At 46.0% G+C, this 67,753-nt stretch overlaps 3 protein-coding genes across 3 annotated transcripts in view; 2 read left to right on the top strand and 1 right to left on the bottom strand.

Moving 5' to 3' along the window:
* Positions 1-5,702, top strand: part of DUXA (double homeobox A) — a 7,958-nt gene extending 2,256 nt beyond the window's left edge. Inside the window, exons 2-6 of the mRNA XM_033229289.1 lie at positions 413-567; positions 1,412-1,523; positions 2,255-2,400; positions 4,350-4,455; positions 5,238-5,702. Of these exons, the coding sequence (XP_033085180.1) occupies positions 413-567; positions 1,412-1,523; positions 2,255-2,400; positions 4,350-4,455; positions 5,238-5,308 (590 nt within the window). The 3' untranslated portion in view covers positions 5,309-5,702. The remainder of the gene's footprint in view (positions 1-412; positions 568-1,411; positions 1,524-2,254; positions 2,401-4,349; positions 4,456-5,237) is intronic.
* Positions 5,703-17,700: 11,998 nt separating this feature from the next.
* ZIM3 (zinc finger imprinted 3) lies at positions 17,701-23,878 on the top strand. Its single transcript, XM_033229288.1, has 4 exons — positions 17,701-17,715; positions 20,340-20,466; positions 21,759-21,857; positions 22,644-23,878. The coding sequence occupies exons 1-4, from the start codon at positions 17,701-17,703 to the stop codon at positions 23,876-23,878; spliced, it is 1,476 nt and encodes a 491-aa protein (XP_033085179.1).
* A 1,967-nt stretch (positions 23,879-25,845) lies between these two features.
* On the bottom strand, positions 25,846-38,107 carry USP29 (ubiquitin specific peptidase 29). Its single transcript, XM_033224596.1, has 3 exons — positions 37,959-38,107; positions 36,262-36,362; positions 25,846-29,385 (listed from the first exon to the last, which is right to left on the bottom strand). Exon 3 carries the CDS (start codon positions 29,367-29,369, stop codon positions 26,631-26,633), a length of 2,739 nt encoding a protein of 912 aa, XP_033080487.1. The 5' UTR covers positions 29,370-29,385; positions 36,262-36,362; positions 37,959-38,107; the 3' UTR covers positions 25,846-26,630.
* Between the last annotated feature and the right edge of the window lie 29,646 nt (positions 38,108-67,753).

Here is a 67,753-nt window from a genome sequence, read left to right as displayed (position 1 = left end):
GGATTACAGGCACATGCCATCACGACTGACTAATTATTTGTATTTTTAGTGTAGATGGGGTTTCACCATGTTGGCCAGGCCGGTCTCGAACTCCTGACCTCATGATCCACCCACCTTGACCTCCCAAAGTGCTGGGATTTACAGGTGCGAACCACCGCGCCCAGCTCACAGTGGTTTTTAATGGTTTTACAAAACAGAGGATCCCTGAATTCTTAGGACGGCATTCAGATGAGCTCAAGAAGTTGAAAAATCGCCATTGTGTGTTCAAGAGCTCCACCATTGTACCAGGGCAGTTCTCCCCGAGGGGGTTCCCGTGGATTCGGGAAGAGGAAGTGAGAGACTAGCTTGAACCTGAAGTTTGAATATGTAAGTTAACCTATTACATGCTGCTGCTTTTGTAATCTTCCTACAGAGACGGTAACAACAAATCACAGGCGCAGTCGCACCAAATTCACAGAAGATCAATTGAAAATCCTCATCAATACCTTCAATCAAAAGCCTTACCCAGGTTACGCTACCAAACAAAAACTTGCTTTAGAAATCAATACAGAAGAGTCCAGAATCCAGGTAAGTTTAAGTTCGGTATCTCCAGGACTAGAAGTAGAAAGGCAGGAGGGAGAACCATTAACAGAGCCCGTACGATGTACCCATGTGCTGAGGGTTTGGTGGGGAGTATCTCAACGGACCCTCAATAAACCTACAAGGGTGTTGGTTGACCAGCTAATTTTTTTTGTATTTTTAGTAGAAACGGAGTTTCACTGTGTTGGCTGGGCTGGTGTTGAACTCCTGACCTCATGATCTGCTTGCCTCAGCCTCCCAAAGTGCTGGGATTACAGGCATGAGCCACCGCGCCCAGCAGGTTAATTTTTTTTTTTTTTTTTTTTTTTTACTTTTTTGTTTTTAATGGAGATGATGTTGTCACACTATGTTGCCCTGGATGTGAATGCCAAGTCTTGACTTAAAACTAGGTAGATGGGCCAGGCGTGGTAGGTCATGCTTATAATCCCAGCATTTCGGGAAGCCAAGACAGGTGGATCACCTGAGGTCAGGAGTTCGAGACCAGCCTGACCAACATGGAGAAATCCCATCTCTACTAAAAATACAAAAATTAGCCAGGCATGATGGCACACGCCTATAATCCCAGATCCTTGGGAGGCTGAGGCAGGAGAATACTTGAACTCTGGAGGTGGAGGTTGCAGTGAGCCAAGATCATGCCACTGCACTCCAGCCTGGGCCACAGAGTGAGACTCCATCTCAAAAAAAAAAAAAAAGAAGACTTGGCAGAATGTGACAGAAGTGAGTAATAATCCTGGGCTTAGGCCCAAAAAGAACTGCTCACTTTGGGAACAGGCAGTGATGTAGCTTAAATGACATTAACATGTAATTCTCTCCTTTTCTTTTCCTCACTTAGATTTGGTTTCAGAATCGAAGAGCTAGGCAGAGATTCCAGAAAAGACCAGAAGCTGACACTTTAGAGTCAAGCCAGAGCCATGGGCAAGATCAACCTGGTGTGGAGTTTCAAAGTAAATAAGCATCTCAGTTCTGTTCCCCAGCAGAGCTTCTCTACGGTGAAGCCAACTGCTACTTTGAAAAAAGAATGTCTCTTCCCTGATGACCTCCTATTCAGGGTCTTATGGTGGCAAAGGGTTCATCGTACCCTAGAAGTTCTCCCCTGCCCTCTTCCCAGGCCTTCTGAGTGTTTCTCTTGCCTATTTTCTTTCTATTTATTTATTATTTATTTTATTATTCTTATTTTTTGAGACGGAGTCTCACTCTGTCACCCAGGCTGGAGTGCAGTGACTTGATCTTGGCTCCCTGCAACCTCTGCCTCCCAGGTTCAAGCAATTCTCCCACCTCTGCCTCCCAAGTAGCTGGGATTTACAGGCAGGCGCCACCACACCCAGCTAATTTTTATATTTTTAGTAGAGATGAGGTTTTGCCATATTGGTCAGGCTGGTCTTGAACTCCTAACCTCCTGATCTGCCCCCCTCAGCCTCTCAAAGTGCTGGGATTACAGGCGTGAGCCACTGCACCCGGCCTCTTGCCTACTTTCTACTAAGTCCAGATATATCATCCCGTGTCTCCTCTAGAACCTTCCACCTAGAAGGAACCTGGGACAAGATCCTCTCAGGAGGAGTCAGTGGGGTAGAAATTGGATGGAGAGTGACAAGTTTGGGTTGTGTGTTTGAATATGTGAACGGACTCTTGAAATATTCCTTGACCGCCTCCCTCAATCTTTCCATGCCTTTCATAGGTAGAGAAGCCAGACGGTGTCGTACCACCTACAGCACGTCTCAATTACACACTCTCATCAAGGCATTTGTGAAAAACCCATACCCTGGGATTGATTCCAGAGAAGAACTTGCTAAAGAAATCGGTGTTCCAGAGTCCAGAGTCCAAGTGAGTGATAAGTGTGGCTGTCCCATCTCCTAGGGATATACAGGAAGGGAAGCCACATGGGCCTCAGGCAGTTCCTCATCATGCTGGGCACAGTTCAGGGTCTTTCACAGCTGTTCCCTGTCTGCTGGCTTCTACCCCCAGGTGCCCACAGGACTCAATCTCACATCCCCTTCTGGTATTTTCTGTCTGTCCTGAGCAATGTTGCATTCCTTGGCTCCCGAACAGTGCGTGGCACGTGACACCCAGTGAGAATTTGTTGAGTTAGTGAATATTAGTTAACATGGCATATAAGCCAGGCATTTGGCTAAAGCCTTTTTTTTTTTTCCACGAGATGGGTACTCACCCTGTTACCCAGGCTGGAGTGCAGTGGCGACATCTTGCCTCACTGCTGCCTAGACCTCCTAGGTTCAAGCCTGGCTAATATTTTTTGTATTTTTAGTAGAGACAGGGTTTCGCCAAGTTGCCCAGGCTGATCTTGAACTCCTGGCCTCAGGCGATCCACCCTCCTTGGCTTCCCAAACTGCTGGGATTACAGGGTTGAGCCGCCGTGCCCAGCCTATTTGACTAAAGTCTTTATGTCTACCGTATCCTTCAGATCTTCTAATTATGCCCTAAGGTTAAAATTATGAGGTCCAGGCTGGGTGCGGTGGCTCACGTCTGTAATCCCAGCACTTTGGGAGGCTGAGATGGGCAGATCACCTGAGGTCAGGAGTTCAAGACCAGCCTGGCCAACATGGTGAAACCCTGTCTCTACAAAAATACAAAAATTAGCCGGGCGTGGTGATGCATGCCTGTAATCCTAGCTACTTGGCAGGCTGAGGGAGGAGAATCGCTTGAACCCGGGAGGTGGAGGTTGCAGTGAGTAGAGATTGCACCACTGCACTCCAACCTGGGCAACAGAGCAAGACTCCATCTTGGAAAAAAAAAAATTTTAAATGTCCACTTTAGACATTTAACATTTAGCTCAGAGAAATGTACCAGTCTGTCCGAGGATTCATTCCTGACACATCTTAAAACGGAATAAAATTGTCAGACTGCTGTGTAGGGTGTGTGTGCGTTTAAACCAGTGCTGCCTCCTGTAAGCAGGACATGAATGCACATTAGTGGTTCTGATGGTTCTTTCCTTTTACCTCCCTCATTTTATTTTCATTTTTCGTTCTCTCATTTCATTTTGCATTATTTGGAGCATCTACTATGTGCTAGGTACTGTGCTAGGTAGTGATTGCTATGGTTTGAATGTTTGTCGCCTCCAAAACCAATGTTGAAACTTAACTGCCATTGTAACACTATTAAGAGTTGTGGCTGGGCGCAGTGGCTCACATCTGTAATCCCAGCACTTTGGGAGGCTGAGGCGGGTGGATCACCTGAGGTCAGGAGTTCGAGACCAGCCTGACCAACATGGAGAAACCCGGTCTCTACTAAAAATACAAAAATTTAGCTGGGCGTGGTGCCGCATGCCTGTAATCCCAGCTACTTGGGAGGCTGAGGCAGGAGAATTGCTTGAACTTGGGAGGTGGAGATTGTGGTGAGCCGAGATCACGCCACTGCACTCCAGCCTGGGTGACCAAGAGAGACTCAAAAAAAGAAAAAAAAAAAGTGTGGGTGTATATATATATGTACACACATATATAATATATACGTACATATATATATATATATCTTGGGTTGGGCACAGTCAAGTGTGCCTCTAGTCCCAGCTACTTGGGAGGATTGCTTGAGCCTAGAAGTTCAAGATCAGCCTGGACCACGTGGTGAAACCTCGTCTCTACAGAAAGTTTAAAAATTAGCCTAGTGTGATGACACACACTTGTAGCACTAGCTACTCTGAGAGAGACCGCTGTCTCTAAAAAAAAAAAATAAAGAAAGAAAAGAAAAAAGAGAAGAAAGCAATCATGAGTTTTACACAACATCCTTTGTTTAAATTAAGTTTCTTTGTCTTACCCACTTAGATTTGGTTCCAAAATCGAAGATCTAGATTACTTCTCCAGAGAAAAAGGGAACCTGTGGTTTCCTTAGAACAAGAAGAGCAGGACAAGATTTCTGAGGGACCGCAAGGTAACTAGCCTGTTGTTCCAATGTGGTTCACAGACAGAGCCCTTGGATGTCCAGTGCTTTGTCCTGGTGGAGCCGACAGCTCCTCTGGGAGGTGGAGGATATTCCCACCCAAGTGCTCCATGGTACTGTGGGATTGCTCACAGTCCCCAAAGACTCTTCCCAGGCCTGTGGACCTTCTAAAGAATCCACTGCCCACTTTCCTGGAGTCCAGCAACCCCACGGATACAAATTCTGTTCACTGATGTATCCACAGTGCCTGGTGCAAAGTAGGTGCTCAATACACTTCTGTTGAAGGTGTGATTGAGTAAGCGGAGGAATGAATCCTCCGGTGTGGTCTGCCAGGGACAGCGGGGGCATGGCTTTCTCAGGAGGTAGTAGGTTTCATATTGGATTGAAAAGGTGGGGGCTGGGCACGGTGGCTCACACCTCTAATCCCAGCACTTTGGGAGGCCGAGATGGGCGGATCATGAAGTCAGGAGATCGAGACCATCCTGGCTAACACGGTGAAACCCCATCTCTACTAAAAATACAAAAAATTAGCTGGGCGTGGTGGCGGGCACCTGTGGTGCCAGCTACTCGGGAGGCTGAGGCAGGAGAATGGCGTGCACCTGGGAGGTGGAGCTTGCAGTGAGCTGAGATCACACCACTGCACTCCAGCCTGGGGGACAGAGTAAGACTCCGTCTCAAAAAAAAAGAAAAAAAGGTGGGAAAAGGTTGACTTCCATGTTTGTGAATATAAGCTGACCTCTTATATTCTTTCCCCTATCTTTTATCCGCCTTAGGTACAGAAGATACACAAAATGGCACCAGCTTCAGTAACGACTCTCATTTCTCTGGAGCCAGAACGTGGTGAACATAGTCAAGTTCAGTGTACTTGATATTCTCCATTGGGCCCCAAATCTCTCTCACACTCTTCCTGGGAGTCTATCCTTCTGTTGAAACTGCAAGCTAAGCCTTCTGAAGATGGTAAAGGACTTGGCCCGATGTGGTGGCTCACACTTGGAATCCCAGTACTTTGGGAGGCCAAGGCAGGAAGATTGCTTGAGCCCAGGAGTTTGAAACCAGCCTGGACAGCGTATAGGAAGACTCTGTCTCTATTATTAAAAAAGAAACAAAATAAATGAAAAGGACTGTAGGAGGCAGAGACAGGTACAGGAGGTACCACACTACCCTGTCGACACAGCCTAGATCCAGAGTTTAGCAGACCTTGAGACAATAACAATAAACTTGGTAATCATCTTTTTTCAGTCATCACAGTAATTATTGATTTGGACAAAAATCACTTGATGTCGGAACCTTAAAGTGACACTGCTCTGTCTGTGGCGTAGCCGTTCTTTTATTCCTTTATTTTCTTTTTTTTTGTTTTTTTGTTTTTTTTTTTTTTTGAGACGGAGTCTTGCTCTGTCACCCAGGCTGGAGTGCAGTGGCCGGATCTCAGTTCACTGCAAGCTCCGCCTCCCGGGTTTACGCCATTCTCCTGCCTCAGCCTCCCGAGTAGCTGGGACTACAGGCGCCCGCCACCTCGCCCGGCTAGTTTTTTGTATTTTTAGTAGAGACGGGGTTTCACCGTGTTAGCCAGGATGGTCTCGATCTCCTGACCTCGTGATCCGCCCGTCTCGGCCTCCCAAAGTGCTGGGATTACAGGCTTGAGCCACCGCGCCCGGCCCTATTCCTTTATTTTCTAACAAATTTACTTTCACTTAAAAAAAAAAAAAAAAAAGGCCGGGCACGTTGGCTCAAGCCTGTAATCCCAGCACTTTGGGAGGCCGAGACGGGCAGATCACGAGGTCAGGAGATCGAGACCATCCTGACTAACACGGTGAAATCCCGTCTCTACTTAAAATAATACAAAAAAGTAGCCGGGCGACGTGGCGGGCGCCTGTAGTCCCAGCTACTGGGGAGGCTGAGGCGGGAGAATGGCGAAAACCCGGGAGGCGAAGCTTGCAGTGAGCTGAGATCCGGCCACTGCACTCCAGCCTGGGCGGCAGAGCGAGACTCCGGTTCAAAAAAAAAAAAAAAAAAACCCTTAAAGTTCAAGGAAGAACGAGCTATATACCTCATCTCAAAGAATCTACTCACACACTTATTCATTGCAAAAGGAAAATCAGTAATATGGCAGCGGAGAAATACGGCCAACTCCACCTTAACCGCGGGGCTGAAAGTCACAGTAATGGCACAAACCAACGTGAGAGGCTTCCTGATATGATACAGGAAGAAGGCCACAGTCTCTTCTGCATGGTACTGACAAACAGTGGGTGAGCTGAAACTCAGAATTAGGCAACGTCAAGCAAACACAAACTCGGGATGACAGACTGCAAAGTAACATCCATGTGCTCTTCAACAACGGATGGATCAGGGCTACTCCGGAGGCTGAGGCAGGCGGACTGCTCGAGGCCAGGAGTTCCACATCAGCCCGGGCAACATGATGAGACCCCATCTCTACAAACAAGTTTTTAAAAAATGAGCCAGATGTGGTAGTGTGCGTCTGTAGTCTCAGCTACTCAGGAGCCTGAGGCAGGAGAATGGTTTGAACACAGGAGATTGAGGCTGCAGGGAGCTATGATCATGCTACTGCACTCCGGCCTGGTGGACACAGCAAGTTCCTGTTTCCCAACAACGACAACCACAACAACAACAGCAAAATAAAACAAACAACACATGGATAGAATAATGACAGTAAACATGGAGAAAAAGTAGGCTGACTCAGGAAACACTTAGAAAGTACAGCCATACCTCGCCAGGCACAGAGGCTCACGCCTGTAATCCCAGTACTTTGAGAGGCGGGTGGATCACGAGGTCAGGAGATTGAGACCATCCTGGCTAACGTGGTGAAACCCCGTCTCTACTAACAATATTTAAAAAATTAGCCAGGCGTGGTGATGGGTGCCTGTAGTCCCAGCTACTCTGGAGGCTGAGGCAGGAGAACAGTGGGAATCCGGGAGGCGGAGCTTGCAGTGAGCTGAGATGGTGCCACTGCCCTCTAGCCTGGGCCACAGAGTGAGACTCCATCTCAAAAAAAAGAAAAAGTACAGCCATACCTCAAAGACATTGTGGATTGGGTTCCAGATCACCACAATAAAGCAAATATTGCTATAAAGCGAGTCACACAAATTGTTTTGTTTCCTTGTGAATATAAAGTTACATTGGCTGGGTGTGGGGGCTCATGCCTATAATCCCAGTACTTTAGGCCATGGAAGTGGGAGGATCACTTGAGTTGTGAGGTCAACCTGGGCAATATAGGGAGATCCTGTCTCTACTTAAAAAACTAAGTTACATTTACACTACACTGTAGTCTAATAAAGTGTGAAATGGCTTATGGCTAGGAAACAAGGCACATATCTTAAGTTTAAAATACCCCATGCCAGCTGGGTGCCGTGGCTCATGCCTGTACTCCCAGCACTTTGGGAGGCTGAGGCAGGTGGATTGCTTGAGCTCAGCCTGGACAACATGGCAAAACCCCGTCTCTAAAACAAAACAGAAACAAAAAAGCTTGATGCCCTTATTTGTAGCTCAGTTATTTTCTAAAAAGAAAATATATAAAAATACTTTATTGCTAAAAATACTAATTATCTTAGCCTTCAGGGAGTCATAATCTTTTTGCTGGTGAGAGTCTTGCCTCGATGTGGTTGACTGCTGGCTGATAAGGGTGGTGGCTGCTAAATATTAAAGTGGTTGTAACAATTTCTTTTTTTTTTTGTTTTTTTTTTTTGTTGAGACGGAGTCTCGCTCTGTCGCCCAGGCTGGAGTGCAGTGGCCGGATCTCAGCTCACTGCAAGCTCCGCCTCCCGGGTTTACGCCATTCTCCTGCCTCAGCCTCCCGAGAAGCTGGGACTACAGGCGCCCGCCACCTCGCCCGGCTAGTTTTTTGTATTTTTTTTTTTAGTAGAGACGGGGTTTCACTGTGTTCGCCAGGATGGTCTCGATCTCCTGACCTCGTGATCCGCCCGTCTCGGCCTCCCAAAGTGCTGGGATTACAGGCTTGAGCCACCGCGCCCGGCCATAACAATTTCTTAAAACAAACAATGAAACTTGCCACAGTAACTGACCCTTCCTTCCATGAAAGATTTCTCTGGGCCGGGCGCGGTGGCTCAAGCCTGTAATCCTAGCACTTTGGGAGGCCGAGGCGGGTGGATCATGAGGTCAGGAGATCGAGACCCTCCTGGCTAACACGGTGAAACCCCGTCTCTACTAAAAATACAAAAAACTAGCCGGGCGCGGTGGCGGGCGCCTGTAGTCCCAGCTACTCGGAGGCTGAGGCGGGAGAATGGCGGGAACCCGGGAGGCGGAGCTTGCAGTGAGCCGAGATCGCGCCACTGCACTCCAGCCTGGGCGACACAGCGAGACTCCGTCTCAAAAAAAAAAAAAAAAAAAAGAAAGAAAGATTTCTCTGTAGCATGTGCTGTTGTTTGATAGCATTTTACCCACAGTAGAACTTCTTTCAAAAGTGGAGCCAATCCTCTCAAACCCTGCCACTGCTTTTTTAACTTCGTGCATCAATATTGTCTTCGGACAATTCAGGCCCCTGAATTGTCTTAGGAATTTTCTTTCCTAAGCATTTGTGAAGACACTGGGGTGAAGGTTGGGTTAAACTTTTGAATTTGAAGTAGGCCAGGCATGGTGACTCATGCATGTAATACCAGAGTTTGGGGAGGCTGTGGCAGGAGTATTGCTTGAGGCTAAGAGTTCAAGACCAGCCTGGGCAACATGGCCAGACTCCATCTCGACAAACAAATTTTTCAAAAAAATTTGCCAGGTGAAGTGGCACATGCCTGTGGTCCCAACTACTTGGGAGCTGAGGTGGGAGGATTGCTTGAATCCAGGAGGTCGAGGTTGCAGTCAGCCGTGATTGCACCAATGCACTCCAGCCTGGGTGAAAAAGAGAAACCTTGTCTCAAAAAAAAAAAAAAAAAAGACTTTGAAGGAAAGTGACTTACAGGGAAAGAATGTGAAGAAAACATTGGAGGCCAATGCTGTGGCTCACACCTGTAATCCCAGCACTTTGGGAGGCCGAGGCGCTTGGATCATCTGAGGTCAGGAGTTTGAGACCAGCCTGGTCAACATGGTGAAACCCCGTCTCTACTAAAAATACAAAAGATTAGCCGGGCGTGTTGGCGTACGTCATTAATCCCAGCTACTTGGGCAGCTGAGGCAGGAGAATCACTTGAACCCGGGAGACAGAGCTTGCAATGAGCCAAGATCATGCCATTGCACTCCAGCCTGGGTGACAGAGCGAGATTCTGTCAAAAAAAAAAAAAAAGGAAAATAAAAAAAGAAAAAAACATGGGTAGTTTGGCTAGAGTATAATAGATTTTCTGGGCCGGGCGCGGTGGCTCAAGCCTGTAATCCCAGCACTTTGGGAGGCCGAGACGGGCGGATCACGAGGTCAGGAGATCGAGACCATCCTGGCTAACACGGTGAAACCCCGTCTCTACTAAAAAAATACAAAATTAGCCGGGCGAGATGGCGGGCGCCTGTAGTCCCAGCTACTCGGGAGGCTGAGGCGAGAGAATGGCGTAAACCCGGGAGGCGGAGCTTGCAGTGAGCTGAGATCTGGCCACTGCACTCCAGCCTGGGCGACAGAGCGAGACTCCGTCTCAAAAAAAAAAAAAAAAAAAAAAATAGATTTTCTGGTTTTCAAAAGTTTGAACTGCAATGAAGAAGCTGTGATGTACTGCTTTTGCAATTTTCAGTAGCAAATATGCACATAGAGAAACAATAAAATTGACACATTTGAGTACCTTTAAAAAAACACTTTATTTGCTTATCCATAGAAGCAATTTCTCATCCGTTCAAGTGTTTTTTTTTTTTTTAATTTTAATATTTTCACAGAAGCTGGTCTTTCTTTTTCTTTTTCTTTTTTTTGAGACAGAGTCTCGCACTGTTGCCCAGGCTGGAGTACAGTGGCACAATCTCAGCTCACTGCAAGCTCCACCTCCCGGGTTCACACCATTCTCCTGCCTCAGCCTCCCAGGTAGCTGGGACTACAGGTGCCCGCCACCTCGCCCAGCTAATTTTTATATTTTTAGTAGAGAGGGGGTTTCACCATGTTAGGTAGGATGGTCTCCATCTCCTGACCTCGTGATCCGCCTGCCTCAATGAGGTCTTTAATTTAAAAAAGACTGACCTCGTGATTCTCCTCCCTTGGCCTCCCAAAGTCCTGGGATTACCTGGCCGATACATTTTCAAAGAGCAATGATATTTTGTGTTTGTGTGGTCTTTTGCTTTTTTCTTATTTTTCTATTTTTGTGTTTAGGTTTGATGAGCAGTAATATATTTTTGTTATTTATTTATTTACTTACTTACTTATTTATCGTGTTTGCTGGCTGAACATCTGGGATCTGAAGAGCAGTAATGCTTTGAAGGGAATCTTTTTTTTTTTTTTTTTGGTCTGAGAAGTAGTTCTCAACAGTGGACTTAAAATATTCAAAATCATACTGTAAACAAATGTGCTATCACCCAGGCTTTGTTGTTCCATTTACAGAGCACAGATAGAGTAGATTTAACATAATTCTTTTCTTTGTTTGTTTTTTTGAGACACAGTCTCACTCTGTCACCCAGGCTGGAATGCAGTGGTGTGATTTTGATCTTGGCTCACTGCAGCCTCCACCTCCCAGGGTCAAGTGATTCTCTTGCCTCAGTCTCCTGAGTATCTGGGCCTACAGGCATAGGCCACCATGCTTGGCTAATTTTTTTTGTATTTTTAGTAGAGATGGGGTTTCACCATGTTTGCCAGGCTGGCCTGGAACTCCTGACCTCAAGTGATCTGCCAGCCTTGGCCTCCCAAATTGCTGGGATTAGAGGCGTGAGCCACCACACTCGGCCAGCGCAATTCTTGGAGACTTTAAAATCTTTTAAATGGTAAGTGAGCATTGGATTAAACTCAGTCACCAGCTGCATTAATTTCATGTAAAAGAATCATCCTGTCCTTGGAAGCTTTGAGGCCAGGCATTGACTTCTCTCTACCTATAAACATCCTAGATGGGGCCGGGCGCGGTGGCTCAAGCCTGTAATCCCAGCACTTTGGGAGGCCGAGATGGGCGGATCATGAGGTCAGGAGTTCGAGACCATCCTGGCTAACACGGTGAAACCCCGTCTCTACTAAAAAATACAAAAAACTAGCCGGGCGAGGTGGCGGGCGCCTGTAGTCCCAGCTATTCGGGAGGCTGAGGCAGGAGAATGGCGTAAACCCGGGAGGCGGAGCTTGCAGTGAGCTGAGATCTGGCCACTGCACTCCAGCCTGGACGATAGAGAGAGACTCTGTCTCAAAAAAAAAAAAAAAAAAAAATCCTAGATGGAATCTCCTTGTAATAGAAGGCTTTTTCATCTACATTGAAAATCTGTTTTGAGCCAACTGCAGTGTCTCATGCCTGTAATACCAGCATTTTGGGAGGCTGAGATGGGAGGATCATTTGGGGCCAAGAGTTTGAGACCAGCCTGGGCAACATAGTGAGACCCTGTCTCTAAAAAAAATAAAAAATAAAAAGGGCCAGTGCAGTGGCTCAGCAAAAAACAAAAAGATGTAAATCACTCCACCCCTTTCAGTTCACCCTCAGGCTTGCTCTGTCTCTCAGGCTGGAATGCAGTGGTAAGATCCTTGCTCACTGCATCCTTGACCTCTTGGGCTCAATTGATCCTCCCACCTCAGCCTCCCAAGTATCTGGGACTATAGGAGTCCACCATGGTTGCTGGGATTCAGGTGTGAAACATCGGGCTGGCTGGATCATTTCCTTTTTCTTTTTTCTTTTCTTTTTTTTTTTTGAGACGGAGTCTCCCTCTGTCGCCCAGGCTGGCGTGCAGTGGCACGATCTCAGCTCACTACAACCTCCACATTTTGGGTTCAAGCGATTCTCTGGCCTTAGCCTCTTGAGTAGCTGAGTAGCTGGGACTACAGGTGTGCACCACCATGCCTGGCTAAATTTTATATTTTTAGTAGAGACAGGATTTCACCATGTTGGCCAGGCTGGTCTCGAACTGCTGACCCCAGGTGATCTGCCTGCCTCAGCCTCGCAAAGTCCTGGGACTACAGGCTTGAGCCACCGCATACTGCCAAGGGTCATTTGCTAATACGATCTTTGGATACCTCTTCTCTTGGGAGGAGGTCTAGTCAGGTGCATCCTGTCCCATGAAGTCTGGTTTAATCTCTCAGAATTCAGTTGGACACTCAATTTTGGAACATATCCATATCTGCAGGCAAGGGCAGGTAGCCTGTGTTTAAATTCAACACCCAGACTAGGGTGGGGCTGGATTGGCATGTTGATCTCATTTTGAGAGGGTTAGTACCACTGAAGAGATTTTGCCGGTTGGAGATTGCAGCCTGAATACTTTCTGTTGGGTGGAGAGCGCTTTAAGACATTATTGCACCTCCGTTGGCCCTATTTCTTTTTTCTTTTCCTTTCTTTTTTGTTTGAAACAGAGTCTCGCTCTGTTGCCTGGGCTGGAGTGCAGTGGCACGATCTTGGTTCACTGCAGCCTCCGTCTCCCGGGTTCAAGCGATTCTCCTGCCTCAGCCTCCCAAGTAGCTGGGATTACTGGCACGTACCAACATGACCAGCTAATTTTTGTATTTTTAGTAGAGACAGGGTTTCCCAGTGTTGGCCAGGCTGGTCTTGAACTCCTGTCCTCCCAAAGTGCTGGGATTACAGGCATGAGCCACCGTGCCCAGGCAATTTTTTGTTGTTTTAATGTATTTTCATCCTCTGTGACATTCGGATAATGTTTCCCATGCTTTCTATTTCAAAGTTAAGATAAAACATTTTTACTTGTAGGAACTTAAAAAATTTTCCATTGGAAACAGATTGGGCAGGTTGGAAAATTAAGCTTTCACAATCACAATTTTTGTGAGAGTTCCTTCGGTCTTGGAGAAGTCGAGGAAAGAATTGGGAATTGAAATTTCGACGTGGCCTGATAGGACCAGGTGGGGCTTTTGAGAGGAAGTGAGTGTTTTGGGTTGTTCCTTGACTGGATTACTATTCGGAATACAGTGGGTAGGGGGCCCATTAAGTTTTAGTCGTTCGTCTAGCTTTTCAGTATACGTGTGTGGATCCTCCACGGGGCCTGCTCCGCACTGCTCTGCGTTCCACCCGGGCAATTGCCTACCGGGAGTTCTCTCGGGATCCGCGTCGCTCAAGCTGGCCAGGGTCCCCCCAAGGGATGCTCTACGGGGCAGGCACTTAAGAGCTCTTAAGACGCGAGTCTGCCGAGGCTCCTGGCTGAATAAAAAACCACTTCCTTCTTTTTTTTTTTTTTGAGACGGAGTCTCGCTCTGTCGCCCAGGCTGGAGTGCAGTGGCCGGATCTCGGCTCACTGCAAGCTCCGCCTCCCGGGTTCACGCCATTCTCCTGCCTCAGCCTCCCCAGTAGCTGGGGCTACAGGCGCCGCCACCTCGCCTGGCTGGTTTTTTGCATTTTTTAGTAGAGACGGGGTTTCCCCTGTTAGCCAGGAAGGTCTTGATCTCCTGACCTCGTGATCCGCCCGTCTGGGCCTCCCAGAGTGCTGGGATTACTCTTCCTTCTTTAATCCGGTGTCTGAGGAGTTTTGTCTACTGCTGGTCCTGCTACACATGCCTTTTCATTTTCAGTCCCTTTCAGAAGAAAAGACCACAGGCATCAGAAATCAATCAACTTGCTAATTTATGCCAGATTCCAGTGGAGGTAAGCTGATTTTGTTTCTCCCTGAAAAAGCCAAATGTCTGGGTTTTCTTTTTTTTTTTTTTTTTGCATTTTTACTTAGTTTCATTTTTCTACCTCTCCTATTTGCGGAATAAGCCAGATGTTTTACATTGGTACATTAGATTTTTTGTTTTGTTTTGTTTTTGAGATGGAGTCTCGCTCTGTCACCCAGGCTGGAGTGCAGTGGCATGATCTCGGCTCACTGCAACCTCCACCTCCCAGGTCCAAGTGATTCTCCTGCCTCAGCCTCCCAAGTAGCTGGGATTACAGGCGCCCACCACCACGCCCAGCTATTTTTGTGTATTTTTAGTAGAGACGGGGTTTCACCATGTTGGCCAGGTTTAGTAGAGACGGGGTTTCACCATGTTGGCCAGGATGGTCTCGATCTCCTGACCTCAGGTGATCCACTCGCCTCGGCCTCCCAAAGTGCTGGGATTACAGGTGTGAGCCACCGCACCCGGCCTAGATTTTTTTTTTTTTTTTTTTGAGACGGAGTCTTGCTCTGTCACCCAGGCTGGAGTGCGGTGGCCAGATCTCAGCTCACTGCAAGCTCCGCCTCCCGGGTTCACGCCATTCTCCTGCCTCAGCCTCCGAGTAGCTGGCGCCCGCCACCTCGCCCGGCTAGTTTTTTTGTATTTTTAGTAGAGACGGGGTTTCACCGTGTTAGCCAGGATGGTCTCGATCTCCTGACCTCGTGATCCGCCCGTCTCGGCCTCCAAAGTGCTGGGATTACAGACTGAGCCACCGCGCCCGGCCTAGATTTTTTTTTTTAATTGTCATATTCAAAAGTGATGCTCCCAGGACACCCAAATTATTTTCGTGGTCCTCCAATCCTCAGCATTATTGGTGGCCCACAGCTACCTCTGAAAACTTTTTTTATTGACAAATAATAATTGTGTTTATTTATGGGGTACAATGTGATGTTTTGATGCATGTTTGCATTGGGGGATGATTAAATCAAGCTAATTAGTCTTTTTTTGTGGTGAAACCATTTACAATTTACAATTTATTTTTTTAAAAGTATATATATTTTTTGTTTTTTATATATATGTATAAAAGTATATATATTTTTGAAAGAATATATATAGTTTTTTGTTCCTCAAACTTTAATAAACATTAAAGTTGTGCCCGGCAAGTTTACTCTTTTTTAAAACATATTTACTTATTTAAAACTTTATTCCTGGCTGGGTGTGGTGGCTCATGCATGTAATCCCAGGATTTGGGGAGGCTGAGGGAGGAGGATTGCTTGAGCCCAGGAGTTTGAGACCAGCGTGGGCGACATAGCAAGATCCCTTCTCTACAAAAAATGAAAAGTTAGCTGATGTGGTAGTATGCGCCCATAGTCTTAGCTATTCAGGAGGCAAAGGTAGGAGGATTGCTTCAGCTGGAGATTTTTAAACTGCTGGGAGCCGGGATCACACCACTGCACTCCAGCCTGGGTGACAGCATGAGACCCTGCCTCAATAACATAAAATAAAAAATAAAAACTTTATTATTTAAACAGAGACAGGGGTTTCACTATGTTGCACAGGCTGGTCTCAAACTCCTGGGCTTGGCCGGGTGTGGTGGTTCACGCCTATAATCCCAGTACTTTGGGAGGCTGAGGGGGGTGGATCACTTGAGGTCAGGAGTTTAAGACAAGCCTGAACAGCATGGTGAAACCCTGTCTCTACTAAAAATGCAAAAATGAGTTGGGCATGGTGGTGCGTGCCTATAATCCCAGCTACACGGGAGGCTGAGGCAGGGGAATCCCTTGAACCCGGGTGGCAGAGGTTGCAGTGAGCCGAGACTATGCCACTGCTCTCCAGCCTGGGTGACAGAGCAAGACTTGGTCTAAAAAAAAAAAAAAAAAAAAAAGTAACTCCTGGGCTCAAGTGATCCTCCCACGTTGGCCTTCCAAAGTGCTGGGATTATAGGTGTGAGCTACCACGCCTGGCCCAAATCTACTCTTTTAGCAAGCAATTACCAATGATCCAGCTATCCCACTTATGGCAAAGCTGAAGGGCTATCTGCATCCTGTGTTCACTGCGGCGTTATTCATCATGACCACAGCTGCTTCAGGATTCACGGTTTCTGCTCTCAGCCTTCCTCACTGTACTCTAACTGATCTGATGCTTGCTACATTGTCTCTGCACAGGCTTGCTTTTTTTTTTTTTTTTTTTTTTTTTTTAGCTTGAGTCTTGCTCTGTCGCCCAGGCTAGAGTGCAGTGGCATGATCTCGGCTCACTGCAACCTCCGCCTCTGGGGTTCAAGTGATCCTCTTGCCTCAGCCTCCTCAGTAGCTGGGATTACATGCGGGCACCACCACGCCCGGTTAATTTTTGTATTTTTAGTAGAGATGGGATTTCATCATGTTGGCTAGGCTGGTCTTGAACTTCTGACCTCAGTTGATCTGCCCACCTTGGCCTCCCAAAGTGCTGGGATTATAGGTGTGAGCCACTGCACCCGGCGACAATTTTTTAAAACTTTAAATTAAAATTTTTTTTTTTGTAGAGATGGGGTCTCACTATGTTGCCCAGGCTGATCTCAAACTCCCAGGCTCAACCAATCCTCCCATCCAGCTGGGATTATAGGTTCGAACCACTGTGCCCAGCCCTGTTTTTTTTTATTTCAATAGTTTTTGGGGTATAGGACGTTTTTAGTGACATGGATGAGTTTTTTTTGTAGTGAATTCTGAGATTTTCACGCACCCATCACCTGAGCAGTGTACTGTGTACTCAGTATGATGCCTTTTAATAATATAACTTATTAATGTTGGAAATTCTAAGCAATTTCATTGATAAATAGTCCTGCCTCCTCACCACTTTGCCCTCCAAAAACTTTTGTAGGTATAAATTTGAAATAACTGCCTGTATTCAGAGGCAGTTATTTAAATAGTCAAATAACTGCTCCTACCTACTATCGTTATGTTTTTTGCTTGTTTATGAAAAATCCCCAGACACTGAAAAGGGAGAGAACGGACATTTCAAGGTGTTAAACGTGCTGCGTGTCAGTGAAATCTATGTCACTGTTAAGTTTTCAGTGTTTCTATTTGCCTCACTTTTAGGAGTGATCAGAAAAGATTAAGATCTTTTTTTGCTGTTGTTTATCTGTTTTTCCATTCATTTCTCACAGTGTCTGCTTTATCATTTTGCCATTATCTGGCGGCAAAGCCATGTATAACTGGTAGATATTCCTTAAGGATTTCACCTTTTATCATTATGTTGTACTTAAAAAACACGAAACTCATGCATTTTTTCTTCCTACACTTGATCTTAGCCAAAAGACAGAGAAGTGACTGAAGTCTGTTTTTTCCGATAATCATATTGTGACTTCTACTTTTTTCTGTGCATTTTTACAGTGTTAGCTGATAATTTTAATATTAACTTAATTTATATTATTTTGTGTGGTTCTATTATATACCACAATACTGTTTCTATTATACCACAATACTGGTTCTATTATATACCACAATACTGGTTCTATTATATACCACAATACTGGTTCTATTATATACCACAATGCTGTTTCATGGTTCTTTTCTATTTTCCCTCAGATCTGCCTTCCCAAGACTTTACTGACTGGTAAAGAACAGGAAATGAACAATTCCCAGGTGAGTTTTTCAAACAAATCTAAATGCTCATAATGAACAAACATATGACCCATGTTCCTGTTGCTCAGAATTAACCTCCGCTAACCTTTTGGCATATTTTCCTCCTTCCTTCCATACTTTTATTAAAAGGTAACACACACTCTACTTTCTCCTTTCCTATCAAAGCTAAAACATTTTTTTTTTTTTTTTTTTGAGACGGAGTCTTGCTCTGCCACCCAGGCTGGAGTGCAGTGGCCGGATCTCAGCTCACTGCAAGCTCCGCCTCCCGGGTTTATGCCATTCTCCTGCCTCAGCCTCCCGAGTAGCTGGGACTACAGGCGCCCGCCTCGTCGCCCGGCTAGTTTTTTGTATTTTTAAGTAGAGACAGGGTTTCACCGTATTAGCCAGGAGGGTCTCGATCTCCTGACCTCGTGATCCGCCCGTCTCGGCCTCCCAAAGTGCTGGGATTACAGGCTTGAGCCACCGCGCCCGGCCTAAAACATTTTAAGTAAAGCTCAAGGCCTGGCACGGTTGCTCACACCTGTAATCCAGCATTTTGGGAGGCCGAGGCAGGTGAATCGCTTGAGTTCAGGAGTTTGAAACCAACCTGGGCAACATGGTGAGATCCCATCTCTACAAAAACTTAGCTGGGTGTGGTGGCATACACCTGTAGGCTCAGCTACACTGGAGGACAAGGTGGGAAAATCCCTTGAACCTGGGAGGTCGAGGCTGCAGTGGGCCATGATCGTGCCACTGCACTCCAGCCTGGGAGACAGAGCGAGACCCTGTCTCAAAAAAAAAAAAAAAAAAATATTGGTTACAGAAACACCAGGGGTTTGGTCTAGGTCTTGCTACTGGCTGCACAGAAAGGTAATGACTGAGACAATAGGTATTGCCAAGGAAGAAGCTTTAATCAGCTGCCCTAGCTCAAGAAATGGGAGCTCAGGCTCAAATCCTTCTCCCAGACTCACTAAAACTAGGGGTTTATACAGCACGAAAGAAATGTAACAATGTGGCCAGGCGCGGTGGCTCAAGCCTGTAATCCCAGCACTTTGGGAGGCTGAGGCAGGCAGATCACGAGGTCAGGAAATTGAGACCATCCTGGCTAACACGATGAAACCCCGTCTCTACTAGCCACCACATCTGGCTAGTTTTTGTATTTTTAGTAGAGATGGGGTTTCATCATGTTGGTCAGGCTGGTCTTGAACTCTTGACCTCGGGTGATCTGCCTGACTTGGCCTCCCAAAATGCTGGGATTACAGGCGTGAGCCACTGTGCCCAACCTATATTAAAATAATAATTTCTAATAGAGGCAGAATGTTTTAAAGAAAAATAGAAAAAAAAATAAAAATAAAATTTTCTTTTCTTTTTTTTTTTTTTTTGAGATGGAGTTTCGCTCTTGTCGCCCAGGCTGGAGTGCAGTGGTGTGATCTTGGCTCACTGCAACCTCCCTCTCCTGTGTCAAGCAATTCTTCTGCGTCGGTCTCCTGAGTAGCTGGGATTACAGGTGCACCCCACCACGCCTGGCTAATTTTTTTGTATTTTTAGTAGAGACGGGGTTTCTTCATGTTGGCCAGGCTAGTTCAAACTCCTGACCTCAGGTGATCACTCTCCTCAGCTTCCCAAAGTGTAAGGATTACAGGTGTGAGCCACCACACCTGGCCAAAATAAAATTTTCTTTGAGATGGGGGTTTTACTGTGTTGCCCAGATAGCCTCAAACTCTTCGTCTCAAGCAATCCTCCTGCCTTGGCCTTCCAAAATGCTGGGATGACAGGTGTGATCATATGACACCATACTCAGCCTCTGGCTTACTCTAAGGAAAAGATGACAACGTGGATTAACGAATGGTGGAGAAGATGGAAACTAATGGCTGGATTTGAGATTCAGGAAGTAAAATTGGTGGGACTAGAGGGTAGGGAACCCTTGCTTATATTAATTGATAATATCTTCCCTTTGATTCCTAAAGTTATAAATTTGTCTTTTCAAAAAAATCCTCCCTCCCTCCCTCCCTCCCTTCCTTCCTTCCTTCTCTCCCTCCCTCCCTTCCTTCCTCTCTCTCTCTCTTTTTTTTTGAGGTCTTGATACGTAGCCCAGGCTTGTCTTGAACTCCTGGCCTTAAGCAATCCTCCCAGTGTCCCAAAGTGGCAGTGTCGTGAGTAGGTCTAAGGTTTATGGCTCATTGGCAAGATCCTCTGGGCACAATTTATTTTCGTCCAGAGTAGAGCGAATTATGGACATGATGAAAGCTTGGTTCAGCAGAAATAAGTTTCTGTATCCCCTGCCGCAGGATTCCGTGGCATTTTTTTTTTTTTTTTTTTTTTTGAGACGGAGTCTTGCTCTGTCGCCGGGGCTGGAGTGCAGTGGCGGATCTCAGCTCACTGCAAGCTCCGCCTCCCGGGTTCATGCCATTCTCCTGCCTCAGCCTCCCAAGTAGCTGGGACTACAGACGCCCGCCACCTCGCCCGGCTAGTTTTTTGTATTTTTTAGTAGAGACGGGGTTTCACAGTGTTCGCCAGGATGGTCTCGATCTCCTGACCTCGTGATCCGCCCGTCTCGGCCTCCCAAAGTGCTGGGATTACAGGCTTGAGCCACCGCGCCCGGCCTCCGTGGCATTTTTATACCGATTGGGAATCTGTTGTTACAGGGAAGAGTGACCTTCGAGGATGTCACTGTGAACTTCACCAAGGGGGAGTGGCAGCGGCTGAATCCCGAACAGAGAAACTTGTACAGGGACGTGATGCTGGAGAATTACAGCAACCTTGTCTCTGTGGGTAAGGACGGCTTCCCGGGCAGGGGAACTCAAAACCTAAGGTGTGAAACACACAGACACCCCGTGGCTGGCCGAATAGGGTTGGCACAGAGGTGCTCCTCACTTTGCATATATTTTTGTAGAGCTGGGACTAGGGTGGGGCAAGTGAAATGTACCAAGTCCTGCATTTAAGGAGCCCCCATCCTCAGGGTCATGCAAGTGCCCGGAGAATGAGTGAGGGTCTCTGTAAGTTTTGTGGGCTGGATGCCCCACCCATCACCCTACCCCTGGTCTTGATTTTTGGAAAAGCTTTATCCTCCAAGAAGAAAAATCATTTCCTTTCTTCCTTCCCCTCCCTCCCTCCCTCCCTCCCTCCCTCCCTCCCTCCCTCCCTCCTTCCTTCCTTCCTTCCTTCCTTCCTTCCTTCCTTCCTTTTACCTTCCCTCCTTCCATCCCTCTCTCCCTTCCTCTCTCTTTCTCTCCTTTCTCCCAATACGGTCTGGCTCTGTCACCGAGGCTGGAGTACAGTGGTGCAATCATAGCTCACTGGTAATTTTTATTTTATTTTATTTTTGGAGACAGAGTCTCGCCCTGTCGCCCAGGCTGGAGTGCAGTGGTGTGATCTCTGCTCACTGCAACCTCTGCCTCCCAGGTTCAAGTGATTTTCCTGCCTTAGCCTCCCGAATAGCTAGGATTACAGGCGCACACCACCATGCCTGACTAATTTTTGTATATTTTGCACAGACGGGGTGTCTCCATGTTGGTCAGGCTAGTATCAAACTCCTGACCTCAGATGACCTGCCTGCCTCAGCCTCCCGAAGTTCTGGGATTACAGGCATGAGCCACGGTGCCTGGCGTCACTGCAACATTGACTTGGGGGACCTGGGCTCAAGCCATCCTCTCACCCCAGCCTCCTGAATAGCTGAGACCACAGACGTGCACCACCACACGTGGCTTTGGTTTTGTAGAGACTGGTTCTTGCTATCTGCATGTAACATGTAACATGTTGGTCTCCAATTTGTGGGCTTAAGCAATTCTCCTGTCTCCGCCTCCCAAAGTGCTGGGATTACAGGCATGAGCCACCATGCCCAGCCCAGAAAAAGCATTCTTTGTTTAGTTTGACTGCTCATGTGCATTCCCTCAAACTGTCCATCCACACAACTCCCTGCAACCAATGGCACCTACCTGCACACTGACATACAAATGCTTACACTCACAAATATTCACACATGTATACGCAAGCACTCATATACACTCACACACTCGCACAAACAACTCACACATCCACAAACACCAAGGTATCTTCCATCACAGGACGAGAGGAAACCACCAAACCCGACGTGATCTTGAGGTTGGAGCAAGGAAAGGAGCCATGGTTGGTGGAAGAGGAAGTGCTGAGAAATGGCCGTCCAGGTAGGTGACCAGGAGAGCACTGTGTGTCAGTGTTGCATAGAAGCCGATCTGGTGCTTCTAAATGATGAAGTCATTTGGCAGCAAGCAGAGCCGGCTGTGACTTCCTGCGAGTGCTGGAAGAAATCTCCAGATATTTTTATCTCCACTCAGAAATGTTCTTTACATTCTTCTCTGAGTTTTCCTTTGCAGGCAAACTTTCTTTTTTTTTTTTTTCTTCTTGAGACCGAGTCTCACTCTGTCGCCCAGGCTGGAGTGCAGTGGTGTGGTCTCAGGTGACTGCAACCTCCACCTCCCGGGTTCAAACGATTCTCCTGCCTCAGCCTCCTGAGTAGCTGGGATTACAGGCGTGTGCCACCACGCCTGGCTAATTTTTTGTATTTTTAGTAGAGACGGGGTTTAGCCATGTTGGTCAGGCTGGTCTCGAACTCTTGACCTCAGGCGATCCACTCTCCTTGGCCTCCCAAAGTGCTGGGATTACAGGTGTGAGTCACCACGTCTGGCCTGACAAACTCTCTTAATCTCCCTCTCTATGGTATCCCTGGGCTCTCACCTGGTCCCCGTGCACTAGGTCTACGTTGCTCAGTCCTTTACAGATAGACACGTGATAGCTTCATGTAACATTAGTTCACCTAGAACTCTAACAGAGCTGACATTAACTTTGGTTTCTCATAGACATTAGGTTTGAAGCCAGAATGATCACCACAATAGATTGTTTATGGCATTTTATTCCAAGCATGTGAGTGGAACGTTTTACACGCGACATTTTTTTTTTGTATTCCATTTTAGAAAAAAACGGGGACGTTGGAGGACAGATTTGGAAGCCCCAGGATGTGAAAGAGAGTCTCGCAAGAGAAGTCCCACCAATCAATAAGGAAATGCTGACTACGCAGAAAGCCGTAGAACGTACCGGATCTAAGAAAATACTTCGACTGGGCATAGATAATGTTTCTTCCAGACTCAGATTACTCGAATGTGACCCGTTTGAAAGGCATTTGAGCCACAATTTACATTGGAAAAGCTATGTACAAAATGATTCTCACAACGATAATGGATACAGAAAATTAGTTGGTGAGAATCCATCCAAATTTGTAGGAAACCAGCTTAAATGTGATGCCTGCAGAAAGTCATTCGGTTCAGAGTCGCGCCTTCAGAGTCATCTGAGGCGGCATGCTGGTCAGAAATCCTTTGAATGTCGTCGCTGTGGAAGAGCATTTGGGGAGAAGTGGAAGCTTGATAAACATCAGAAAACGCATGCAGAGGCCAGGCCCTATAAATGTGAGAAATGTGGAAACGCCTTCAAGCAGAAGTCAAATCTCCTTCAACATCAGAGAGTGCATACTAAAGAGAAACCCTATCAATGTAAGACATGTGGAAAAGCCTTTTCTTGGAAATCATCCTGCATTAATCATGAGAAAATTCATAATGCCGAGAAATCCTATCAGTGTCATGAATGTGAGAAATCCTTCAGGCAGAACTCAACCCTCCTTCAACATAAAAAAGTTCACACTGGACAAAAACCCTTTCAGTGTCCGGACTGTGGAAGGGCTTTCATTTACAAGTCAGATCTTGTGAAACACCAGAGAACACACACGGGAGAGAAACCCTATAAATGTAGCGTATGTGAGAAGGCCTTTTCCCAGAAATCCAATGTCATCGATCATGAGAAAATTCACACTGGGAAGAGAGCTTACGAGTGTGATCTATGTGGAAATACCTTCATCCAGAAGAAAAACCTCATTCAACATAAAAAAATCCATACTGGGGAAAAGCCCTATGAGTGTAATAGATGTGGAAAAGCCTTCCTTCAGAAGTCAAACCTTCACACCCATCAGAAGACTCACAGCGGAGAGAGGACCTACAGATGTAGTGAATGTGGAAAAACCTTCAACCGGAAATTAAACCTTAGTTTGCATAAAAAAACCCATACTGGACAAAAACCTTATGAATGTTCCGAATGTGGTAAAGCCTTCGCTGACAAGTCATACCTTGTAAGGCACCAGAAAAGAATTCACTCCAGATAGGAGCCCCATGCACTTAAAAACACATGGGAAAATATGGTCGCCTGGAATTGTCACCCCAGAATTCATGTTGAAATGGCCTGTAATTTGGAGGCTGTTTTTGAAGGTAGCGAGGCTTTATTATGCACAGTGTCCTTTGAACACCGATTTGGCATACTCACTCAGCAAATATGTATGAAGCATAAATATTTACTCGATGCCTTTTGTGCACCAGGGACTCTTAAACACTGCAGATATAGCAATAAACCAAATGTGCTAAAAAGCCCTTATGGAGTTTTTTTTCCAGTGAATAGTGACCAGCGGTATCCATATCTTTAAAAACGTTTAAAAGACTGTACTTTTGGCCAGGCCTGGTGGCTCAAATGCCCGTAATCCCAGTACTTTGGGAGGCCGAGGTGGGCGAATCACCTGAGGTCAGGAGTTCAACACCAGCATGACCAACATGGTGAAACCCCGTTTCTACTAAAAATACAAAAATAGCTGGGCATGGTTGTGGGCACCTGTAATCCCAGCTACTCGGGAGGCTGAGATAGAATTGCTTGAACCTGGGAGGCGGAGGTTGCAGTGAGCTGAGACCTGGGCAACCGCGCCTGGCCTACATTTATTTTTTCATAGTACGTTCCTTCTTTTCCTCTTAAATGCTACAAATAATGTATTTTTTAAAAACCTCATACGTGTGTTTCTGATTGCTCTTCTCTTCTTTCCCACACCTACTCTGCCTAATTTTGCCCTGTTCATTATATATCACCAGGCTCTTCTTATCTCTGTACACACAAAACCCTCTCAACTTCCATTTATCTACTCACATGGCCATTTTTAAAAATCACTCTTTACTCCTTGCTGAATTCAGTGTAACATCACCCACTGATACTGGGTACATCATAGGCTCTTTAAGGCTTGGCCACTGGGAAATGGACATTTATGGGGATGGGTTTATCATCTTATTCATATTAATAACATGAGCAACATCTTACAGTGCTTTTGAATTCACAAAAATCACATGGATATTTAATATACCGCATTTTTCATATAACCCTGATGTTATGACCTGAAATTATTGGAAAATGGTAAATACAGTTGATTGCTGTATAGCAAATTTTACTAGTAACCAGTCGCAAACACACGTGGAACCCAGCCAATGGTATATGTATTGGTTAGGTTATTATTTTCATAACTTTACAAAGGAAAACTATTTGCCCCCTGCTTTCTTTTTGTGTCCTGACTGAAAATCATGGAGTGCTTTGACCACTCTCACCAGCCAAGCTGCAGGTTTTTCCCAGAAGGCTTGAATCCAAACCAGAGCCTGAAACAATCCCAGGCACTGATAGAGGTATTTAGGTTTAGGTTGCTGCCCAAAACACTGAAAGAAACTGGTCCCCGCCCTCGACCAAATTCCTTATAAACTTATGTAAACCCCATACCCTGACCCTCTCACTGCAGTGGACACACCAAGGTAGACCATCCTCCACCTTTTTTTTTAGACAGGATCTTTGTCACCCAGGCTGGAGTGCGATCATAGTTCACTGCAGCCTTGAACTCCCGGACTCAAGTGATCCTCCCACCTCAGCCTCCTGAGTAGCTGAGACACGCCTGGCAAATTTATTTATTTATTTTGAAATGGAGTTTCGCTTTTGTTGCCCCGGCTGGAGTGCAGTGGCGTGATCTCGGCTCACTGCAACCTCCATCTCCTGGGTTCCAGTGATTCTCCTGCCTCAGCCTCCCGAGTAGCTGGGACTACAGGCGCCCGCCACCATGCCCAGCTCATTTTCTATTTTTAGTAGAGATGGGGTTTCACCATGTTGGTTAGGCTGGTCTCGAACTCCTGACCTCCGGTGATCCGCCTGCCTTGGCCTCCCAAAGTGCTGGGATTACAGGTGTGAGCCACTGTGCCTGGCTGCTAAATTGCTTTTTGTAGAGACAGGGTCTTGATATATTGCCTAGGCTGACTTTGAACTTGTCTGCTCAAGCAGTCCTTCCACCTTGGCCTCCCAAAGTGCTGGGATGACAGGCATGAGTGATAGTGCCCAGCCAGTTGGCCATGCTGTTTCTCTCTCTGTCCCCCTGAGGATATGCTGCAGCACTCTCTAAGTTCCCCCTCGTCAATGCTCCGGACAGATCCCTCTGGTGTTTAGTGCTTCTTTCTTTGGAACCGCAACTGGCCTGATCTCAGAATGGTTTTGGGCACTCTCTTGTTGGAATGTCCCTGCTGCCACTTTTGGAGTGACTCTTATCTAGTCTTAGGTTCAGTGGGACAAAATAAAGGAATGCAAAAAATTCAATGAAAATCATTTATTTAACATAAACAATCCATATCAACAGTAGCAAAATACACCAAGATACTCCACACATTACCAGTGTTCTTCCAACTCTCATGAGCACTAGCATCTCCATCCGATTGCTGGCTCACACCCCGTTTCTGCGTCAGTTGGTCTGGAGGGGGACCCAAGAATGTGCTTTTCTAACCAGTCCCTAGCTGCTGTTGTTGCCGGTGGGAGAACATTTTGAAAACCATTGTGTCAACACATGAAGAGCACCATTCTAGTCTTGTAGGGAAAATATGCATATGCACCTGAGTTCTGGGATCTAGGTGTCTGAAGCAGTTAAAATAGATATACCCCAAAATAAGTGTTTTTCATTGAGCTTTCAACCTGAGATACTTGTTCCTTCATTCTGAGTGAAGTACAGGATTCTTCTTGCAAGGATGAAGTGAGGCCGAGTGAGTTTGCCAAGCAGGTCTGTACAAAGAGTCGTCTTCTTATTCCTCCTGCGGGATCACTCCTGCCTGTGTGCTAAGTAGCCGAGAGTTCTCTGCCTTTCTTAACAGCTCCTCAAAAATTCCATTGTGCATGTAGAAGAAGATATACCCAGAGTGAAGCCTCGCCTCCTGCATTTTGGTCTCTGAGATTTCTGATACACATAGATCGTTGTATGTGAACCAGGCCTGCTTCTGAAAGTCATACACATCGCTGATGTAATGACCTGAGTTTGGGGAGCTCCCAATATGGCTGACAACACTGATGAGTCTGTAGGCCTGAAGAGGATCCCCCATCTTCACATTTCTTGTCAGTTCCTTGGCTTCACCTCCTGTGTTGTCTGTATCTAAAATGTTTTTGTTTCCTGGGTTATCAGAACCCAATGCCCCGAGGTGGTTCAGGTCAGCCTGCTGAAGTCTTAATTCTGTAGACTGATTGGGGGTCTCCTCTGAATGTTCCTGGGCATCCAGTTTCCTAACACCTGGAGGTGGTGCGTGCTGAAGAAATTCCTCTATGATGCTCTGCTCAAAACACTGCTGGAGCTGTTCAGTCATTCCTTGAGATCCTTCTGGAATCCTGTTTTCTTTACACTCATAAAAGTCATTGGTAGACTCCATGACACTGTCAGAATCGAACTCTACGAATGTATTGGTTTTCTCATACTTCTGAAGTTCTGGATGTTGAGGCACTTCTTGAAGATGAACCTCAACAAGCCTTGTGTCTGGGCTGCTGATCGGCTTCCCTCCATCTTCACAGATCACAGGAAGAGAAATGTCTTCCTGGTCCATCGGTGAGTCAGCCACTGGAAGCTCCTGTTCACTGATTGCCCTGTCTCTAAAGTGGACCAATTCTGACTCTAGTGCAGAGCCATTTTCCAGGTCTCTCTGATGCTGCTCTTGGCTTGCTTCTCCACAGTCTCTCTGGGATCTTTGTAGGTCGGCATTCTTCTCTGGTTCAACAGGTACAACCAGGGAATCACTGGATTCTGAGGTCAGCTTCATTGATGGTGTCAATGGGCTGGTGATCTCAGAAATCATCTCCTGGGAGACTTCCAGGACTTCACATTTCCCAACAGGTGCATGACTGCTCAAGGGAAGAGGTGGTTTGGTGCTTTCATTGCAATAAGAAGATAAGCTTAAATATTTGGGAATATACACTTGCTCGTTATTCTTCACCAGCAACCAAGCATTGTTGAAGCTATAGCGTTTCAGATGAACGATAAGGACCCTGGAGAGCCTACTAAATGTATGTCTTGCAACACAACTCTTGTGCTTACACATCTCACAGTTATATTCAAGCTCTTCTTCTCTAAAGAAAAGATCTAGAGAATTCTGAACAGACAAAGGAAGTGGTTTTGTTTCTTGGTGCAGGTTGATGGAGAGATAATTGTTAGGTTCTACCTTGAGAACCGCATGACCGCAGGCTTTACAGATAATGGAGAGCTGCAACTCAAACTCAAAATTAGCAACAACAGGACAAACAAACACTTTGGTGGCAGCACTACCAACATGCATTTGTGGAGATGAATTTTCATCCCCGCATTTTTTCCCAGTATTCAAAATGGCATTTAAGTGTTCCATGTCTTCTTTCAGCTGGTCTAAACACTGACCTAAAAACTCATGTGCATCATTCTGCATGTTGCCAGAAAATATTTCTGCAACTGCTGAAATGACTTTTTTAACATTCCCAAGTAATTCTCTCTTGATCTCTGTACTACAGAAATCTTTCAAAGCAAGCAGCTGGGTCAAGGTCATAATAACAGCCTCAAAGGGAACATATTCCCATGGGACATCTTGAGTGAGTAAGTCATCAGCAAAAGACGGAATTGCAAATAGCGATTGTAAAATTGCATTCATGTAACAGGTGTTTCCCAAATTGGGGAACCCTTGCTGCAGTTGCTCTGAATGAGAGTCAAGAGGCACTTGGGCTTCGTTGCATTTTGGGTCATCCTGGCTGTGCTCTGGTTCTAATGGAAATGTCAAACCATTTTTGGTATCAAGAGTCTGGGTTGCAAGAACAGTCTCATCTAGGTTAGGATGTCCATTAGAGTTGGTCTTGAATGAAGGCCCGAGTTTCAAATCGCTAGCTTTTTCTAAATCCTCTAAACTTGATGGGTTCTTCCTATTGCTTTGTATATATTTCAAGGAATCTGTCATATATTTCTTGTTTGCTACAGGGTTATGTTCCTTCAGAATGTCCTCGTTCATCTGTAGATCAGATGCTAGTGGGTTTTTCTCCTTCCCACCTTGATTTTCTAATAACCCTTTTTTCACATGTGTTGGTGATTTTGACATAAACAAAGGCATTTTCTGATAACTTGGCTTGTTACAAATGCTGTAAAATGAAGTTTTGTCAATTTCCTTCAGCACATTCCTGCTTTCAAACACACTCCAATCATCATCAGGTTTCATGGGTTGCTGAAATTTGTTTTGATGGATTATGTCCAGGAACATATTCAACTGTTTAGCATCTCTGTAGGATAGTTTGTCAATAAACAAGAACACATTGTTTTTCAAAGTTAAACGCAGGTGACTTTGTCTTTTTTTACAATGTCTAAGGACCACACTTCTAATGTTATTACTCAGCTGAAAAATTCTTATAAATTTTCCAGATTTGAAAGTGACCACCAGTTTAATTTCCTTTTGTCTTTGCACTGTTTCAATGAGAGCTTCTTTCAACTTAGTCATCCCAGTCCTCTGGCTCCAAATCTGGATGAATCCACGTACCTTTAGAGATATCATCCTTTCTTTATGTAACCTAAAGAAGAAAAGCACACATGCATTTTAATCAAAAATATATTAACAGTTCTATTTTATGAAAAACATCATTCACATATAATAATGATTTATTTTTCATCTTCTTATGCTCTAAGTAAAACACTCTTTTGGGGAACTGCTCATATTCTGAAGCTATGCCAGTTCTGTAGAAGACATAGACTGAGGGCACACACTCTTTCAAGGGAGCTGTTAGACGAGAAAGAAGATACAAATGGCCAACAGAGATATGAACAGGTGTTCAACATCACTGCTCATCAAGAAAACACAAATTTGGTTGGACATGGTGGCTCATGTCTGTAATCCTAGCACTCTGGGAGGCCAAGGTGGAAGGATCACTTGAGCCCAGAAGTTCAAAACCAGCATGGCAACATAGGGAGACCTCATCGCTACATAAAATTTTTTAAATTTAAAAAAGGGGAGGGGCCAAGATGGCCAAATAGGAATAGCTCCCAGCAAGACCAATGCAGAAGGTAGGTGAATTCTGCATTTCCAACTGAGGTACCCAGTTCATCTCATTGGGACTGGTTAGGCAGTGGGTGCAACCCACAGAGGGTGAGCAGAAGCAGGGTGGGGCATTGCCTTACCTGGGAAGTGCAAGGAGCCAGGGACCTCCCTCCCCCGGCCAAGGGAAGCTGTGAGGAACTGTGCTACTTGGCCCGGATACTACGCTTTTCCCACAGTTTTTGCAATCTGCAGAGCAGGAGATTCCCTTGTGTGCCTACACCACCAGGGCCCTCGGTTTCAAGCACAAAACTGGCCAGTTGTTTGGGCAGACACTGAGCTAGCTGCAGGAATTTTTTTTTTTTTTTTTGTACCCCAGTGGTGCCTGAAACCCCAGTGAGACAGAACCATTCACTCCCCTGGAAAGGGGGCTGAAGCCAGGGGTCCAAGTGGTCTCACTCAGTAGGTCCCACTCCCACGGAGCCCAGCAAGCTAAGAACCCCTGGCTTGAAATTCTCACTGCCAGTGCAGCAGTCTGAAGTTGACCTGGAATGATGGAGCTTGGTTGGGGGAAGGGCATCCATGATTACTGAGGCTTTAGTAGACACTTTTCCCTGGACAGTACTAAGGAGGGTGAGAGGTTTGGACTGGGCAAAATTCACCACAGCGTGGCAAAGCAGCTGTGGCCAGACTGCTTCTCTAGATTCCTACTCACTGGGCAGGGCATCTCTGAAGGAAGGGTAACAGTCCCAGTCAGGGGCTTACAGATAAAATCCCCATCTCCCTGGGATAGAGCAGCTGGGGGAAGGGGTGGCTGTGGGCACACAGCTTCAGCAGATTTAATCTTTCCTGCCTGCTGGCTCTGAAGAGAGCAGCTGATCCTGATAAGAGGGATTTCCCAGCACAATAGCTCTGCTAAGGGACAGGCTGCCTCCTCAAGGGGTCCCCGATGCCTGTGCCTCCTAACTGGGAAAGAACTCCCAACAGGGGTTGACAGACACCTCACACAGGAGAGCTCTGGCTGGCATCAGGCTGGTGCCCCTCTGGGACAAAGCTTCCAGAGGAAGGAACAGGCAGCAATCTTTGCTCTTCTGCAGCCTCCACTGGTGATACCCAAGTGAACAGGGTCTGGAGTGGACCTCCAGCAAACTGCAGCAGACCTGCAGAAGAGGGGCCTGACTGTTAGAAGAAAAACTAACAAACAGAAAGCAACAACATCAACGTGAACAAAAAAGACCCCCACACAATAACCCCATCCAAAGGTCGTAAGCCCTCAAAGATCAAAGGTAGATAAATCCATGAAGATGAGGAAAAACCAGCACAAAAACGCTGAAAAATCCAAAAAACAGAATGTCTCTTCTCCAAGTGATTGCAGTTCCTCTCCAAGGAGGGCACAAAACTGGACGGAGAATGAGATTGACGAATTGATGGAAGTAGGCTTCAGAAGGTGGGTAATAACAAACTCCTCCGAGCTAAGGGAGCATGTTCTTACCCAGTGCAAGGAAGGTAAGAACCTTGATAAAATGCTACAGGAATTGTTAATTAGAATAACCAGTTTAGAGAGGAACATAAATGACCTGATGGAGCTGAAAAACACAGCAAGAGAACTTCGTGAAGCATATACAAGTATCAATAGCCAAATCGATCAAGTGGAAGAAAGGATATCAGAGACTGAAGATCAACTTAATAAAATAAAGCATGAAGACAAGATTAGAGAAAAAAGAATGAAAAGGAATGAACAAAGGCTCCAAGAAATATGGGACTACGTGAAAAGACCAAACCTACGATTGATTGGTGTACCTGAAAGTGACAGGGAGAATGGAACCAAGTTGGAAAGCACACTTCAGGATATTATCCAGGAGAACTTCCCCAACATAGCAAGACAGGCCAATGTTCAAATTCAGCAAATACAGAGAATATCACAAAGATACTCCTTGAGAAGAGCAACCACAAGACACATAATCATCAGATTCTCCAAGGTTGAAACAAAGGAAAAAACTGTTAAGGGCAGCCAGAGAGAAAGGTCAGGTTACCTACAAAGGGAAGCCCATCAGATTAATAGTGGATTGCTGCAGAAACCCTACAAGCCAGAAGAGAGTGGGGGCCAATATTCAACATTCTTAAAGAATTTTCAACCCTGAATTTCATATCCAGCCAAACTAAGCTTCATAAGCAAAGAAGAAATAAAATCCTCTACAGACAAGCAAATGCTGAGGGATTTTGTCACCACCAGGCCTGCCTTACAAGAGCTCCCGGAGGAAGCACTAAATATGGAAAGGAAAAGCCGGTACCAGCCACTGCAAAAACACACCAAAATATAAAGACCAATGGCACAGAAGAAACTGCATCAACTAATGTGCAAAATAACCAGCTAGCATCACGACGACAGGATCAAATTCACACATAACAATCTTAACCTTAAATGTAAATGGGCTAAATGCCTCCAATTAAAAGATACACACTGGCAAATTGGATAAAGAGTCAGGACTCATTGGTGTGCTATATTCAGGAGACCTATCTCATGTGCAAAGACACACATAGGCTCAAAATAAAGGGATGGAGGAATATTTGCCAAGCAAATGGAAAGAAAAAAAAAAAGAGGAGGGGCTGCAATCCTTGTCTCTGATAAAACAGACTTTAAACCAACAAAGATAAAAAAGATAGGGGGCATTACATAATGGTAAAGGGATCAATGCAACAAGAAGAGCTAACTATCCTAAATCTATATGCACCCAATACAGGAGTATCCAGATTCATACAGCAAGTTCTCAGGGACCTACAAAGAGGCTTAGACTCTCACACAATAATAGTGGGAGACTTTAACATCCCACTGTCAATATTAGACAGATCAATGAGACAGAAAATTAGCCAGGATACTCAGGACTTAAATTCAGCTCTGGACCAAGCGGACCTAATAGACATCTACATAATTCTCCACCCCAAATCAACAGAATATACATTCTTCTCAGCACCACATAGCACTTATTCTAAAATCGACCACATAATTGGAAGTAAAACACCCCTCAGCAAATGCAAAAGAACGGAAGTCATAACAGACAAGCTCTAGGCCGGGCGCGGTGGCTCACGCCTGTAATCCCAGCACTTTGGGAGGCCGAGGCTGGGGGATCACGAGGTCAGGAGATCAAGACCATCTTGGCCAACATGGTGAAACCCCGTCTCTACTAAAAAATACCAAAAAATGAGCTGGGCGTGGTGGCAGGCGCCTGTAGTCCTAGCTACTCAGGAGGCTGAGGCAGGAGAATGGCGTGAACCCGGGAGGTGGAGCTTGCAGTGAGCAGAGATCGCGCCACTGCACTCCAGCCTGGGGGACAGAGTGAGACTCCGTCTTAAAAAAAAAAAAATTAAAAATTAATTAATTAAAAAAAAAAGCTCTCAGACCACAGTGCAATCAAATTAGAACTCAGGATTAAGAAACTCACTAACCCGCACAACTACATGGAAATGCACAACCTGACCCTGAATAACTACTGGGTAAATAACGAAATTAAGGCAAAAATAACGAAGTTCTGTCTGGAAGTGGTGGCTCATACCTGTAATCCCAGCACTTTGGGAGGCTGAGGCAGGTGGATCACTTGAGGTCAGGAGTTCAAGACTAGCCTGGCCAATATGGTGAAACCCCGTCTCCACTAAAAACACAAAAATTAGCCAGGTGTGGTGGTGCATGCCTGTAATCCCAGCTACTCTGGAGCCTGAGGCAGGAGGATCGCTTGAACCTGGGGGGCGGGGCTTGTAGTGAGCTATGATTGTGCTACTGCACTCCTGCCTGAGTGACAGAGTGAAATTCTGTCTCAAAAAAAAAAAAAAAAAAAAGGAAAAATAAAAATAAAAATAAAGAAATAAAGAAATTCTTTGAAACCAATGAGAACAAAAGGACAATATACCAGAATCTCTGGGACACAGCTAAAGCAGTGTTCAGAGGGACATTTATAGCACTAAATGCCCACATCAGAAAGCTGGAAAGATCTGAAATCAACACCCTAACATCCCAATTAAAAGTACTAGGGAAGCAAGAGCAAACAAATTCAAAAGCTAGCAGAAGACAAGAAATAACTAAGATCAGAGCAGAACTAAAGGAGATGGAGACACGAAAACTCTTCAAAAAAATCAATGAATCCAGGAGCTGGATTTTTGAAAAGATTAACAAAATAGACGGTTAGCCAGCCTAATAAAGAAGAAAAGAGAGAAGAATCAAATAGACAATAAAAAATGATAAAGGGGATATCACCACTGATGCCAGAGAAATACAAACTACCATCAGAGAATACTACAAACACCTCTGTGCAAATAAACTAGAAAATCTAGAAGAAATGGATAAATCCCTGGACACATGTACCCTCCCAAGACTAAATCACGAAGAAGCCGAATCCCTGAACAGACCAATAACAAGTTCTGAAATTGAGGCAGTAATTAATAGCCTAACAACCAAAAAAAGCCCAGGACCAGATGGATCCACAGCCGAATTCTACCAGAGGTACAAAGAGGAGCTGGTACCATTCCTTCTGAAACTATTCCAAACAACAGAAATATAGGGACTCCTCCCTAACTCATTTTATGAGGCCAGGATCATCCTGATACCAAAATCTGACAGAGACACAACAAAAGAAGACAATTTCAGGCCAATATCCCTGATAAACATCAATGCAAAAATCCTCAATAAAATAATGGCAAACAGAATCCAGCAGCACATCAAAAAGCTTATCCACCATGATCAAGTCGGCTTCATCCCTGGGATGCAAGGCTGGTTCAACATAAGCAAATAAATAAATGTAATCCAGCATATAAACAGAACTAATGACACAAACCATATGATTATCTCAATAGATGCAGAAAAGGCCTTCGATAAAATTCAACATCGCTTCATACTAAAAACTCTCAATAAACTGGGAATTGATGGAACATATCCCAAAATAATAAGAGCTATTTATGACAAACCCATAGCCAATACCATATTGAATGGGCAAAAACTGGAAGAATTCCCTTTGAAAACCTGCACAAGGGTGGGCACAGTGGCTCACACCTGTAATCCCAGCACTTTGGGAGGCTGAGGTGGGCGGATCACCTGAGGTCAGGAGTTCGAGACCAGCCTGGCCAACGTGGTGAAACCGCATCTCTTCTAAAAAATACAAAAAGTTAGCCAGGCGTGGTGGCAGGTGCCTGTAGTATCAACTACTTGAGGCTGAGGCAGGAGAATTGCTTGAACCCCAGAGGCGGAGGTTGCAGTGAGCTGAGTTCACGCCACTGCACTCCAGCCTGGGCAACAAGAGCGGAAACTCCGTATCAAAAAAGAAAAATGAAAATTAAAACCATACCTGATGAGTTATCATTCGCTGTCATATTTGGACTGGAGTGGATTGCAGAAGTTGGAAAATATGAGGGAAAACTGGAATACTATTAGGAAGAATTGATGGAGCAGAGAGTAAATGCTGGATATGCAACCAGTAGTGTCAACACAGGGAGCACAGGCCGGGTGTGGTGGCTCTTGCCTGTAATCCCATCACTTTGGAAGGTCGAGGCAGACAGATCACCTGAAGTCAGGAGTTTGAGACCAGCCTGGCCAACATGGTGAAACCTGGTCTCTACTAAAAATACAAAAATTAGCCGGGCATGGTGGCGGGTGCCTATAGTGCCAGCTACTCGGGAGGCTGAGGCAGGAGAATTGCTTGAACCCTGGAGGTGGAGGTTGCAGTGAGCCAAGATCTCACCACTGCACTCCAGCCGGGGCAACAGAGTGAGACTCTGTCTCAAGAAAACACAAAAAACAAAAAACAAAAAAAACAGGGAGTAAGGAAAGGGAGTAAGATGGCGAGTTGTTGTGCTAGCTAATTAGCAAAACTGAGGCGGGGAGAGAGACAGAGAAAGGGAAGTATGAAGAGTGAAAAAAAAAATGGAGGGAAAGACATCTCAAAACACAAACAGAGATTTCAGAAAAAAGAAAAAATATCTCTTTTTTTTTTTTTTTTTGAGGCGGAGTCTCGCTCTGTCGCCCGGACTGGAGTGCAGTGGCCGGATCTCAGCTCACTGCAAGCTCCGCCTCCCGGGTTTACGCCATTCTCCTGCCTCAGCCTCCCGAGTAGCTGGACTACAGGCGCCCGCCACCTCGCCCGGCTAGTTTTTGTATTTTTAGTAGAGACGGGGTTTCACCGTGTTAGCCAGGATGGTCTCGATCTCCTGACCTCGTGATCCGCCGTCTCGGCCTCCCAAAGTGCTGGGATTACAGGCTTGAGCCACCGCGCCCGGCCAAAATATCTCTCTTAATTTGCTCCCTCCCCTTACTCATTTGCCTATTTCTCTCCAGGCAATCAGGAATGCCTACTTCCTTCCAACATTCCAATTTCAGGAAGAGCAGTGAAATCCCAATGAAACCAACAGAAAAAATTGCCCTTTGCCTACTCACAGTTGTTTCCGAAGAAACTTGAGTCAATTTACAGAAGTTTAAGCTTTGGAGAGCTGTCCATGGTCACACTGCAGGCAGAGCTCTGACTGCCACAGCTGTTACTAGAAAGAAATAAAAAGGTCAGAGTCCTGAAACTGAGCTTTATTTAAAAAGTCTGCACATAGTCCCAACCATCTTTCGTGTTAATTTATTGCATTACATCTTAGAAACTGGGAAAATCAACCTTCCTCCAAAATCCTTTACATTAATTCAATCTGGGAGAAAACCTGGTGTGTTAATGGGATTATCTCTAGATGCATTCCTAAAAGCACCCCTCCCCAATTACACAGATTAGATTAGTGTATCAACCAACCTCACATTCATTGGTTTTCTTGGAACTCTGCCACAACCGGACTTTCTAACAACATTTGTTGCCTGATAAACCGTATACTTTATGGGTCTCTAACTTAAAGACTAGTTCTGACTTTGCTCACCTAGAACTTTAAGCATCTTTATTTTTTCCTTGTTACAAAGAGGCACTACAGAGAGGATGCACAGAGATCACACACTGTACATTCCAACTGCCAGGATTCCAAGCCTGGCTTCATCGCTTACTGCTTTTATAACACGAAAGCTGAAACTCAACCCTCTTGAGTCTTAGTTTCACATAAGTGAAAATGGGGCAGCAATAATAACAGTGACTTCTTAGGATAAGCCATTGGGCTAAAATGGCTCAAAATCATGTCTGCACATAAGTAATTACCATAATTGTCAACATCATATTCCTATTGCTAATTCTAAGAATATATTAAACTACAGGGATGCCTCATATGGAGAAAATTAAGGCTCCATCATGGGAGGAAAGGGAGTTTAGTGACATTTATTACAGGTTTATTGTTTGTTGTACTACATCAGTCTGTATGATTTACATGCTTTAATACAATTTAATTCTGCAAGTGACCATATGATATTCAATTTTATTACATTTAACATAGTAAGAAAACTGAGGTCCACATACATTATTAATACATTAAGGGACTTTTCGGAGTCAATTCAGCTAAAGAAACAGGGATGTGCAATCAGAAATGGCTGCAGTTGATGGGTGTCCACATTTCTTCAATGTAGGGCATGAACTATACTATGCCAAACCCAGCAAACCATGTGGGAAGCAGAAAATCTTCCATTATTATAATTAATGTGTCCTCCATTTCCCGAGAGATCCTAACATAATATCTAGAGTGTGAAGAAAAGTCCCTCTATTTCATCCTGTGGCTGCTGATAAATTAGTGCCTCTTTGGGGAAACTTCACCCTCACTGGACCTTAAATTTAATGAAAGGAGGAATCACAAAAATTACAGTGATATCTAATTTTAACTCAGCTTTTCCCTGAGCTGAGTTCAAAAGACAGATAGTCTTCATCATTTTCATTTTGAATGCATGCTCTTTTCTGAAGATGCCAGTATCCAATGCCACAGAAAACAGAAAACTATCCCTCAAAATAAAAACCCAGAATCAGGATTTTCTAATTTACAATTCAGCCTCATAAAGGGTAGGAGATGAAATTCCCCTCATCACAATATCTGACAATATCTTTAGGGCATTAAGTTTAGAAAAACCCTCCTTCCAACACACACACACACACACACACACACACACACACACACACACAAACACACACATCCCATCACCCAAACAAGCAAACCTTGAATGAAACTTACAGTTCGGAGAGCTGTTCTGGGTGAGAGTGGACGATAATTTTTTCAGAAATGAGATCCTGCTATGTTGCCCAGGGTGGTCCCAAACTCCTGACCTCAAGAGATCCTCCAGCCTCAGCCTTCCAAAGTGCCTGGATTAGACTCCATAGTGCCTGGATGAGAATGGATGAAAGTTGAGTCTGACAGGGATTATGACATTCCGACCTTTTATTCCCAGGTGGCTCCACCCATATCACAGGTTTTTCCAGGACATACGTTTCTTGATTAACTTACTAGCTAGCCTTTTCTAGACAAATGTTTTAAACTTTATTTATTTCAATTTGTAAGTTAAAACTTTTATTTAGAAATCATTGCAAATATACATAAGAATTGCAAGATTAGTAGAAATAACTCATATTCCCTTCACCCAAATTTACCAAGTGTGTATATTTTGCCACCTCTGTCTGCTTTCTCTCTCCCTCTTTTGATGTTTTGTCTGTCTGTCTATCTATCTATCTATCTATCTATCTATCTATCTATCTATCTATTTTTTAATAAAGACGAGGTCTCACTATGTTGCCCAGGTCTGGAACTCCTGACCTCCAGTAATCCACCCCTCTCGGCCTCCCAAAGTGCTGGGATTACAGGCGTGAGCCACCGTGCCCAGTTAGATGTTCAAGTCCCTTATATAAAATGATATTCTTTTACTCCAATTAATGTTTACCTGTTTTCCTTGTAGTAACCGTCCTTTTTGTTTTATATATATAAGTATATATACATTAAACATATATATATATCCTACATTTACAACACATGTAACAGATGTGGATAGTTTCAAAAAGATCATTTTACGTTCTAGTGGTTACCCTGCTTGACCAGAGTGTACTACTTTTATTTTTCTATTGTAGTGCATTTTCTTTTTCTCTTTTTTTTTTTTTTTTTTTGGCGGGGGGCAGAGCAGGGTCGGGGACGGAGTCTCACTCTGTCACCCAGGCTGGAGTTTAATGGCGCAGTCTCGGCTCACTGCAGCCTCTGCTTCCCGGGTTCAAGTGATTCTCCTGCCTAAGCCTCCCAAGTAGCTGGGATTACAGGCCCCCGCCACCACACCTGGCTAATTTTTTGTATTTTTAGTAGAGACGGGGTTTTGCTATGTTTCCCAGACTGGTCTCGAACTCCTGACCTCAGGTGATCTACCTGCCTCGGCCTCCCAAAGTGCTGGAATTACAGGCGTGAGCCACCGTCCCCAGCCTTTTTTTATTTTTATTTTTGAGACGGGGTCTCTCGTTCTGTTGCCCAGGCTGGAGTGCAGTGGTGTGATCTCGGCTCACTGCAACCTCCACCTCCCGGGTTCAAGCAGTTCTGTCTCAGCCTCCCGAGTAGCTGGGATGACAGGCACCCACCATCATGCCCTGCTAATTTTTGTATTTTTAGTAGACTGGGTTTCACCTTGTTGGTCAAGCTGGTCTCTAACTCCCGACCTCAGGTGATCCACCCGCCTCGGCCTCCCAAAGTGCTGGGATGACACGAATGAGCCACCGACCCAGCCTTTTTCTTTTATATACTTTTTGAGACAGGGTCTTGCTCTGTTGCCCAGGCTGGAATGCAGTGGTGCAATCATACCTCACTACAGCCTTGATCCCCGAGGCTCCAGTCATCCTCCAACCTCTGCCTCCCGACTATCTGACACTACAGGCGTGGGGTAATTTTTAAAGTTTTTTGAGACATAGTTTCACTTTGCCGCCCAGGCTGGAGTGCAGTGGCGTGATCTCAGCTAGCTAATTTTTAAATTTTTTGTAGAGATGGGGGGGAGGGTCTCACTATGTTGCCCAGGCTGGTCTCCAACTCCTGGGCGCAGGCGATCCTCCCGCCTCGGCCTCCCAAAGTGCTGCGATTACAGGCATGAGCCTGGCCAGCATTTTCTGTTTGGATGTTTTTACGTAACCGGAGTCGTCATGATGGAGGTACAGTTCCTCAGACTTCCGGCTCCCCGGCTGAGGAAATCTCAGCTCGGACCCGCCCCTTCCGGCGCCACCTCCCCCGATTCTCCCAGCAACACAAGAGTTCCGGGCTCCATACGCTGCGTCCCTGCAGTTCCGGGCTGAGGCCTCCAGACCTGTGGGACTCGGTGCGGGCTCCAGCGTGGCCAGGGAACATGGAGTTGCTGGCCTAGAGCGGGTGGGGCCTACAGGCAGGAGTTACGATTCAGAGAAAACCAGCCCAGGGGCGGGTTTACTCCGCTACCCATTCAGCCTCAAGCGAGGTGGGGTGTGGTAGGCGGGCTGGTACCAGAAACCACGCCAGCAATTGTTAAACAACAGTCGTCTCGGCCGGGCGCGGTGGCTCACGCCTGTCATCCCAGCACTTTGGGAGGCCGAGGAGGGCGCATCACCTGAGGTCAGGAGTTTGAGACCAGCCTGACCAACGTGGCGAAACCCCGTCTGTATTAAAAATACAAAAATTAGCTGGGCATTGTGGTGCGTGCCTGTAATCCCAGCTACTCAGGAGGCTGAGGCAGGAGAATCGCTTGCACCCGGGAGGCGGAGGTTGCAGTGAGCCGAGATGGCGCCATTGCACTCCAGCCTGGGCGACAGAGAGAGGCTCTGTCTCAAAAACAACAACAACAAAACCCGAAAAACAGTCATCCTCCAGGTAGAAGAGCCAGAAAAGAGGGTGCGGAAGAGACTTAAAAGTCTCAGGCCTTCACGCGTATTTGCCTCAGCCACCCATGAATCCTACAGGAAAACTAAAACAACATGGCGACAAGCCCCTCAGTCTTGGGGAAGCGGACGGTTTCCCAGCCGAGCTTTAGGAGGAGGCGCCGCGGGGCCTCACGGGTGACGTCGTCCCCGGGGGTGGTTTGCACGGAGGGTCGCTTTGGGCGCGCGTAGAGCCACGTGGTGCCTGGGCCGGCGAAGCCCGGGCGCCGTCATTTGCGGCCCTGTCCCGGCGCGCGAGGGGCCAAGGCTGGCCGGGGGCTGGGTCCGCGCGGTGGCGACTGCGTCCTGCCAGCTTCCATCTCTCCGCCTGAGGTGGTTGCCAGAGTCAGGTCTCCAGGCCGGGCGCTCACGCGTCTGTGCCCCGGGAGGCCCCAAGATGCTGGTGAGGCCTCCACCCGGACTGGTGTCCAGGCTCTTGACACTGTCGTGAGAAGAAATTCATGGAGGAGCAAAGTGTGGAGATTCATTGTGAAGGTAATAAATACCTACTGAAGAAAGAAAAGTGCAGGCATACCACAGAGCATCACGCCCAACGGGGTTTGGGGCTGCTGCCTTTAAATATTTATTTAACCAAGGGGTGGAATATTCCTGAAGGTTCTTGGAAAAACGTAAACATTTCTTGGTACTGTGGTGCCACCCATTTTTATACTAAATATGGGTGTTCCCCAGAACTGTCACAGTGGGTGTGTGATTTAGTATGTAAATGAGCGCATAATGAGAGGTCCTAGCTGAGACGGGTCAAATCCAGCACCATGTTGGGTCCAGTTGGCTTTAGCCAGCTTGGCCCACACCCTGGTTTTCAGGGTCTTATCCGCTGCTAACTTAGGCAGCTATTTCAACGATTTCCTTTGCTAGTCATGTGAAACTGTTGCCTGGAATTTTCCGTTCTCCTGCGACCACCTTTATTATTCCTGTCTCAAGGGGCACCCCATTTGTGCCTGTAAAGGGGACTGCATTGGGACCAGGTTTCTGGCTACCCATGCAGCCTCAGCCAGATGGTTGTGTGGCTGAGTCCTGTGTTCATCCCACAAACATGCAGCAAGGCTGCGTGGGTTCCAGCCCTTCCTACGCACTTCTCTGCTGCATGACACTGGCAAGTTGCTTAAGCTCTCTGTACCCCATTTCCTCCTCAATAAGGCAGGGATGGTGATAGTACTAGTTCCAAAGGATTATTGTGAGAATTAACATAATACATGAGTTAACATGTATAAAATGCCTAGAACCTTGTCTTTGGATTCCCTCAAATATCCAAGGTGTTTGTATACTAAAGGAAGACACCCAACTTAATTTTGGATCTACAGACCTTGCATTATCTGCAAAATGCCACTGGCTTCTTGACACTGAAGTTATACAAATGTGCCATAATTTCCTTCACAAATTTCTGGTGTATGTTGATGTTGCTTGAATTAAAACAACCCTGTGACAAGTGGCCTCGTGGAAGTCTTTGCACTTGGTCATGCTTCTTTTCTGTGGCTGAACTTGTGGGATTTACCTGAATCACCTGTAGGCAAGTTTGTCCCTGCCTCAACATGGTCTCCTCTGTCTTTCACAAGACTTCAGTGTGGCCCCATGTCAGCTAAGGCAGAGACTTGGGGCTCCATAATTGGGTATGGCGTAGAGCCAGCCTGGATTCTCACATCCGTTTGTCCTTCCCACAATCTGCTCCTCAGCCCTATGCCTTTCCTCAGGAGGTGCAGGAAATGACCAAAACCCTGATGAGTTTGCATTACTTTTTGTTGTTGTGGTTGAGATGGAGTTTTGCTCTTGTTGCCCAGGCTGGCGTGCAATGGCAGGGATCTTGGCTCAGTGCAACCTCCACCTCCTAGGTTCAAGTGATTCTCCTGCCTCAGCCTCCCTAGTAGCTGGCATTACAGGAGCCTGCCACTACGCCCAGCTAATTTTTGTATTTTTAGTAGAGATGGGGTTTCACTATGTTAGCCAGGCTGGCCTTGAACTCCCAACTCAGGTGATCTGCGTGCCTCGGCCTTCAAAGTGTTGAGATTACAGGCATGAGCCACCATCCCTGGCCAGTTTGCGTTACTTTTTAACTTGCCCCTACATCATTTTCCAGCTGTGTAATAAATTTAACAAGCATTTATTGTGTGTTGAACGCTCACTTTTCTGGGTTAGTGATTCTCACTTGGTGGCAGTTTCACCCCCTAGGGGACAATTGGCAGTGTCTGGAGACAGTTTTGGTTGTCACATGGATGCTTCTGCCTGGGTAGAGGCCAAAGACACTACTCAGCATCCTACAGTGCAGTGGATGGCACCCTCCCCACCCACCCCAGTCTCCTACAGAAACAGTTATCCAGCCCAAATGTCAGTAGTGCCCAGGCTGAGAAACCTTACTCTAGGTACAGGAGATGTTAGATGTAGAAGTGAACCCAGCCAACAAAAATCCCTGACCTCATGGAATTCGTGTGCTCCTGGGCCACATTCTAATTGAAGTATTTACATGTATTATCTATTTATCCATCCAGCCTTCTGCATATTTGCATAGAAAAATACCTGGGATTGGCCAGGTGCGGTGGCTCACGCCTGTAATCCCAGCACTTTGGGAGGCCAAGGTGGGTCGATCACGAGGTCAGGAGATTGAGACCATCCTGGCTAACATGGTGAAACTCTGTCTCTACTGAAAAAAAATACAAAAAATTAGCCGGGCTTGGTGGCCGGCGCCTGTAGTCCCAGTTACTTAGGAGGCTGAGGCAGGAGAATGGTGTGAACCCAGGAGGGGAAGGTTACAGTGCACCAAGATAATGCCACTGCATCCCAGCCTGGGCAACAGAGCAAGACTCCATCTCAAAAAAAAAAGAAAAGAAAAGAAAAGAAAAGACCCTGAAGTCTAGAGTTAAGATCTTGGTCTCTAACGTGCCTGCACTTAATGAAAGTCAGATGTAAAAACCAATAAGTAAAAAAAAATTTGATGTATAGGACAAAATAAGAGTATATACCCACCAAGGGGTATGTGTAAAAAAGTTTAATCACAGTGTGATAATGGAAAGATTCACAAGTGATAAATTTTAGGAAATGACTAGGAAGTTGGTAACCAAATAGAGATGCACCAAGAAAACAAGGAGAAACTTTTCTTTTCCTTCCTTCCTTCCTTCCTTCCTTCCTTCCGTCCTTCCTTCCTTCCTTCCTTTCTTCTTTCTTTTTTTTTTTTTTTTTTTGAGACGGAGTCTCGCGCTGTCACCCAGGCTGGAGTGCTGTGGCCGGATCTCAGCTCACTGCAAGCTCCGCCTCCCGGGTTCCCGCCATTCTCCTGCCTCAGCCTCCCGAGTAGCTGGGACTACAGGCGCCGCCACCTCGCCCGGCTAGTTTTTTGTATTTTTTAGTAGAGACGGGGTTTCACCGTGTTAGCCAGGATGGTCTCGATCTCCTGACCTCGTGATCCGCCCGTCTCGGCCTCCCAAAGTGCTGGGATTACAGGCTTGAGCCACCGCGCCCGGCCTTCTTTTTTTTTGAGGTGGAGTTTTGCTCTTATTGCCCAAGCTGGAGTGCAATGGTGCGATCTCGGCTCACTGCAACCTCCGCCTCCTGGGTTCAAGCGATTCTCCTGCCTCAGCCTCCTGAGTAGCTGGGATTACAGGTGTGCAACACCACGTCCAGCTAATTTTGTATTTTTTTTTTTTTTTTTTTTGAGATGGAGTCTTGCACTGTTGCTCAGGCTGGAGGGCAGTGGCATGATCTTGGCTCACTGCAAGCTCCACCTCCTGGGTTCACGCCATTCTCCTGCCTCAGCCTCCTGAGTAGCTGGGACTGTAGGTGCCCGCCATCACGCCTGGCTAATTTTTTTTGTATTTTTAGTATTGACAGGGTTTCACTGTATTAGCCAGGATGGTCTCGATCTCATGACCTCGTGATCTGCCCACCTCAGCCTTCCAAAGTGCTGGGATTACAAACATGAGCCACTGCACCCGGCCTAATTTTGTATTTTTAGTAGAGATGGAGTTTCACCATGTTGGCCAGGCTGGTCTCAAATTCCTGACCTCAGGTGATCCACCCACCTTGGCTTCCCACAGCATTGGGATCACAGGCGTGAGCCACCATGCCTGCTCAAGGAGAGACTTCTGAATCAAATTAATTTCATCTGTGAGAAAACATGTACTGAGCAGAAAGTCTGTGAATGTGAGGCTTTTGTCAACAGTATCCCCTCAAGACAAAAGCTCCATGAACATGTCTTAAGTGGAAGGGGCTTGAAGCATAATTTTGATTTACTTAATTATAGAAGAAATAACCTTTATCAATTTAATGGAGATGAAAAATCATTTGTTCAGTTATAACTCATCTTAAATGAAGCATGAAAAAATTCTTACAAGGCAGAATGTAGTGAATGTGAGGAGGTATTCAGGCAGAAGTTATACCTAATTGGACATCAAAGAATATATACTAAAGACAAACTCTATGGATGCAATGAGTATGAGAAAGCCTTTACTGATTGCCCATCCTATGCTAGACACATAAGAATCCACACAGGTGAGGAACCCTAAGAATGCAGTCTCTGCCTGAAAGCCTGAAGCAGAAAAGCACACCTCCTTATACAATGGAAAATTCACACTGGGGAGAAACTTTATAGTTATAGTCAATGTCGGAAAGGCTTTACTGATAGTTCATCTCTTTTTCAGCGTATGAGAACTCATACGGGAGAGAAGCCCTATGAAGGCAATCAGTGGGAAGAAGCCGTCAAATGTAGCTCAGCTTTCTTGCAGCATGATGGAACCGATATAGGAAAGAAAACCTGTGATTGTAAAGAATGTGGCAGGCCGGGTGCGGTGGCTCAAGCCTGTAATCCCAGCACTTTGGGAGGCCGAGACGGGCGGATCAGGAGGTCAGGAGATCGAGACCATCCTGGCTAACACGGTGAAACCCCGTCTCTACTAAAAAATACAAAAAACTAGCCGGGTGAGGTGGCGGGCGCCTGTAGTCCCAGCTACTCGGGAGGCTGAGGCAGGAGAATGGCGTGAACCCGGGAGGCGGAGCTTGCAGTGAGCTGAGATCCGCCACTGCACTCCAGCCCCGGCGACAGAGTGAGACTCCGTCTCAAAAAAAAAAAAAAAAAAAAAAAAGAATGTGGTAAAGCAACAAGAAACAAGACTTCCCAGCTCAATCTGTATCAAAAAACTGATACTGGGGAAAACCCTGTGAATGTACTGAACACGGGAAGGCTTTTAGTGTGAGTTTTCCTCCTTAAGGCAGTGTACTAGAACTCACACTGAAGAGACACCTGACAAACATAATACACGTGGCAAAGCATTCTGTTGCATGACTGACATTATTCAACACCAGGAAATCCATAGTGGAGAGAAACTGTTATGTCTGTAATGCCTGTGAGGAAGCCTTCCCAAATAGCTTAGCCATTACTCAACTTGAGAGAACTCATACTGAAGAGAAGCCCTATACATTTAATAAGTGTGGAAAAGCCTTTGCTCACAGTTCATCCCTTAGTGAATGTGCAAGAACTCATATAGGCAAAAAATTTTGTGAATCAAGCCTTCAAAATTAGCTCAATATTTATTAGAAACTAAAGAGTTCATACTATATGTTAGTAATTTATTTTTTGAGATGGAGTCTCGCTCTTGTCGCCTAGGCTGCAGTGCAATGGCATGATGTCAACTCGTTGCAACATCTGCCTCCTGAGTTCAAGGGATTCTCCTGCCTCAGCCTCCTGAGTGGCTGGATTACAGGTGCCTGCCACCATGTCCGGCTAATTTTTGTGTTTTTAATAGAGACAGGGTTTTGCCGTGTTGGCCAGGCTGGTCTTGAACACCTGATCTCAGGTGATCCGCCGGCCTTGACCTCCTAAAGTGCTGGGTTTACTGGGATTACAGATGTGAGCCACCACACCCAGCCTATATGTTAGTAATCTAATGAGCTTAATAGAACTTACACATTTTCAAACTCTTATATTAGAAATTACTTTCCAGACCTAAAAGCCAACTTATTATTAAAGGTTTATGGAAAAAACTGGCTGGATGCAGTGGCTCACACCTGTAATCCCTGCACTTTGGGAGGCTGTGGTGGGCCGATCACTCGATCCCAGGAGTTCAAGACCAGCCTGGACAACATAGAAAAATGCCATATCCACAAAAAATACAAAAAAATTAGCCAGGCATGGTGGCATGTGCCTATGGTCCCAGCTACTTGGGAGGTTGAGGTGGGAGGCTCACATGAGCCTGGGAGGTGGAGGTTGCAGTGAGCCATGATCATGCCACTGTACTTCAGCCTGGTGGCACAGCAAGACTGTCTCAAAAAAAAAAAAAAAAAAAAAAGGCCAGGCGTGGTGGCTCACGCCTGTAATCCCAGTACTTTGGGAAGCCGAGGTGGGTGGATCACAAGGTCAGGAGATCGAGACCACCCTGGCTAACACGGTGAAACCCCCCTCTACTAAAAAATACAAAAAATTAGCCAGGTGTGGTGGCGGGCGCCTGTAGTCCCAGCTACTCGGGAGGCTGAGGCAGGAGACTGGCGTGAACCCAGGAGGCGGAGCTTGCAGTGAGCTGAGATCATGCTACTGCACTCCAGCCAGGGCCACAGAGCGAGACTCTGTCTCAAAAGAAAAAAAAAAAAGAAAAGAAAAACTTATGTTAGGCTTATGTTTTTTATAACATAAAAGTTTACACATAAAAAAGTAAGAACAAAAAAACCCGTAATATATGCAGTTAAATGGTATATCTCATATTGTAAACAACTTACATAAGGTCAATTATGACATCTTTTTAGTTTTTTCTAGCAGTTATATGAGTAGCTACCTTCATTTTTATTAAAACTTTTTTTCAAAGACAGGGTCTCTCTACATTGCTTAGGCTGGTTTCAAGCTCCTGGGTTCAAGCTATCTTCCTGCCTTGGCCTTCCAAAGTGCTGGAGTTACAGGCATGAGCCACCACACGTGACTGATGAATACTTATGTTGATTTTTAAAAAATCAGAAGGAAATGTGTATATTTTTATATTTATTTATTTAGAACATTATACACAAAGGTGATTCAGTGGAGAAATGCAGATGTTTTGCATTCCTGTTAGCAGTTGTGTGAATATCTCATTTAAAAATGCCTAATCCAACACAAACTAAAATGCTAATTGCTTTCTTACTACAGTGTCACTTGATATTATGTAAAAGCAGAATCGAATCTTCATAAGCAGAGATCACGATGAAGCACCGAAGCATACTACACTGACTGATCAGTTTTCTCAAGTACATTTCATTCGTTAAAAACATTACTTGGATTCATGTTCTAAATATTTATTTTAAATGCCATTTGGGGTCATAAGTTGAAATGACCATAAAAGTCATTTTATGGGTCACAGGTCATCCTTCAGAGTTGTCATCTTCTGTATCTGTATCATTTTATTTAAGCACAAGAGGAACTTTTAATATTCATTTTACATTTTATTTATTTATTTATTGAGACAGAGTCTCCCTCTGTTGCTCAGGCTGGAGTGCAGTGGTGTGATCTTGGCTCACTGCAACCTCCACCTCTCGAGTTGAAGTGATTCTCCTGTCTCAGCCTCCCGAGTAGCTGGGGTTACGGGCACGCACCACCACGCCCGGCTAATTTTAGTATTTTTAGTAGAGATGGGGTTTCATCTTGTGGATCAGGCTGGTCTCGAGCTCCTGACCTCTGGTGATCTACCTGCCTCAGCCTCCCAAAGTGAGTATTGTTTTTTTTTTGAGTGATATTCAGAACAATGAACACTAGTTCATGGTTGTGGAACTTCCTTACTAAGTTATCTTTTCCATCTCATCTGCTTTGCTTTTCTCTTCCTTTTCCCTCCCTATATCTGCAGTGTCATCTCAGGAACTGCCAAGTTTCTGCCTTGGCACTGAGGCTCTAAGAAGAAAGCTAATATATGTCAGGTTCAGGGGAATCATTTCATGAGCAATACTGATGTGTTTAAAGTTTTACTCTGACTTATAAAAAATTGTAAAAGTAAGTAAGAGTCGTTTGTTTTAGTGAATAAATACTTTTCTAGGGACAATTTCTTTGGCAAGAATGCTTCTAAAACTTGCTTTTTTTGAGACAGGGTCTCACTCTGTCAGCCAGGCTGGTGGGTAGTAGTACAATCATGCTTGCTGCAGCCCTGACCTCCTGGGCTCGAGTGATCCTCTCCTACAGTCTCCCAAGCAGCTGGGGCTACAGGCACACACCCACACCCAGCTTATTTTTATTTTTATTTTTTATAGAGACAGGGTCTCACTGTGTTGTCCAGGCTGGTCTTGAACTCCTGGGCTCAAGTGATCTTCCCACCTTGACCTCCCAAAGTGCTGAGATTACAGGCCTCAAACTTTGTTTTTCTCTTCTAAATCTGTATCCGTTAAGATTCTTTGTGTTGGAAATGAGAGAACACACAAACTGATATAAGCAACAAAAGAAAGTTTATTGGTCATATCACTGGAAAGTCCAGTATACCTACTGGACAGGAAGAAAGATATGTCATAATTTTTACAGAGGAAATGACTGCTTAGAAAACCAAAAAGAAACAAGAAAAAATAATTGAAAAGTCGTAAATTTAGTAATATGACCAAGCACATAGGAATATATTTTAATCAATATTTAAATCAATAACATTCCACAATAACTACAATTAGAATGAAATGCGAAATTGTTCCATGTGAATAGTTTAATAAAATGTAAAGTGCTTAGGAATTAGTATAACCAAAAAGTAAGATCTCCATATTATTGGAGGAAACACAATAAATATTGTGTTGAGTTCACATAATATGTTACAAATAAGTTGAAAATGACCTGGAGAAAAGAGCCTTGTGAAAACATTATAAACATGATGAGTGGCGTGTGGGGAGGTGGACTATTTCAGCAGCAGCTGGTCTTCATAAAATGCTATAGAAATTAAATGTCTCAGCCAGGTGCGGTGGTTCATGCCTGTAATCCCAACACTTTGGGAGGCCGAGGCAGGCGGATCACGAGGTCAGGAGATTGAGACCATCCTGGCTAACACGGTGAAACCCTGTCTCTACTAAACATTACAAAAAATTAGCCGGGCGTGGTGGCAGGTGCCTATAGTCCCAGCTACTCGGGAGGTATGAATCCGGGAGGTGGAGCTTGCAGTGAGCCAAGATCGTGCCACTGCACTCCAGCCTGGGCGACAGAGCGAGACTCAGTCTCAAAAAAATAGAAATAAAAATAAAAAATAAATAAATAACAATAAAAATAAAAAAATAAATAAGAGAAGACATTCAATGTCTCCTTTCCGTATTTTAACTACAGATACATGGTTTGCACACGTTTGGAAGAAAATTAACCGATGGGAGTGTTGTCATCACTAAGGAAGGCTGAGAAGTGTGAGACAAGTTGGTGAGGAAACCCCCAAACTGTGGCAATATTAGGAGATGGAAATCCAAGCCTCATTTGGGTATGGAAATAGTCACATCCTGGTGCCACCCTGGGAGTGACCAAGCAACCTCAGATAGATCCTGGGAAAAGCAAGAATGATGTAAAAAGAAGAAACACATGACAGGACTTGGATTTAGAATAGAGCTGTCAATCAAAGCATGTGCTTGCTGAAACTCCTAGATACTGCTGTTCTTCTACCCAAACTCTGCACTCATTGGTCAGTCAGTATAACTAATAATAACACTGAACACTTACATAGTTGTCAGCCTATTCTTTTTTTTTTTTTTGAGACGGAGTCTCGTTCTGTCGCCCGGGCTGGAGTGCAGTGGCCGGATCTCAGCTCACTGCAAGCTCCGCCTCCCGGGTTTACGCCATTCTCCTGCCTCAGCCTTCCGGTAGCTGGGACTACAGGCGCCCGCCACCTCGCCCGGCTAGATTTTTGTATTTTTTTTTTAGTAGAGACGGGGTTTCACCGTGTTAGCCAGGATGGTCTCGATCTCCTGACCTCGTGATCCGCCCGTCTCGGCCTCCCAAAGTGCTGGGATTACAGGCTTGAGCCACCGCGCCCGGCTTTTTTTTTTTTTTTTTTTTTTGAGACGGAGTTTCGCTCTGTCGCCCAGGCTGGAGTGCAGTGGCCGGATCTCAGCTCACTGCAAGCTCCGCCTCCCGGGTTCACGCCATTCTCCTGCCTCAGCCTCCCGAGTAGCTGGGACTACAGGCGCCCGCCACCTCGCCCTGCTAGTTTTTTTTTTTGTATTTTTTAGTAGAGACGGGGTTTCACCGTGTTAGCCAGGATGGTCTCGGTCTCCTGACCTCGTGATCCGCCCATCTCGGCCTCCCAAAGTGCTGGGATTACAGGCTTGAGCCACCGCGCCTGGCCGTTGTCAGCCTATTCTAAGTACTTTACATAAGCTGAGTTAATTTATTAAATCCTTCTAAGACTACATGAAATAGATTTCATGCTTAAGCCATCATATATATATACACATATGTTTTTTGTTTTGTTTTGTTTTGTTTTTGAGACAGAGTTTCACTCTTGTTGCCCAGGCTGGAGCACAATGGTGCCCTCTGGCTCACTGAAACCCCCACCTCCCGGGTTCAAGCAATTCTCCTGCCTCAGCCTCCCAAGTAGCTGGGATTACATATGCACACCACTGCACCTGGCTAATTTTTTGTGTTTAGTAGAGACAGGATTTCACTATGTTGGCCAGGCTGCCTTGAACTCCTGACCTCAGGTGATCTACCCACCTCAGCCTCCCAAAGTGCTGGGGTTACAGATGCACACCACTGCACCTGGCTAATTTTTTGTGTTATAGTAGAGACAGGGTTTCACCATGTTGGCCAGGCTGGCCTTGAACTCCTGACCTCAGGTGATCTACCCACCTCAGCCTCCCAAAGTGTTGGGATTACAGGCGTGAGCCACTGCACCTGGCCTCATTTTAAATTTGATATATGAGAAAATTAAGTAATTTACCCTCAGTCACCAAGATTGGAACACAGGCAGTCTGAACAAGACAAGAGTCTTATCCTTGTGGCATTCTTTAAAAGATTATTTTAATTCATGCAGAAACATACTATATTCACAGATGAGTGACTCTAAGACTGTAAAGGCTGAAGTTCTTTCAAAATAATTCACAGAGCTGTGAATTTACCCCAGGACTTTGTTTTTACCCAGAGCTTGATCCCCAGAAGCTTCCTGTGGGCAAAGGAGGTCAAGTTCAAGTTAGGTCAAGGTCTCTGGTGGGATGGCCACTGTCCTCCTTGCTGCTTCTGGGAGGAGCTGGCTCAGTGTGTCACTTATAGCTGGTGGGAAGAACACAGTTTTCTTAGACTGATGGTTCTGAGGGCTTCCAGTCAGACCTGTTCAGAATGTATTAATATTTCTTCTTCTGTAGGTCTGCCTTTTTTTTTTTTTTTTTTTTTGAGATGGACTGTTGCTCTGTCACCAGGCTGCAGGCTGGAGTACAATGGTGAGATCTCGGCTCACTGCAACCTCCGCCTCCCAGGTTCAAGCGATTCTCCTGCCTCAGCCTCCCAAGTAGCTGGGACTACGGGTGCATGCCACCACCACACCCAGCTAATTTTTATATTTTTAGTAGAGACGGGGTTTCACCTTGTTGGCCAGGATGGTCTATTATCTCTTGACCTCGTGATCCGCCCATCTCATTCTCCCAAAGTACTGGGATTACAGGCATGAGCCACCGCACTTGGCCTAGGTCTGCCTTCTTAAAGCTCAATCTGTACCTGAGAAGACAGCGCTACTAAGGTAGTATTATTACTCACTGTATTCATTTTCTATTACTGAATAGCAAATTGCCACAAACTTAGTATCTTAAAACAACACTCGTTTATTTGCCCACAGTTCTCTAGGTCATACGTCTAGACAAAATTGGTTGTGCTGTCTGCTCCAGTTCTCCCAAAGTGGAAATCAAGACATCAGCCAGGGCTGAATTCTCACAGGAGCTCAGAGTCCTCTTCCAAGTTCATCCAGCTTGTTGAAAGAATTTGATCCTTTGCAGGCTGTTGGGCAAAGATAACTCTCAACTTCTAGAAGCTACTCTCTGCATGGCCTCCTTGGTTTTCAAAGTTAGTAACAGCAAATTTCTCATGTGTCAAATTCAAATCCCCCCTCACGCTTCATGTGTCTGGGACTACAGGAAGGGACTCATCCCTTTTATGGGCTTACATGATTAGATCAGGACCACAAACGAATCCCCCTTTCTTAAAGTCAACTGTGCCCTTTTACACAACTTAATCAGAGGAGTAAACTAAATTATAGTCACAGTCTCAGGGATTTTACCAGCAATCGACACCAGGGGGTGGGATTTATTTATGTATTTTTATTTTTTAATTTTTTAAACTTTTTTTGAGACGGAGTCTCGCTCTGTTGCCAGGCTGGAGTGCAATGGCACGATCTCGGTTCACTGCAACCTCCGCCTCCTGGGTTCAAGCTATTCTCTTGCCTCAGCCTCCAGAGTAGCTGGGATTACAGGCAAGCACTACCACATGGCTAATTTTGTGTTTTTAGTGGAGATGGGGTTTCAGCATGTTGGCTAGGCTGGTTTCAAACTCCTGACCTTAGGTGATCCACCTGCCTTGGCCTCTCAAAGTGTTGGGATTACAGGCGGACCTGTATTTGTGGACCTAAACACGGGAAAGGTGTAGTAGTGCGGGGCGCCGTGGCTCACGCCTGTAATCCTAGCACTTTGGGAAGCTGAGGTGAAGAGATTCCTTGAGCCCAGGAGCTGCAGACCAGCCAGGAGGCATGGAGAAACCCCACCTCTGCACACACACACACCCCAACGTCCCCCACCCCCCGCCAACATTAGCCTGGCGTGGTAGTGCATGCCTGTAGTCCCAGCTACTTACTCGGGAGACTGAGGTGGGAGGATCGATTGAGCCTGAGAGGTCGAGGCTGCAGTGAGCTGTGATTGTGCCACCGCACTCCAGCCTGGGCGTCAGAGTGATATCCCGTCCCAAAAAAAAAAAAAAAAAAAGTAGTACAGTAAGCACGTGGTATGAAGCATTTAAAAAAAAAAGGTCCACCTGCGTAGGGGACTTACCATGAATGCAGCTTGCAGGATGGGAAGTTGCCCTGGGTGCTGTGCCTGAGTGAATGTGAAGGCCTGGGACATTGCTGTAGACTTCATAACACTCTACGCTTAGGCTACACTGAAGTTATATTTTAAAAATACAGTAATTGTGCTATGATATTACTTTGGCTACCGCATCACTGGGCGGTAAGGGCTTTTCCAGCTCCATTATGATCTGACGGGACCACCATCATGTATGCGGCTCATTGTTGACCAAAACGTGCCTACGCGGCACATGACTGTACTAGAAACTACTCAAGTAATAGCAGTGATGAATTTGAGAGAAAAGATAAAATAAAAATAAAGTATCTTTGAAAATTGCTCAGAGTAGATTTTATATTCTCACCACAAAGAAAAGCTATGTAGAAATTACATGGCTACATTTCGCCCTTCTACAATGTATATGAATATGGAAACATCATGTTGCATGCCATAAATATGTACAACCTTTGCTTGTCAGTTTTAAAATAAATAAATATCTAAAAACCGAAAAAGGCCAGGCGCAGTAGTTCATGCCCGTAATCCCAGCACTTTGGGAGGCCGAGCTGGGCGGATCACCTGAGATCAGGAGCTCGAGACCAGCCTGACCTCGAACATGGTGAAACCCCGTCTCTACTAAAAATACAAAAATTAGCTGGGCGGGGTGAAGGCCCCTGTAATCCCAGCTGCTTGGGAGGCTGAGGCAGGAGAATCGCTTGAACCCAGGAGGCAGAGGTTGCAGTGAGCCGAGATGGCGCCACTGCTCTCCAGCCTGGGGATAGCAAAACAACAAAACAAAACAAAACAAAAAAACAAAACAAAACAAAACACAAAACCACCCCTCAAAACCAAAAACAACAACAAAAAAGGCCCCAAACTCCTCTATGACTTGGCTTCCCCCGCCACCTAATGGCAACACATGGCAACTGCTCCAGAAACTCAGGCTCACTCCTGCAAGGCAGATAAAGAAATCGTGATAGGAGGCATTTGTGTCTTTCGGAATGCAGTTACTGTTCTCTCATGAATCACAGGGACATTAATGGCTTAGTAAAATGCAAATGTCCTGATGGGCTTTTAAACTCACCTGTCTATGTGGATGACTTTAGTATTTCTCCGCATAATGGGAGAAATCATTATTTAGAGTGGGGTGGTGGAAGGGGTCTCAACCGGACGTGGTTCTTTCCCTAACCAGTGGACCTTTGGCAATGTCTAGAGGCACTTTTGATGGTCACAGTTGCGTGAGGGGTTGCTCCTGGCCTCTAGTTGGTGAGACCAGAGATGCCGCTCCACACCCTACAATGCACAGGACAGAATCCCCCCACCCCCACCCCACCACAACCAGCAAAGAATCCTCCAACCCCAAATGCTGAGGGTACCAGAGCTGGGTAGCCCTGATTTAGAGTGACAGTGGAGGGAGGGAGCACTGGTGAGCTCACAAGCGCCCCGACAGGACGCCGGCTCTGCTCCGTATTCAAGTCCAGCTTTGACAATTTCAGGAGTTAGGAGGAGTTTGCATCTTGCTGTGAGCACATCAAATGATCCCTGGGTGAGGAGAGGCAGTTTGGGGCAGAGATGGGGATATTTAGAACTTTCTGCAGCCCAGGAGATGACGGTGGTGGCTTGGTTTTCAGTGGCAGCAGAGGAGATGGGGGGAAATGGACAGGTTGATCAGCGTCAAACGGCAGGATGTGGTGACCGATGGGAGGGGTGACGAGAAGGGCGTCATTGGCCTCTGGTCAGTGTAACCAGGTGGATAATGGTGCCATTGGGGGAGATGGGCAACTCTGGAAGGTGAGCAGGTGAGGGGAAGATGTCGTAAGCTTCGTTTGGGACAGGTTGAGGCATCTCCCACAAAACATTAAGTAATTAGCTTGTTACAGGCTCAATTTTGTCCACCCAAATTCGTGTTGAAATCTTAACTCCCAGCACCTAGAAATGTGACTGTATTTGGTAATAGGGTCTTAAGACAGGCAATGAAGGCAAGACAAGGCCATTAGGGTAGACCCTAATCCAATATGACTGATTTTTTTTTTTTTTTGAGATGGAGTCTCATTCTTGTCACCCAGGCACTGGAGGGCAATGGTGTGATCTCGGCTTACCGCAACCTCCACCTCCCCAGTTCAAGCGATTTTCTTGCCTCAGCCTCCCGAGTAGCTGGAATTACAGGCATGCGCCACCACACCCAGCTAATTTTTGTATTTTTAGTAGAGACGGGGTTTTGCCATGTTAGCCAAGCTGGTCTTGAACTCCTGACCTCAGGTGATCCACCTGCCTCGGTCCCCCAAAGTGCTGGGATTACAGGCATGAGCCACTGTGCCCGGCTGATGTTCTTATAAGAGGAGTTTACGGCACACACACACAGAGGGAAGAACACATGAGGACACAAGAAGACACCATCCGCAAGCCGAGGAGAGACACCATCACAAAATACAGTCCATCCACACAATGGAATATTATTTATCCTTAAAAAGGAAGGAGACTCTGATACAAGCCCAACATGGCTGAACTTTAAGGCATTATGCTAAGTGAAATAAGCCAGTCACAAGAGGACAAATACTATATGGTTCAACTTACATGGATGGGGTACCTGGAGTAGTCCAATTCGTAGAGACAGAAAGTGCAATGATGTTTGCTGGGGGCTGGGGCCGGGGTAATGGAGGATCAGTGTTTAATGGGTACAGAGTTTCAGTTTTACAAGATGAAAAGGGTTCTAGAGATGGATGGTGGTGATGGCCATACAACAGTATGAGTGTGTTTAATACTCCTGAGAGGTACACTTGAAAATGGTTAAGATGGTAAGTTTTATGTTATGTGAATTTTACTACAATAAAAAATAACTGGAGAAAGAAAAGGTGTTTTTGTTTTGTTTTGTTTTTTGAGATGAAGTCTCGCTCTGTCATCCAGGCTGCACTGCAATGGTGCACTCTCAGCTCACTGCAACCTTTGCCTCCCAGGTTCAAGCGATTCTCCTGCCTCTGCCTTCCGAGCAGCTGGGATTACAGGCATCCGGCACCACGCCCAGCTGATTTTTGTATTTTTAGTAGAGACGGGGGTTTCAGCATGTTGGCCAGGCTGGCCTCAAACTCCTAATCTCCGGTGATCCACCTGCCTTGGCTTCCCAAAGTGCTGGGATTGCAGGCGTGAGCCACTGCGCCCAGCCAAGAAAAGTTTTTTAATCATTAAGAACGTAAAGTTAAGTTTCTATGGTCAGTTTTGTTTCTGCAGAGCAAATTCAAGCCACTATCCCCAACTCAACTGAATGTATAAACCAGGAGGCATTCAAGCTACATCTCAGATAACAAGTTCTCATGTTTTTCTTTTTCTTTTATTTCTGAATGGTGTTTCCCCTTGCAGAGCAGGACTAACTCATGGGCAGTAGGTCCGGAGTCTGCTCCACGTTCTTCTGTTGAAAACAAAGAACACAGGCTGGGCATGGTGGCTCACAGCTCTAATCACAGCACTTTGGGAGGCCAAGGCAGGAGGATTGCTTGAGCCCAGGAGTTTGAGATCAGCCTGGGCAACAAAGCAAGACCCTATCTCTAAAAAATATTTTAAAAAACTAGCCAGGTGGTGCTGCACACCTGTAGTTTCAGCTATTCAGGAGGCTGAAGTGGGAGGATTGCCAGAGCCCAGAAGATCAAGGCTGCAGTGAGCTGTGATCATTCCACTGCACTCCATCCTGGGTGACAAAACAAGATTCTCTCCAAAAAACAAGGGACATGATACATCTTTCAAAACATCATGTTTTACACAATAAATATATATAATGCTTATTTGTCTATTAAAAAAATATATTTTTTGAGACAGAATCTTGCTCTGTTGCCCAGGCTGGAGTGCAGTGGCACAATCTTGGTTCACTGCAACCTCCTAGGTTCAAGCGATTCTCCTGCCTCAGCCTCCCGAGTAGCTTGGATTACAGGCACCTGCCCGTGTACCTGGCTAATTTTTGTATTTTTAGTAGAGATGTGGTTTCACCACATTGGCCAAGCTGGTCTTGAACTCCTGACCTCAGGTGATCTGCCCTCCTCGGCCTCCCAAAGTGTTGGGATTACAGGCGTGAGCCACCGCGGCCGGCCTAAAAATAACTAATTTTTAAAAAGAAAACAAGGGACATGAAGGCAGGAGCAGGCTGGAGATAAGAGAGCATGGTTTGATTTAGCCGACAGCTTGGCAGAAGGAGAGCCTGTGGTTAAGAGTTTGATAAAGCTAAAGGAGTCAGCATGACGTGACGTCACAGCTGTAGAGACAGTGGGATTAGCGTGGCCCTTCCATTCATGGAAGCCAATTTATGGTAGAAAATAGCATGGTGAAAACGTTTAGAAAGAGGCAGCCTCGTGTAGCAGTTAACACCCGAGAATCTATGTTCAGGCTTCCTGAGCCTAAATCCTGGCTCTGCCTCACACAGCTGAGTCTCCATGGACTTCACCTTTTGTACTCACTTTTCTCACTTTTGAAATGGGACAGTAGCAGTGTCTTCATTATAGATACAAAGTATCTAGAAGGGTGGGTAAATATTTTCAGTAAATGCCCCCAGGAAAGGGCCAGAATAGCAAATTTTTTGTTGTTCTTTTTGAGACAGAGTCTCGCTCTGTTGCCCAGGCTGGAGTGCAGTCGTGTGATCTTGGCTCACTGCCACCCCCACCTCCTAGGTTCGAGCAATTCTCTTGCCTCTGCCTCCTGAGTAGCTGGGATTACAGGCACCTGCTGGCACGCCCAGCTAATTTTGTTTTTGGGGGGCAGTATTTGGTAGAGTCAGGGCTTCAGCATGTTGGCTGAAACCCCTCTCCTTCCCTTCCCTCTTCCGTCTCCCTCCCGCATCGCCCCATCCTCCATTCATCCATCTGAGGTGCCCGACCCTGGTAGACAAGGAAGATATTAAAAATATTTAACAAGGGTGGGGCAGTCGCTGATTCTGATGAGGCCCTGGCCAATGATACACGAGCCCCAGCTGGGAGCCATTGGTGCCATCCGCAGCTCCTGTGGACAGTGACATTTAAATTGATTTAAACTTCTTTCTTCTTCTTCCTCCTTCTCCTCCTCCTCCTCTTCTTCTTCTTCCTCCTCCTCCTCCTCTTCCTCTTCCTCTCCCTCTCCCTCTCCTTTTCCTTCTCCCCCTCCCCCTCCCCCTCCCTCTCTTTCTCCTTCTCCTTCTCCTTCCTTTCTTTTTTTGAGAGGAAGCCTCACTCCACTGCCCAGGCTGGAGATCTCGGCTCACTGCAACCTCTGCTTCCTGGGTTCAAGTGATTCTCCTGCCTCAGCCTCCCAAGTAGCTGGGGTTACAGGAGCACACCACCATGCCCGGCTAATTTTTGTATTTTTAGTAGAGATGGGGGTTTCACCACGTTGGCCAGGCTGGTCTCGAACTCCTGACCTCGAGTGATACACCCACCTCGACTTCTCAGACTGCTGGGATTACAGGCCTGAGCCACGCGCCCGACCAGATTTGTAATTTTAAAAAGGAAAAAACAGGGACACCCCACCGCCTGGGGATCGAGGGGAGCCCAGCATAGGGAGGGAGGGGGAGTCAGGGTTATAACGTCCACATTCATACAACCTCAGCCTTGACCCCTACGTGCGGATCATGGCGATACCGACCCGGCAGGAAACACGGCGAGCGAGCTGATTTGTGATCGTGGTGAGTGCTCTGAAGAACAGACAACGAGGCGTGGAGCGCGTGCCCGGTGCGATCCTGGAAGGCTCCTCAGAGGAGGTGACATCTCGCCGGGCCTGGGCGGCCCTGACGTCCAGCGGCGATGGCAGCCCACGGCCACCAGGTGGCGCCGCGAGAACGTGGCTGAAGCTGCTGGACTGCGCTCCTGCGATCTGACCGTGCAGACAGCTGTGGCTCCAGGTTTATCGCAAACCATTTTTCTCAGCAGGTGAACTTAGGGAGGGAGGGAGGCAGGAGAGCAAATTCCCCTCACTGCCCGTGTATCGGTTTTATTTTACCTTAATGGTAGTCAGTGCTGCAGCAGCCGAGAGCCTGGGCTCCCAAATTAGGGTTCACAGGCTGGCTCCAACCCAAACCAGCATGTGTGTGTCCCCGCCATGAGGCGTTTTATGTATTTATTATGTATTTGTTTTTCTATTGAGACAGGATCTCACTCTGTGGCTCAGGCTGGAGTACAGTGGCACTATCCTGGCTCACTGCAGCCTCCCCAGCTTGAGCAATCCTCCTGCCTCAGCCTCCCAAGTAGCTGGGACCACAGGCCCGCACCACCATACCCAGCTAATTTTTGTATTTTTTGTAGAGAAGTGTTTTTACCATGATGCCCAGGCTGGTCTTGAACTCCTGGGCTCAAGTGATCTGCCCACCTCTGCCTCCCAAAATGCTGGGATTATAGATAGGCATGAACCACCACACTTAGCAATTATTTACTTATTTTTATTTTTACATTTTTTTTTAGAGTCAGGGTCTCTCGCTCGTTGCCCAGTCTGGAGTGCAATGGCACAATCACTGGTTCACTGTAACCTCCGCCTCTTGGGTTCAAGCAATTCTCGTAGCTGGGACTACAGGTGCTTACCACCACGCCTGGCTAATTTTTGTATGTTTTGGTAGAGAGGGAGTTTCGCCACGTTGGCCAGGCTGGTCTTGAACTCCTGACTTCAAGTGATCCATCTGCCTCAGCCTCTGAAAGTGCTGGGATTACAGGCGTGCGCCACCGTGCCTGGCCAGTTCATTAATATTGAGACAAATCATACTCATGTAAGATGCTACTAACAGGGGAAGCCGGTGCAGGAACAAGGAAAACTTTCTAGTGTCTTTGCAACTTTTCTCCAAATCTAAGTCGATTCTCAAATAAAAGTTGATTCTTTTCTGTTGTTTATCTGAAATCCATATTTAATGGGGCAACCTGTATTTTTATTTATTAAATTGGGCAACGCCAGTGCAGAGCTAAGGGAGACAGGTGGATTCTCTAACCCAGACACGCGATTTTGAGCCATCAGCCTTTGTGATCCAAGCTGGGAGCCGGCATGAGATCTCGAGTGAGGGAGAGTGACGCAGACCCCGGTGTCTGGAGGCGGAGATACAGGGAGGCGAGTGGGAGCTGTCTGAGCAGTGGTGTTCACTGCTGGGCAATTTAGGCTCTCCTCCTCTGTAAAATGGACACTAGAATCACGCCTGCCTGGCGGGTTTTTGGGAAATGCGATGCCTTTCATAGATCATTTATTGCTGCATCGGGTGCACAGGACACAGACAGAGTTAACTTACTCCTGAGTTCTTCCCATCCAATCTCTTCATGGACGTGTGTCCACATACACACATACAGACATGTGCCCAGGGAGACATAAATAGAATGTATGATGCAAATCTATATTCATAATTATAATTTAATGTTCAAATATATAAATATAGACATTTATATAAAGTATAGATGCACAGTTAATTATGTATTTAAATATATCTTTATATAATTTTATCAATACAGCTTTTTTTTTTTTTTGAGACAGGGTCTGGCTGTGTCACCCAGGCTGGAGTGCAGTGGTGCGAACTCAGCTCACTGCAACTTCTGCCTCCCGGGTTCACACCATTCTCCTGCCTCAGCCTCCCAAGTAGCTGGGAATCCAGGTGCCCGCCACCACACCTGGCTAGTTTTTTGTATTTTTAGTAGAAATGGGGTTTCACCATGTTAGCCAGGATGGTCTCGATCTCCTGACCTCGTGATCCTCCCGCCTCGGCCTCCCAAAGTGCTGGGATTACAGGTATGAGCCACCATGTGCCCAGCCTGTATTTTTTTTTTTTTCTTTTTTGAGACAGGGTCTCATTCTGTCACCCAGGCTGGAGTGCAGTGGTGTGATCACGGCTCACTACAACCTCCACTTCATGGGCTCCAGTGATCCTCTCACCTTAGCCTCCCCAGTAGCTGGGACTACAGGTGTGTGCCACCACGCCTGGCTACTTTTTGTATTTTTTGTAGAGATGGGGTCTTGCTGTGTTGCCCAGGTTGCTCTCAAACTCCTTGGCTCAAGCCTTCCACCCTCCTCAGCCTCCCAAAGTGCTAGGATTATAGGCATGAGCCACCATGCCCGGTACATTTTTACGTACAATACATTTAATGTCTTTTTATATTTAATATATAAGTTACATAGTATATAATGTTTAAATTTATACTTTATAAATTTAATTTATATAATTTTAATACATCTCTATATTTTTTAAGAAGAGAGTACAAACTAGGTAACGTGAAATGTTTTATTCCTTTATTGACTCAGGAAACAGGATTTCACAGTAATTCCACTGAGCCTTTATTGTGTGCCAGACTCTACGCTAAAAACTTATAAAGACACGAAACCTGTAGATTATAAAATTAAATGTTGTCAGCTCTCAAAATTTGACTGAAAATTGTGGAGGACCGAATCCAGGAATAATTTGTGAAACAGATGGCTATTTAGAGAAATGTGATTTTAAACAGACGTCTCTGCAACACTGTCCACGTTGTTTAGTGTCTAAGAGAAAAACCTTCCCGTCCTTAATTACATGGTGATGTATATAATTCTTGGAATTCCTCCTGGCCTTTAGTTTGGTGGAAAATTCCGTTGCGGACTCGAGAGCTGAGGTTTCATCTGGCCGCTGGAGAGATGGTAAACATCCCAGCTGCTCTTTCTCCTTGAGCACAAGCTCTCTGTACTTGTATTCTTTTCACGTCGCCTCTCACCAATTCCTCTCCTGCTCCTTTTCCTTTCCCAGTGCCCCCATCACATACCCTGCAGATGGTTACAGGAACCACCTCAGTTTCTCTCTCTTGCCTTTCAGGCTGGCCCGTCTCATCAAATGTTGTCAAGGTCCATTTAGTTGCTTGAGACAAAAACCTACAAGTAATTCCTCATGTACTTCCCTCTCTGCAAGTCCCGTGGAGCCAACTTTATCTTCCCCTGTTGCCTACGTATTTCTCAAAAATATGGTGTACATATTTATATTTATCTGCCCAAGACTAGATCACTGTTAACTTAGGCCTGTGTCATCAGTCAGGGTTCTCCAGAAAAACAGAACCCATAGGTTCTCTCTCTCTCTCTCAGAGAGACAGGGCTCAAAAATATGGTCTACATACTTATCTCTCTTTCTGAATAGGTTTTCTGTCTATATTAATGGTGACCTGGTGAGCGAGCCTCAACAAGGATGTTGGTCTCCCTTGGAGAAGGAAATGTACGTGTCTCTATATATCTATATCTATAGAAAGATAATTATCCATCTATCCATCTATCAACATCTATTTTAAGAAATTGGCTCCTGTGGGCCGGGCGCGGTGGCTCACGCCTGTAATCCCAGCACTTTGGGAGGCCGAGGCAGGCGGATCACGAGGTCAGGAGATCGAGACTATCCTGGCTAACACGGTGAAACCCCGTCTCTACTAAAAATTCAAAAAACTAGCCGGGCGAGGTGGCGGGCGCCTGTAGTCCCAACTACTCGGGAGGCTGAGGCAGAAGAATGGTGTGAACTCAGGAGGTGGAGCTTGCAGTGAGCAGAGATCACGCCACTGCACTCCAGCCTGGGCGACAGAGCGAGACTCCGTCTAAAAAAAAAAAAAAGGAGAAATTGGCTCCTGTGATTGTGGGGCTGGTATATCCAACATCTATCTGTAGGGCAGGCTAGAAGTTCAGTCAGGATTTCTACGTGACTACAGCCTTCAGGCAGAATTTCTTTCTTTCCAGGAAACCATAGATTTCACTCTTTCAGCCTTCAGCTGAGTGAATGAGGCCCACCACATTGTGGAGGCCACACTCTTTTACTTGATTTACTTGATTTAAGTGATTGTAAATGTGAATCTTATCTGAAACATACCTTCTCAGCGACACCGAGGCTGGGGCTGGACGAAAGAACAGGACACGCTGGTGAACACCTGAAGTCAAGCTTCACAGCCTGAGGCACTGCAGAGACTCCCGATCCACCTCCTTCCACCCTGGGAAACCCGAGCAGGGCTTCCACCCTTGGGATACATCTCCCCGGTATTCCCTAAAAGGACTTTATTTATTTGTTTTAGACAGTCTTGCTCTGTTGCCCAGGCTGGAGTGCAGTGGTGCGATCTCGGCTCACGGCAACCTCCGCCTCCGGGGTCCAAGCGATTCTCCTGCCTCAGCCTCCCGAGTAGCTGGGATTACAGGTGCACACCACCATGCCTGGCCAATTTTGTATTTTCAGTAGAGACGGAGTTTCACCATGTTACCCAGGCTGGTCTTGAACTCCTGACCTCAGGTGATCCACCCACCTCGGCCTCCCAAAGTGCTGGGATTACAGGTGTCAGCCACCGTCCCCAGCCCCTAAAAGTACTTTAGAGCAGCGGTCAGCAAACTCTTGCCCACTGGCCAAATCCAATGGCCACCTGATGTCGTAAATATCACATGGTGGGCACACATCCACAACCATTTGATTGCATCATGTCTATGGCTGCTGTTGGCCTACAGTGGCAGAGGTAAGTAGTTGCAACAAAGACCTTAGATGTTTGCTTTGTTCCCTTGTACAGGATAAGCTCGCCACTCCCGGTGCAGATTGTGGTTCTTAACGGAAATGTCGCTTCCTCTGTGGGGCGATTCTGAAAACTCTGGAGGAACCTTTGACTGCCACACAGACTGGAGGGGTGCACGAAGCTCTCAGGATCCCCGGATGCGAGGGCTCTGTAACCTGGAAACCATCTGTCCTGGCCAAGTGTCGTGAGTCCTCTGGAACGCATCGGCCTCCTGCTAGACACGAGTGTGAGTGAAAACCCTGCGTCTCGTCAGCTACATTATGTTATCATCAGCAATTCACTTTGCATGCACATAGAAAGGATTCTTTGCCAACTTTAATACATGCAGAACTTCTTGAAACTTCGGTACTACAATAGATCAGGAGGAGACATCTCTTTGTTTAGTTCAGGATTTTGGCAAGAGCAGTTCACATGGTAAAAATCACAGCATGTGCGGCAAGCCTGCCGGTGGGTGTTTGAGTCATTGACCTCATGCCTGTAACAGATGGAGCACGTGTCACATTCACAGTGATCCTACATGCAGATAAAAAATATATGCATATATGTCCCCACGTACACATAAACTAATTCTAAACGCATGTAAGAATGTATGTGTGCATATACGTATAGTGTATGTACAGTGTATGTTTCCACTTGCAGGAAGTCCCGGAACAGGCAAAGCAATCAGTGATGACAGAAATCGGAAAAACGTTGCATCTGGGGCTGAGGGAGCACAGGGCTACAGCACGGGGAGGGGTAGGTGGAAATTGGTGGCATGCTGGGATGTTCTGTATCCTTATCAGCTGGTTGTGACACAGGTGTATAAAATGTAAAAAATCAACACTGTGGATCTGAGATCACTAGTCCTCAAAAGAGTATGTGTGACATAGAACACATAAATACATGGAAAATACATTCATGCCAGGGAAAATTACACAACAATGAAGCAAACGGTCCCAACGATGTGGAACAACCCCACAGGCACACACGCTCACGTGCGTCAATTTATTTTTTTTTTGTTTTGAGATGGAGTTTTGCTCTTGTTGCCCAGGCTGGAGTGCAGTGGCACGATCTCTGCTCACTGCAACCTCCGCCTCCTGGGTTCAAGCAATTCTCCCGCCTCAGCCTCCTGAGTAGCTGGGATTACAAGCATCCACCACCACGCCCTGCTAATTTTGTATTTTTAATAGAGACGGGGTTTCTCCATATTGGTCAGGCTGGTCTCGAACTCCCAACCTCAGGTGACCTGCCCGCCTCGGCCTCCCAAGGCCAGGTGAGTCACCGAGCCCGGCCACATGCATCGATTTCACAAACATGATCGTGAGCGCAAGGCACCTGGGCTCAACAGAGTACACGCCGCGCGATTTTGTTGCCGGAGAAAGGGGTCTTGATCCAGACCCCAAGAAAGGGTTCGCGGATCTGTTATGGGAAGGAGTTCAAGGTGAGTCTCAAGAGTGCGATGAGCAGAGACTGTTTATTGAAAGCTGCTCAGTTACAGGGCAGGGTGTCCTCAGAAAACAAGAGAAGGAATTCGCTGTCTTGGTTTTAAACTCTTATGTAGGAGCCTTGTGTAAAGGCTGAGCTATGTCTGCATGCAGGTGGGTTGGCAGCGGGACAAAATGTTTTATTAAATACTTTGCTCATGGAAAGAAAGCTATCCTTGGCATTTTAGTGTGAAAATGCATCAAAACATAACTATAATCATCTTTTTTTTAAAAGCCTAGGTCTCACCATTTAATCATCTTAAAAGCAAGTACTGTTATGTGATATCAGGACATCTGGACATTTTGTTGTGGTAGACGTTTGTTTTGCAGGTGTTATTAAGCTGCTAGCTGCTCCCTTAGCTGTAAACATCTGAGGACTGTGGCGCATGACTGGCAAGGAAGGTACCTTGCTAGTTTTAAGGTGGAGTTGATTTTAAAATGGTGTCACCCTGGCTCTCCTGTGCTCCTGTTTCCCTAACAATCTTTCTTTCTTTCTTTCTCTCTTTCTTTCTCTCTTTCTTTCTTTCTCTCTCTCTCTTTCTTTCTTTCTCTCTTTCTTTCTTTTCCTTCCTTCCCTTCCTTCCTCCCTCCCTCCCTCCTTCCTTCCTTCCTTCCTTCCTTCCCTCCCTCCCTCCTTCCTTTTTTTTTCTTTCTTTGTTGTTGTCTTGTTTGTTTGTTTGTTTGTTTGTTTTTTGAGACAGAGTCCTCGCTCTGTTGCCCAGACTGGAGTGCAGTGGCATGATCTCGGCTCACTGCAACCTCCGCCTCCCAGGTTCAAGTGATTCTCCTGCCTCAGCCTCCTGAGTAGCTGGGATTACAGGCGCACACGACGATGCCTGGCTAATTTTTTTTTTTTTTTTGTACTTTTTGGTAGAGACAGGTTTCACCATGTTGGCTAGGCTAGTCTCCGACTCCTGACCTCAGGTGATCCACCCACTTGGGCCACCCAAAGTACATAGATTACAAGTGTGAACCACTGCACCTGGCCTGTATTTCAGAACACCTATCTGTGTGGGTTTTTGTCATTCTCTTTTAATTCTTCAGCCTGTATTCATTCTGCTAGGAGTAATGACATAAACTCTCTCTGAAGACAAACACCTTAAGTTTATTCTCCATGGCCTTCTGCACAAACTCTTCCCTCTAAACTGCCACCATCTATTGAGGACCGTGATATTTTACAGCCAGGATGGGCATGCTTTTGGAAAAAAGTGATCTGTGAAAAGGCCCATAATCATTAGAAGAAAACATTGACAGTTTATGCAATTTCATGGAAGAGAAAAAAGAAACAAACACTAGCTCAAGCTGCGCGTTCCACAGACCATCTGCTTGTTTTTCTGCCGTGCGCAATTATTGAGAATCTCTCCAGCCATCAAACGTTCAACCGGGAAGCACCTGTCCTGAGATTTTTGAGTTGGGATGAATCATCGCGGCATCTTGCAATCGACAGCAGTTCATTTCTGAACGTGTCTCCCCAACGGTCTCCACTGGCCACTTTCCCCCACTCTGCCGATCTCAGAAGTAATGTAAACTGGGTCCTGGGTGATGGTTGAGTCTTTGGTTTCATTCATTTCCTCCTAGTTCCTCCAGGTGTTTGGGGTTCCCAGGTGCCAGAAAACAGGGGCCCCACATCTTTTGAAGTGAGAATAAGAGGACCCCACCATGCATTTGTGTTTTCTTGAGGGGGAAGATACTTGAGTCTTTTACAGACCAGTTTTTATTCGTCATAGCACGTTTTTTAAATTATGCTTGAGCACCTAACATTGTCCCTGGCACATAACACGCTCTCTGTCAACTTGTGTTGAAGGAGGAGTGAGGCGCGACTGAAAGGTGGGCATAGATGCTGGGGGTGTCACAGGCGTCTGTGGCAGCTGCTCCATGGAGAACCCGGGATTTCTATTTCTTTTTTTTTTGAGCCAGCAGCTGCTTGCATGCCCAGGTCCTTTTTTGTTCTTCTACGAAAACCCCATTGAGGAGACCTTGAACGAACCCTAAAGGCTTGAGTGAACTGGGAACACGGGGTGGGGTGGGAATCGCAGAATTCAATCCTTCCCCTCGTCCCACCACCCTCAGCCCAGCCTATTCCAACATCAACTACTCCTCCTTCCTTTCAGGGGACTCAAGGGATGTTTGTGACCAAGACTGTTGCTATGGAAACCACTGCAGTGTGGGGGACAGGACGGGGCAAGCAGGCTGGAATTCTCCATGCCCTTGAGCACACGATGAATGGATGTGAAAGCCCTGTGTGGGCACAGAGC

The sequence above is a fragment of the Trachypithecus francoisi genome, unplaced genomic scaffold, assembly GCF_009764315.1.
Source record: "Trachypithecus francoisi isolate TF-2019V2 unplaced genomic scaffold, Tfra_2.0 Lachesis_group12, whole genome shotgun sequence".
NCBI lineage: Eukaryota > Metazoa > Chordata > Mammalia > Primates > Cercopithecidae > Trachypithecus > Trachypithecus francoisi.
This window is presented reverse-complemented; position numbering and strand designations above follow the sequence as displayed.

Bases quoted from the DNA above. Each gene is read 5' to 3' on its own strand.
- ZIM3 (XM_033229288.1), top strand. The intron at 20,467-21,758 runs GTAAGGACGGCT...CTTCCATCACAG, and splicing joins CAGCAACCTTGTCTCTGTGG to GACGAGAGGAAACCACCAAA. The intron at 21,858-22,643 runs GTAGGTGACCAG...ATTCCATTTTAG, and splicing joins GCTGAGAAATGGCCGTCCAG to AAAAAAACGGGGACGTTGGA.
- USP29 (XM_033224596.1), bottom strand. From the start codon at position 29,369: ATGATATCTCTAAAGGTACGTGGATTCATCCAGATTTGGAGCCAGAGG.